This window comes from Papaver somniferum, unplaced genomic scaffold (assembly GCF_003573695.1).
Source record: "Papaver somniferum cultivar HN1 unplaced genomic scaffold, ASM357369v1 unplaced-scaffold_137, whole genome shotgun sequence".
In the NCBI taxonomy this organism is placed as follows: Eukaryota; Viridiplantae; Streptophyta; class Magnoliopsida; order Ranunculales; family Papaveraceae; genus Papaver; species Papaver somniferum.
In genome coordinates this window covers 10335438-10407526 of record NW_020622934.1, presented here as the reverse complement: position 1 = coordinate 10407526, position 72089 = coordinate 10335438, and the positions used below count along the sequence as shown (strand labels likewise).

Below are 72089 nucleotides of genomic sequence, written 5' to 3'. Positions count from 1 at the left end.
AGATTTTGATGTCGCTCCGCTTGTTGATGATGATAAGTTTCTACTGAGAGAGAGTCGCAATCCAGTAACTAAGACTACATTTTGAGGTTGCTTTGTCTTTCTGGCATTTCCCTGACCTACTTGACTTTCCATCATGTATGGTTAGGTCCATCACGGTTACCCTCTAAAAGGAACAAGTTCTCTCCTGAATTTCAAGGATCTCAATGTCTTTTTCTCTAATGTCTCAATAAGTTGTTATCTCTAGCATTCCAATTTCTATCTTTTCGGTGAGAAACAGTATGTAAACTTAGCTAACCGGGTACTATGTGACGCTAGAAGTTTCAAAAATGCGACTAAAATGTTTCTCCCATACCCCCAAACTTAAATCTATCATTGTCCTCAATGTTCTAAAGATAAAATTAAAAGCCTGAACAAGGAGAAACTGTTACCACTTGAAGCAAAAGAGATAAGGAAAGATATTACCGTGTCACAAGAATATTGGGTTACCTCCCAAGAAGTGCTAAGTTTAAAGTCTTCAGCCAGACATCGGAAGGAATTAGTCACCTCATAGAATCATATAGAAGTAGTCGGAATAACTGTGGGTCATCTGGATCAAAAAGTATTACCCACAAGAAGAGGAAACTGCAACAGACCAAAAAGATGTCGAACATACCCTTGTTTAAGACAACTACATCTAGTTGTGGCTCAGGTTTAGGTTCTATAACTGGGTCTAGATAACAGGTTTTCATCGGTCGGATTTCCTCAAAGCTAAGATCCGGTTCAGGTATTAGAGTCTGGAAAAACTCAACTAAGAACTTATAAGCACATAACAACAACCTGAATAACTGGGGATCCTCTAAGTCAATCAGATTTGACTCACACAGCTGACCACAATGAAAGAGGTGGTCTTCCTTAAGAAAATGTGTCGACCCTAATATCTTAAAGTGATTAGGTTTAGTCTCAAAACTTAATAACCGACACATCTTAAAATCAAAAGTTCCCACAATTGGTTGAAAAGTTTTTGGTGGGAAAACAAAGTCAATCTTGGTATCATAGCCTGGGTTAACCACATCAACCAGAGGATGGGTTTCTAACAACTGAGCTTCTTTCTGGACATCATTAGGTTCGGGAAAACGTGTATGAAGATAATCTTGTAAGATGGTTGAGGCACAAATGTCAAGTCCTACAGGAGGGTACTTAAGAGTTAAAGCAGACGGAGAATGATAATCACCCCCAAACTTAGAGTTTTCTGTGTCTCTAGAAAGACTAGTCACAACTTTCCTAATTTCTAGGTCATCGGATTCCTGGAAATGGTCAATAGATTCTTCTAAGTTGGGTTCATCCTCACTCATTTCTATGAGTTTATCATCTTCTAAGACTAGTGTTTCTAAATCGCTAGATTCTAAAACAGTATTCTCAGGGTAGACTCTTTCCTCTAAACCATCATCACAATCATATAAAGGATTATCAGAGAAAGTTCATATAAAGTCTCATCAACTAAGGTTTTAATCATAGTTACCTCCTCCGATTCACTGATAGGCACATCAAATAATGGATTATCCAACATACTGCGGGCTAAAGGATCATGAACTACATAGTCTAAAACGGTGGTATCTCTAGTCAAATCCTCATCCTTTTGAATAGGTGAATAATTATTAAAATTATTTGGATTTGTACTAGAAACAACACTATCATTATAAAGCTCAACCGGAGTAACAAATTCCTGATCACTATGCCTACATATTTCATGTTCTTCATCAATACTATCCTCATCATAATCATCACTATAATAACATGAAAATAATCGAACCTTATCAAAACAAGTAGGGTTACCAATTCTAACCTCGTCATCTTGATTATGTGAATAAAAACTATCCTTATTTTCGAGGGTGGTATTGGGAAAACTACACAGGAAATTAAGACTATCCTGAGCAAGTTTTTCTACAATCCTATTTTTATTCTCAGTAAATTGCTTGAGGGTCTCTTTTAGAGATATCTTAGTTGACCGCTCTACGGACTCTTCTGGGAGAAGAATATTATAAGTATCTTTCATAAATAACTTCCGTGCTGACTCATTGAAACTCTTGAGAGACTCTTCTAGAGAAATAGAAGGATTGTTTTGCTCGTATGACCTGTGGGTATGTGGATAGTAATTGGGCTCAAAATGGTATGGACCATAACCTTCAAAGGTTTCGCGTTCCCAATCACTATTCAAACTATGGTCATAAAAAGGATAATGTCTAAGCTGCTCAGTCGGATACTCATTGTATTGGCTATTATAATACCAGTTCGACATCCTAACTGCAAGGGAATTCTAAACAAAAACAAAGAAGGCTGACTCGACCACAACAAGCCTATTTTATCAAGCAAACAAAAAGCATGATGGCTCCACTTAGATTGTTTTCTAGACTTGCTTCTATTCCTTCGAAAAGGAATTCGTTACAATTTGAGCACACCCTTCTAGAATCAATCCGAGCTAATGTAAGTTGAATCGAGGCGAGGGAAGCTCAGTGGAGCTTTGATACCCAAAGCCTCATCGCTATCACAAGGCGGCGCAGTCACGCATTCAACTCACATAAACCATCATGAACTTCGAATTATGCTAAAAGAGTAACCAATATTTTTCGAACGACTTTCCTACTAAGCTCGTTACCCTATCGGTCTCGTTCTAGTCAAAATTTTAATCTTAGGTTCGCGTTTGGTTTCATTTTCCGAAAGCTGGAAAGAAGGGAGCAGTGATGAAATCCGAACCCTTATCTTGTATTGGCCAGGCCTTGCCCTTTACTAGGAATTTAAAAACAGTCCAAATTCGTCCTCAATCAATGAATCACCTTAAGGAATACAGTAACTCTCTTACAGGAGATTCGCGAGTGTTTCGATGGACTTACCTCCCGTACCAGACGGGGGATGAACCGTTGAAGTCGACTCGGGCCACGACTCCTATGTCATGTACGAACCCGAGGGGCCGAGACGATATTGTAATCGTCGTCCTTCCCTGCAAATAGTTCATATTTAATTTATTTTTTTATATAACCCTTCCGTAGGGTTTAAAATTAAAATAAATTGTCCAAAGTCTAGTAATAATAATTACAAAAAAAAAATGGAAAGTCTCTTAAAAAAAATAAAAATAAAATAATTCTCTCTTTTTTCTTTATTTTTTTGCTTTGTTTTTTTTCCTTCTCTTTTAGCTTTAAGTTTTGATTCCAAGATCTTTAGTATCCAACTTCAAACCTGTAATACAAAGACACAACCAAAGAGACGTAAAAAGAACAAATGGAATAATAAAAAAGAATAAAAACCTAAAAATTCTACCTAAGCAAAAATCCGCGTTGGCGGCGCCAAAATGGTTAATGATTTTTGATTGTGATTGTAGTAAATAGGATTCGTTTCAGACTTGTGAAGGAAATGAAATTTTTAGATATAGTAAAAATATATATACAAAAATATTAACAATGGGCGAGAGGTACTGGGACTAAGGATTTGGCCGAATTCACTGCACATGGTTCATTCATATATCCTTTGACAATTTAAAACTCAATAAAATTAACATGGACTCTGATTTTGCCAAGATAGATTCTCAAAACATTGATTGTAAGTCCTAAGCATGATGTATCAAAACACCTAAGCTAAGCATACATCATCAAATTAAATAACAACCAATTAATTCAAATCATATTTCAATTTTAGATTAATGCAAAAGTCATAAAAAAGAATAAAATAAATTACACCAAGGATGAAATTCAGCCTCCTCCGTCGTCCCAGTGTTGGGTTTTAGCTCCTCATGATGAAAACACGCTCAAAATATATTTTTATAGCTCAAATGGTGTTTACAATAGAGAGAAAATGAGAAAATGGTGTAAAACTGTAATCTGCGACGCCCAAAAAGCGTCACAGAATGAACGATAAAACACAAGTGTTGCTGCTGTTTAGACTGCACTGCGACCCACGTCTGTGCGTCTTAGACACTGTTGATAAGCGACTTTCCTTGCGAGTCTGTTCTTCGTATTCTTGGTGTTCTTCATCAGCAGCAGCAGCAGAAACAGAGTTTCATCAACTCTTGATTTCTGCATCTCTGGACCTCCTCTCGAACCCAAACTCTCGACACCCATTCTCTGTGATACCAGAAATCTATTTATAATCCTCAGCCTCATTTAATCACGCCATAACTCAAGATAATTCTCTCTTTACTCGGCTTAAAGAGAAAATATTTTTTGGATATTTTCTTCCTTTAATTAGCTCTCCACGCGCTGAAATGATGTATAAACACTCCAAACATGATCTTACACGCTGTAGAATTGATTCAACACTCTCCAAACACATGAGTACACGTCTAAATTTGATGTGATCGTGTGATATTCATTTCTTGAACGTGCTTCCTGATTTCTTGATTGCGATGATTCCATCCAATTATGATCGATCCTAACACCCAAAATGTCTTCCTCTATCCATATCACAAATACCCATTGAAAATCAGAGGTTTAATCGAACTCTAACCCCTCCAAAAATCGATCGACCCAACTGCCAGTGAGAAGAAATATTTTCCCTCCTTTTTCCAAAATTTGAATTATGAGAAGAAAAGTGTCCTCCCCCTAATCCTGTACGGCTGTCCCTTTAGCAATTGGGGTGGAAATAGTAATTTTGGGGTGGAAATAGTAATTTTTCTGGGTTCCTCCGGTACATTTCTGGGACGCTTCCGGTGCATTTCTGAGGTGCCTCCGGTACATTATCCTGGGGTGTAAAACACTACTTTTCGAGCTCATTTCGCCGCAAAGGCTTATTTCTCTAAAAACATCTACAAAAACACAAAATAACACAATAAGTACTTAATCGAGTCTAACAATACAAAATATTGAGAACAAAATAGACACATAAATGCGTCTATCAGCAATTTTCGTTAGGAATCCCTTGTCGGTTGCTGATGTAGACGCGGGCGCCACTTTCAACCCCCCATACCTGGTTCCTTATCCGGATCATGTGTTGATCGGGGGATTTAGCGTGCCAGCCAAACATGCGGCAATATACACCAAGATATGGGAAAGCTACGGACATATCGCCACGACCAAGAAGGTTACTAGTCGAATTGCGTTGGTTAAGCATGTGGAGGAAGCTTTGTCTTCGATTGACGACATGTGCAACGTGACCGGTAATACTGTTTATGAGGATGTAATCTCGAGCTGGAGGTTCCATCGTGACATGTGTGTAAACTTCGAGTTCAATGTTCCTTGGTTCGTTGAAGGTTTCTCTGAGGTTGAAAAGTTGCTGGTCGAAACAGTCGAAGGTCCTTCTGCGGATATGGTGAAGAAGCACGAAGCGGAAGTCGAAAAATTGTCCAGGGAGCTGAAGTTGGAGAGGGAGGCTCTCCAAAGCACGACGGAGTCTCTTGCTAAGAATAGCAAGCCATTATTGAAAAACTTTCCTTGAATGTATTTCTGTCTTCTGAACTTCTTATTTTTAGGTTTTTTTTTAAAGGCAAATGAAACGCCTAGTTTATGGTTTTGATTCCTGGATTTTTGGGTTGATAGAAAAATGTTACCATGAGGGTTTTGGATTATTCTTTGGAATGCATTGTTTTGGAATGTATTGTTTTGGGAATGATGTTGTCTTGGTTACGATTGCAAGTGACGCAAACATCCCAGGAAAACCATGGAACCGTGAGCGTTGCGTGTCGGCAGATGACAGGGGGTGAAACATAACATGGCTATAGGTTATATCATTCCCGTGAAAACTTGAAATAGCAAACCATGTATTTTTCCTATGTAAGACTTACTCGGTTTTTCAGGTCTCCTGATGAAAAGGGAATCTTCCGGGTGTAAGACCGAGTTTCACGGGAGGCACCGCCGTGATTGTGGAAAGTCCCCAGTCGTCTCATCTGATAATCAAGTCGTAGATCCCTGGTTGGATCGTTCTCTTTTAACCTCTAGGCAGTCCCCAGTCATCCCTCGCCGTGTCAAGACTGATAATCGGGTCGTCTGGTAACTGAGTCGTCGATCTCTAAGAGGATCGCCGGCTTATACCTCCTTGATGCCTGGGTCGAAGCATGAGATCGATGGTCAAAAATTGACATTGTAACCGAAAGATCAATCTCCCGCTGTCGTCGCCAATTGTTTGAGGGTGAAAACGATTTCTGCTGATTTTCGGTAATTTCGGGGGTGTGTGTGAGAAACGAGTCTAAGCCCTAAACAATTTACTGCAAGGGAGTACTTTAGATTCGAGAGATCAATTTGTAAAAATCCGGCCTAAACCAAGAAATGGTTGTTCCAGGCTTGCTTCTGTCACAAAGAGGATGAGAAGGGTTGGTTTTGTGGAGGGAAGCAAAGAAAGTGTTGAGACCAGAATAGTTGATTCTGGAATAGTAGTTGTTTTGTGACTTGTATCAGAAAGTGGGAAGCTAACATATGGGAAAGCTAGCAAACGTTTTCTGAGTGTTGTATGCTCCTGACCAGAACTTTTTGCTCGGTAGAAATAAGTAATGCCTATCTATACAAGTCGAAGTGAAACGTACTCTGGTCTCATTAAGAAATGGAAAACGGGTAAGTAAATGGGACGAGGTGGTAACCGGTAACCTTGGAATTGATGTTCCATAAAAGAAAGCGTTTCACCATTACTCCCTGTATTTACTAACCGCCTCATCCTTATGACACTTTCTTATAACGAGCGTAGTGTACGCCGCACGTTGTAAACCGCCAAACCAATACCCAATGAGCATCCCCCAGTTTGTGACATGTGTTGATGTCTCGAGTGTTCTCGTGAAAAACATGTAGCATGTTGTTGTTGTCTGGCAAGTTGAGCTTGGAAGACTTGCCGGCTCGGTGGTGACCTTCAACGGTTGAGATTTTGCATCTTAAGAGGAAGGTAGTCGTCGATTATTGCAAACTTTTGTTTGGTATCCAGTGGCATGAAAGTATGATCAGTATGGATTTAATATGGCCCAGTTTAGGCGCGGCCAAAATTTAGGGTTTTGGCTTTGTTTAGGCGCGACCAAACTAGGGCCAAAGGTTGCTATGTGTTAGCTGGTAACCTTGGACGGCTAAGATCTGCATCTTAGATAAAAAAAAGTGGTTGTTGATTGTTGTAGGCCTTCGTTTTGATAGCCACATAGGGAAGGCCGTCATGGTATAGCGCGGAAAAGTGGTTGGCATGCCATTGGCACATGTGGCATGGCATGCCTTGGCGCGGTTTGGCATGGCCAAAACTAGGGTTTTGGGCCAAAGGTTACCATGCGTTGTTTGGCGACCTTGGACGGCTAGGATTTGCATCTAGGATGGAAGGATGGTCTTTAACCGTCGTACGCCTTCGTTTTGGTAACCGCATGGGGAAGGTCGGCATGGTACGGCGCGGCAAGGTGGTTGGCATGCCATTGGCACATGTGGCATGGCATGCCTTGGCGTGGCCAAAACTAGGGTTTTGGGCCAAAGGTTTGGCATGCCATTGGCACATGGTGCGGCTAGCATGATTGGGGCCAAGGCAAGGTGAGATTGGCTTGGCATGGTGGGCCCAAGGGTTTGGCATGCCATTGGTGCATGGTGAGGCTAGAATGGTTGGAATGCCTTGGCGCGGTAGACGTGGATGGCATGGTTTTCCATTGGAACAGTGGTGCGGATGGCATGGTTAGCATTCCTTGGAGCGGAGATGTGGATGGAATGGTTTTTCATTGGCACAGTGGTACGGCTGGCATGGTTGGCATGCCTTGGCGCAGAGATGTGGCTGGCATGGTTTGCCATTGGAACAGTGGTGCGGATAGCATGGTTTGCATGCCTTGATGCGGAGATGTGGCTGGCATGGTTTTTCATTGGCACAGTGGTGCGAATGGCATGGTTGGCATGCCTTGGCGAGGAGATGTGGCTGGCATGGTTTGCCATTGGCACAGTGGTGCGACTGGCATGGTTGGCATGCCTTGGCGCCGAGATGTGGCTAGCATGGTTTTCCATTGGCACAGTGGTGCGGCTGGCATGCCTTGGCGCGGTAGCATGAGAATTAGGGTTTGGTATAGATGATGTTGGTCAATGTTAAGGGTTCTGTCGTGGAACATGACACATAAAAAAAAATATACCCTAGTAATTCTTACGTAGGCATTCTGATCGATTCAATAAATGTGCTAATGGCCATAGTGACGTCATGTCAGTTGTATGGTTTTACGATTTTAACCCTAAGTTAAAAACCACCATCAACACCAATAAAGTGGTGCTTATATCTAAGTATGATCCTGTGAAGTTCCTCCTCTCAAAACCAGCCCTAATGGGAAGACCGGACAAATGGCTCCTCCAAATGTCAGAGTTCGACATAACATGCGCTTCCCCGAGGCCATCAAAGGGAAAGCAGTTGCGGATTTTTTGGCGGCGTTTCCGGGAGAGAATACCATGACGCTACACGAGGACCTCCCTGGAGACTTTCCAGAAATCTCTTTCATCCAAGAAGAAACATGGCTACTATTCTTCGACGGCTCCGCTACTCCTAACAACGGTACTGGAGGAGCAGGTGTGGTTCTAGTATCCCCGGCCGGTGAAGTATTCTCGCACTCCTTCAAGCTAGACTTCCCCTACACTAACAATTCAGCAAAATATGAAGCCTTTCTCATCGTACTGTCCTTGGCTAAACGAGCTGGAGCCACACGTCTGGAAATAAGAGGGGATTCTAAATTACTTGTCAACCAAGTGAACGGAGTATACTTACTGAAGGAAGTAACCTTGGACCCATACAGAGCCGAGGAAAAAGAACTGCTAAACTACTTCGCCGACGCGACCATAACGCATATTGGGCGCAACGGCAACCAACACGTTGATTGCCTAGCCACGCTAGCATCAAAACTGCAATTTGAAGGTTTTGAGGAAACCATGACAGTGAAGAGACGAACCGTGGCTTCAACATGGCTTTCACAACCCGAAGAGGATGAAGCTGGCGACTGGAAAACACCAATTATCCAAGAGCTTAACAGCTCTCTTTTCCAGGGAAAGGTCATTCTCAAAACCTTACAAAATTTCTTCATGATTCGAGGGGTGCTATATCATCGAAATCCAGAAGTTTCCTTGTCAAGATGTCTTGGATAGGGAGAAGCACAACAACAACAACTCAACCGCGTCCATGATGAAATCTGCGGGCAAACATTAGTGGTAACACTCTATCGCCGTTTGCAACGCCTTGGCTACTACTGGCCAGAAATGGAGGCTCAATCTCGGTTACTTCAAAGAACATGTTCCAACTGTCAACTGCCAGCACATCAATTAGAAGTTTTCAATATCGGTTACGTTAGGGACTGCCATGAGCCATAAATCAGTTACCTTCGCGACAGCATACTCCCCACCAATAAGAATGATGCAGCCAAAATAAAACAAAGGTCCGAGAGATTCGTATTCCACGAAGGAATCTTATATTGTAAGAGCTTTGGAGGAAGTTTGCTACGATGTTTGAACGAAACAGAAATCCCAATCATGCTGAAAGAGATACACGAAGGCGAACATCAAGGAAAACGGAAATTATTTCTTCAGATACACGAGAAATACTATTGGCCAACCATGGAGGATGATGCAGTTTTTTCGTCCAGAGATGCAAAAAATGCCAAATTCACGGAAACCTTATCCATGTACCATCGACTCCCCTGCATTCAATAAGCATTATGTGGCCCTTTCATAGATGGGGACTCGATATCATTGGAAAGATCAATCCGCCGTCCTCAAAGCTTCACGAGTACATAATAACAGCAACCGAATATTTCACCAAATGGGTCGACGCCATACCTTTACGAGGGACGAATGGAACCACAATCCGGCATTCATTAAGGAGTACATTATATGCCGATTTGGCATGCCTAAACATATCATCACCGATAAAGGCACTCCTTTCGCAAACAAGCAAGTACGGGAGTTACTCGAGGAATACGGAATTAAGCAATTATTCTCCACCGTGTACTACCCCCAAGGGAACGGACAGGTTGAAAGTACCAACAAAACTTTGATCCGAGTCCTCAGTCGGACAGTGCATAATAATCCTTGGACATGGCATGATCAATTTCCAATGGCGCTCTAGGCGTACCGGACATCACCAAGAAGTTCCACTGGGGCCTCTCCCTACTCCCTTGTTTACGGTGCAGACGCCATCCTCCCAGCAGAAGTTAAAATCCCATCATCTAGGATTGCCGAAGCAAGCGGAGTTCGATGGAATGAAGCTGAAGCATTGAGCACCAGAGTCGCAGAATTGGACACTGTAGATTCCAGAAGATCCAAGGCGGAAGAACACGCACAAGCATACATAAATAGGGTTTCCATAGCATATAACAAAACCGTGAAGCCTCGGGTTTTTCAAGTAGGATATTTGGTACTGAAGATTGCCAAACACATTCAGCAAGACGCGTCCGCACCAAAATTCTCCGCAAAGTGGGAAGGGCCTTATATAGTCACGAAAGAGTACAACAGTGGGTACTACAAGATCATTGAAGAAGACGGAGGAAAACTGGAAGCAGTCATCAACAGAATGTGGCTTAAGGCATACTACGCCTGACCACCACCTCGCGCCCCGCCGTATCATAAACACGGATAGCCAGGCATCTTTCCACTTTTCTTCCACATCTCAAATATCAAGTTTCTTTTCCTTTGTTTGATTGAAGTAAATCAATAAAACTCTCTTATTCTTTCAAAAAAAAATACAAAAAGAAAAAGAAAAAGAAAAAGAGCAAAAACATGCTTAAAACCCAGAAACAAACCAAACATCTCACAACCACATAACTCAGAAAATCCCATCCAACAGATTGTAATCCCTCGCAAACATCATCTTTAACCAGATTTGATACCTTTCAGTCCCACTCTTCAAGTTCCGGACTGACTCTTCCACCTTCTGTGACTCCATGGCCAGAGCTTTCTCCTCTTCCAGAATAGCTTTCGTAGCAAGGACCACGCCAGCAAGAATACCGGCTCTATCAACTTTCACAATATCAAGACGATGTTGCAACCAACTAACGTTGAATTTTAGAGATTCACAGGTAGACACCATGTTCTCCCACTTTTGAATAGTTCATTCCGCGACAGCACAGATAGACATACTCTCGGCGACCATCGGCAAGAGACAATTCACTATAGAAACTAAAATGGACGAACAATATTGCACCACGCTCCTGGTGGCGATGTGGCCATATATCTTCCATATATTTGTGTAAAGAGTCACGAATTCTTTCCGCACCAGAAACCCACCGACGTTCCGGTAGTTAGAGGAAAGACACCTCATGCGGGTTCCGAACGACAAACCTGCATTGGGATACTCATGACATGAAATTCCTAAGTCGGCGTTCTCCAGATCTGCAGCAACTGGTGGATCGGGCTTGAAGGAAAAGGGGTAACCAAATCACCTTCATCAATGATGGTAACGCACGCTCCGAAAGCATATCTCTACATAGAAGAAAACTTTTGTCATTCATCGGAAAACAATGAAACACCTGTTGATCAATAAAAACATACTGGTATAATCTTCTTGACTCAATGACCCGGATGGGGGAATTTTTGCAAGAGTCAGGCCTCACGCGTTTGACTGGAGAATCTAGATGGCTCGAGGATGATTCACTTCTGATCGGCATGATGAAGAGAGGTGGACTCAATAAGAGGAAGTCTTTGTTGTAAAACTGGGAAGACGATGCAACTTCACCGGCATAAATACTGTGGAAACCCTAAAGGAAGAAAGAGAAACACAGACTGAATAAGCGGAACGTGATTACATCATGACCGGGAAATCAGCCTCAAACGAAACCCCTCATCAAAAACCCTAATAAAGCCAAACGAGGCAGGAGGGTGTGATACTTTGACATTTGAATGAGGAAAGGACTTCCTATTCGAGTCAAGTAAGGAAAAGAGGCAATCGGGCCCGCAAGGACAAATCACCACCATGCCGAGCCGTCCGCGCATGCTTTGCCTCACCAAACCGTGTCATGCCTTGCACCACCGTCCGCGCATGCTTTGCCTCACCAAATCGTGTCATGCCTTGCACCACCGTCCGCGCATGCTTTGCCTCACCAAACCGTGTCATGCCTTGCACCACCGTCCGCGCCATGCTTGCCTCGCCAAACCGCGTCATGCCTTACACCATCGTGCCGCGTCGTGACTTGTCGCGCCAACACCAACAAACTCGCCAAGCCAGCGTCACGATGTTCCCTAACCCAGACAAGGTGATGCATTGCCAGACTAAGCCGACGATTTTCATCTCACCACTCCACGGTCTGCACCACCAGTACAATTTATGCAAGGCCGCCAACACGGGAAGCACAAACTCTCTTTACCTCTCGAAAAAGGTTAGTCGGACCTTCCTGGCCATCTTTTCAAGACTTGTTGTTTCGATTTTTGTCCTAGCCTGTCACCATCTTATGCTTACCTCGCAACGATGCTCCCGTTCCGAGCTAAGCAGGGGACTTAATGTTGATGGTGGTTTTTAGCTTTGGGTTAAAATCGTAAAACCGCACATCTGACATGACGTCACTACGATCATTAGCACATTTATTGAGTCGATCAGCATGCCTACGTAAGAATTACTAGGGTACCTTTTTTTATGTGTCATGTTCCACGGCAGAACCCTTAACATTGACCGACATCATCTATGTCAAACTCTAATTCTCATGCTACCGCGCCAAGGCATTCCAACCATGCCAGCCGCACCACTGTGCCAATGGCAAACCATGCCAGACACATCTCCGCGCCAAGGCATGCCAACCATGCCAGCCGCACCACTGTGTCAATGGAAAACCATGCCAGCCACATATCCGCGCCAAGGCATGCCAACCATGCTAGATGCACCATGCGCCAATGGCATGCCAAACCCTTGGCCCCACCATGCCAAGCCAACCGCACCTTGCCTTGGCCCCAACCATGCTAGCCTCACCATGCGCCAATGGCATGCCAAACCATTGGCCCCACCATTCCAAGCCAATCGCACCTTGCCTTGGCCCCAACCATGATAGCCGCACCATGCGCCAATGGCATGCCAAACCCTTGGCCCTACCATGCCAAGCCAACCGCGCCTTTCCTTGGCCCCAACTATGCTAGCCTCACCATGCGCCAATGGCATGCCAAACCCTTGGCCCTACCATGCCAAGCCAACCGCACCTTGCCTTGGCCCCACCATGCCAATCCGTCCGTGCCAAACCCTTGGCCCCACTATGCCAAGCCATCCGCGCCATTGGCCTTGGCCTCACCATGCCTGCCTTCCCTATGCGGCTACCAAAATGAAGGTGTGCGACGATCAACGGCCACCCTTCCATCCTAGATGCAAATCCCAGCCGTCCAAGGTCGCCAAACGACGCATGGTAACCTTTGGCCCAAAACCCTAGTTTTCTCCACGCCAAACCGCGCCATACCATGTCGGCCTTCCCTATGCGACTACCAAAACGAAGGCGTGCGACGATCAACGGCCACCCTTCCATCCTAGATGCAAATCCTAGTCGTCCAAGGTCGCCAAACAATGGATGGTAACCTTTGGCCCAAAACCCTAGTTTTTGGCCACGCCAAGGCATGCCATGCCACATGTGTCAATGGAATGCCAACCACCTTGCCCCTCCATACCATGCCGTCCTTCCCCATGCGGCTACCAAAACGAAGGCGTGCGACGATCAAAAGCCACCCTTCCATCCTAGATGCAAATCCTAGCCGTCCAAGGTCGCCGAACAACGCATGGTAACCTTTGTCCCAAAACCCTAGTTTTGGCCACGCCAAACCGCGCCAAGGCATGCCATGCCACATGTGCCAATGGCATGCCAACCACCTTGACGCGCCATACCTTGCCGGCCTTCCCTATGCGGCTACCAAAACGAAGGCGTGCGACGATCAACGACCACCCTTCCATCCTAAATGTAAATCCTAGCCGTCCAAGGTCGCCAAACAACGCATGGTAACCTTTGGCACAAAACCTTAGTTTTGGCCACGCCAAACCGCGCCAAGGCATGCCATGCCACATGTGCCAATGGCATGCCAACCACATTGTCGCGCCATACCATACCAGCCTTCCCTATGCGGCTACCAAAACGAAGGCCTGCATCAATCAACAGCCACTTTTTCATCTAAGATGCAGATCTTAGCTATCCAAGGTTACCATCTAACGCATGACAACCTTTGGCCCTAGTTTGGTCGCGCCTAGACAAAGCCAAAACCCTAACTTTTGGTCGCGCCTAGACAAAGCCAAAACCCTAACTTTTGGTCGCGCCTAAACTGGGCCATATTAAAGCCATAATGATCATACTTTCATGCCACTGGCTACCAAACGAAAGGTTGCAATAATCAACGGCTACCTTCCTCTTAAGATGCAAAATCTAGACCATTGAAGGTCACCACCGAGCCGGAAAGTCTCCCAAGCTCAATTTTACGGACAACAACAACATGCTACATGTTTTTCACGAAAACACTCGAGACATCAACACATGTCACAAACTGGGGGATGCTCATTGGGTATTGGTTTGGCGGTTTACAGCGTGCGGCATACACTATGCTCATTATAATAAAGTGTCATAAGGATGAGGCGGTTAGTAAATACAGGGAGTAATGGTGAAACGCTTTCTTTTATGGAACATCAATTCCAAGCGTTACCGGTTACCACCTCCTCCCATTTACTCACCCGTTTTCCATTTCTTAATGAGACCAGAGTACGTTTCACTTCGACTTGTATAAATAGATATTATCTATTTCCACCGAACAACAAGTTCTGGTCAGGAGGATACAACACTCAGAAAACGTTTGCTAGATTTCCCATCTGTTAGCTTCCCATTTTCTGATGCAAGTCACAAAACAACTATTCTTCCAGGATCAACTATTCTGGTCTCAACACTCTCTTCGCTTCCCTCCCCAAAACCAACCCTTCTCCTCCTCTTTGTGATCGAAGAAAGTCTGGAACGGCCATTTCTTGGTTTAGGACGGATTTGTACGGATTGATCTCTTGAATCTAAAGTACTCCCTTGTAGTACATTGTTTAGGGTTTAGACTCGTTTCTCACCCACACATCCGAAATTACCGAAATCAGCAGAAACCGTTTTCACCCTCAAACAGTTAGATATTTAATAATAAATATTGAAATAGTCAAGTATAGATTCACACTCAAGCAGTATAGATCTCAAAGAGAAATATAAAGAATGATGTTCTCACGCAACTAATCAATCATATATCTATCAAATATAAATCGATTCTAGTTGGATCCCAGACGATCAAGTTTGTGCACTAAATCCACAAGATACGAAAACTAATAAGAATTCTTTTTCACCTTCAAATATTCTATTATCTTCAAATACCTGCACAACACCACCTGAACTTTTTATGATCAATCACACACAGAACGAAGTATGTTAACAATGGATTATCTCAAGATGTATTTAGATCTAACAACAGTTCTAAAGATCCTGTCGTACTTTGATCTAGTCTGAGTGAATCTTATATCAGAAGAGAAGATTCTCAAGCATAAACAAACTAGGTGCAATCAAAGTTTCAACAACCATTACTCAATCAAATCAAATCGAAAACTAATAACACTACAATTATCTAGTTTCCCACCAACAGTGTCATAGAGCTTCTTGATCCCACAGAAGTCTTTAAACGAGCGGTCGTAAGAGATTTCACCTAATATTTTTCTTGATGATATTTTTCTTGCAGTTGTCGTTGGTGATAATTTGATGGTGAAGCTGGTGGTTCTGCAACTGTTTATGGGTGGCGGTTGTCTATATCGATAGCCTTGGTGATAGTTGATGGACCTTCTCTCGTTGGAGGTGAACTATTGATACTGGAGGTGATGGTGGTTGGGTTATTTAGGATTGAGTTGAAGCTGAAATGATTTGTTGCATGTTCTGCCGTGTGTCCATGGTATTCTGCTTTGGTTGTTCACATGTAAATTCTAAGTAAATAAAGATCATAATTGCTTAATTAGTGTTTCTCTATTTCTTGTTTATAATGTTTTTCAGCCATTGATTCTAAGAGAAATGCTAGAGACTCTCATTATCCAGTAAGCACTGTCTCTACTGATCATATCACAGTTTTGAATTAGCCAATTAATCAGTGACATGTTCTTTTTGAATTTCTTAATTAGCTCCTTAATTATGTACTAATTTTTTTTAATTGTTGTTCAAAATTAGATTTTGGCACCTCTTCCAATTTGGTTTGATGTGTTCATGGTTCACTTAGGTACTATATTCCAATTACCGAAACCGGTATAAATCCCGCTAGAAGTTTTGGAGCTGTTGTTGTCTACAAAAAAGAGAAGGCATGGGAAGACATGGTATGGTTAACTAATATGATTGAATCAAGTTATGTTTCAACAATTTATTTAAGTAATTAACGTTTGTCTGAATAGTTGTGGTGCAGGGGATCTTTTGGTTCGGACCTTTCGTAGGTGCTGCTTTTGCTGCGATATATCACCAGTTTGTTCTAAAGGGTGGTGTTGCTAGAGCATATGGTTCAATTAGGAGCCAGATGAGAGACATAGAGAGCAAAGTGAAAAATCAGCGGATCAAGTAAAGAGGGGGTTTAATTGTGGTAAGTTGATTGGATTTGGTGAGCTTGGTGATCCCTTTTTATCTACTGTTGATGGGTACTCGCTTCACTCTGGATATCTAGCTAAAATTTCAGAAATGAGATTTGTGCAAGTTTATCATCCCTGCATTATGTTTTCGTATGTCAGAAAAAACCATCATATATATGTTATGTTATGGGGATATTTTTAAGTGACTTCAATCTTGGTAATATGTTTTTGTAATGTTTAGATAGATTGTCGATGTTAATGTCTTTGGGATTTTTTGTTTATGGAATTGAATTTGTTATGACTTTTGTGGTAATATACACGCACAGAAGAAAAATAAGAAGAAAAATGTTAAGAAAGATGTTGTGGAAGAAAATCTAGCAAGTGATTTCTTCAATTGATTATGGAGGTGAGAGATATGAGCTGCTTGAGTTCCATAGGAAAGTTTCTCAATACTATGAGATGCTTCATCATGCATGGAAGGTACATTCCTGGTCAAATGTCTTTCTTTCTTTCCTCCAGCATTGCTTTCTCTCTTTGCTAATTAGTTGCGCACGGATGCAGCTGAAGTTGTCGAAAAACAAGCTCTTTCTGCTTCATCCAAAACTGCAACCAAAATGGTTAGCGATAGGTGAGGATGCTCAAAAGAATCTAAACAGGTAATTGAGTGATGTTTGCTGGTGATGTTTGTAGTCTTACTTGTTTGTGCATTTTTTTTGCATAGTGCGAATTGGTTTGTTGTACATCATGCATGTTTTTGCTTACCCGCAGCTTACATGTTTCTTTTGACACTTGCAGGCACTTAAAGAAGAAATGCTCTTGTCTGGTCTTAAAGAAAGCAAGCAGCTGAGGGCGAACAAAGATAACCTATCCACTCTCATGGTATGCTTAGTTACAAAATATGTTCATGATATTTGTGATACAGAGAATTTGTATTCCCCTAGGATATAGGAATGAACCTATAATGATTTAAGTGAGAATGAACTCAACTTGTGAAGTTTTTATCTTTATCTATTCCCTTAGAATTTTTTTGGTACTTCAAGAATTTGTATTCTTTTTTTATATGAATCGAGTGAACATTTGATATAAATTGAATGGAATATTGTTGAATATGGATGATGAATGGATTGAAAGGTGTATGCTGGTTCCTTTGGAATTATGGCTCTTTTCCGGCAGAAAAGAACTGCCGGTCATATTGACCTGGCCAAAATTGGTCATTATTGACTAATTTTGACCCGGTCAATGTTGACTAGCAGTAAAAAAAATTGCCGTTACAAAAAAATTGTAATGGCTTTTACGTGTTACGACTGTGTAGTAACAAAAATTTCGTAACGGCTCTTGCCTGTTACGACTCGCCACGTAGTAACGGTTTGAAGCTGTTACAAAGGCCGTTACAACACAAAATTCGTAACGACCCCATTGCCGTTACAAAAAAATGTAACACCCCTTTTTGAAACAGGCAAGCGCCGTTACAACCCATTTTAGTAACGGCTAAGTTCAGTTTCCAATCCCAGAATTTGGTGTAGTGAGACGGCTCCACCAAAAACAATAAGAAATGAAGCTTTCCTGGCTCTTAGGATAGTTTGATAGAAATGCAAACTTAAGTATTTATAGACCAAGGATGTTTGGACACCAAGGAATTTCCAAAACCGAAAATATTCTCAAGATTTGCAATGAATGTCCAAATTCGGTTTTCATAATTCCAATAAATGTTGGTCCAATATTTCCGAAATCTCTCAATAGAACTCCAATTAGTAAATGTGCATTAGCAATTTTTATTTTCTAGAGTTATGCATTAATTGCTGGTAATTAAAGCATATAAAACCAAAAACCTTAATTAAAAGATTCTTAATTTATTTTGACATAGGATCACCTTGAGTACCAAGGAATAATTTTGAACAATAAATAATAAGAGTTATTGCTCGTGTTCAAAGTATGTTGACATTTTTTCACTGCAAATCCTTATTTCATATTTACATGGATTTGCTTCTTGGAATCGGTTCTACCACACTTCCAAACAAGTTTAGAATTGGTTTGCCAGTATTCCAAGACTACTATGTGATCGGTCATACCAAGTCACAATGGTTAGTTGTGATCAGTCCTACCAAGTAACGTACATGGGTTCAGATCGGTTATACCAATCACTAGGATTGGTTTTACCTAAACATGGTATCTGCTTGTGATCGGTCACACCAATCACTAGGATCGGTTACACCAATTACAAGGATCGATCACACAACACTTATGATCGGCCAAACCAATTACAGGGATCGGTCACACCAATTACAAGGATCGATCATACCATCTCATGGTGATTACTTAGGATGGGTTACACCAAATACCAGGACCGGTCATACCAAATCATAAGTCTAGGCATTATGATCGATTATACCAAGATACATAACCTTAGTTAAGATCGGTTCTACCAACTCACACATATTGGTCATCCAAAGATATGCAATGAATAGCCGAACCGATAAACCTATTGATTTCCCTTTCGATTCACAAAACAAGTTCATGAATGTACTTCCTTTAAACAAATGTAAAACATTGTCTCCTATGATGAAATCTTCACCATAACTCATTCACATAATCATAACACTATATACAAGATTATATCGATGTCATATCTACGGAACTCAAAATATAAGCGTTATACTTCGCATCATACTATTATGATGATGTCTCATCAGAGTATTATATACAATATGTACAGTATATACAGCTTCGCAGTTATGTTTTCAATATAACACAACTTGAAAGATACGTTAGGAATGAAATAGTTCAAGTCAATATTATTAACCTCAAGTGGAAGGATGATGTCTTCGTTGTAGTTCGTTACTCATTCACATTCTTCGGCTCTTCAAAGTAATACTTGTATGTCTCAACATTCCTAGACTTTCTAGTCTAACTTAAACGAAGTTAACTCTAGTATTTAATCAAGCGACTCTATATAAGTTTTGATACTAAAACATGACAACCAAACTTGACTTACCAGCGCTTGGTGAGTTCAACCGAGCTATGTTCTAACACTTTTACTATAACTAGGAACATTAGTTAAAGGTTCAAAGTGATCAAGTGCTCGCTTTATGGACTCTGGACAGGTATTGGATATGGGAAGGTGAGTAATATTGGCTCTACTGTAGTAGCTCCGCAACTTAATTATGACTTAAAAAAGACAAGTACATAGTTGTAAAATGGAAGTAAGTTACATACTTGACAATAGTTTCAGAAGAATTGGATGGTCCAGCAAAAACGAATATCTGTTGGATGTTTCAATTAGACACAATAACCTATAAATACAGTAGTTAGCCAGTGACTGTAACCACTAAAATGAAAAACAAAAATCATAGAAACAACCAATACAGCATATTGGCTTTGATAAACGCTCTTTGTCTGCATAATCACAGAAAGTACTAAGAAATATCAACATAGAGTTTTGACCTGCAATCCTGATAATTTCTTAAGAATTTTAATCCTTTCCCATGAAGATTCTGAACTTCTACCAACCGAGATGAAATCACCTCCTATGCAGCACCTCAATTCAAAACATCTAATAGTCAGCTTACATTAAAAATTATAACAAATCATAAGCTATGAATAGGGAGATTGAAAAATACCAACAACTCCTTTAGCATACACTCCATGTCATATTGTCATGTATATCTTTTTCCTTATCACTTGTTTTTCCTACAGAAAAGATTTAAGAAAAGAATAGGTAAGCCTCGAGAAACATCTTTCTGCACTTTTGTAATTGCCAACATGGAGTTGCTTCCTTATAGTTTCATGATAGTACTCTCCAGGTCCCCAACAAAATCTTTATACCTTGAAGTCCTGGGCAATTTCACGAACAAGTCTCTGGAATGGAAGTTTCCTGATCAGCAGTTCAGTACTTTTCTGCACTTACAGATTTCACTGTAATTAACACAATCAAAGTAACAATTGAGGATCAAAAGATTGAAATTAAAATTATTGAAACAACAGAAATAGACCAAAATGAAGGTAAGATTAAGTTTACCCAATAGCAACAGTTTCAGGACGGTATCTGTGGGGCTTCTTAACTCCACCAATAGTTGGTGCAGACTTACATGCAACCTTGGTAGACAGTTACTTCCTTGGTGCCTTTCCTCCAGTTCATTTACGAGCAGTTTGCTTAGTACGGGCCATTTCTGCAAATACCAAAATCACCCAGATTAACACTTGATAGCTAAAATCAAAAACTCATAGTAGAAATCAACATGCAAATTATCAAATCAACCTCATAATCAAGAACTGAGCTTGATCAAGCACTTTCTCTTACATTGCTAAGACGAGACAAATAACCAGAAAAGAACTTCAGCTTCCAAAAGGAATGCAAAAAGTAATCAAAGTAAAAAGAAGTTCAATGAAAACTTATCTTATACTTTATAGAATAGCTGATCAGAGATGTTCATGAGATCATATGCTTCTGCTAGAGAGTGCATCTCTTGCTCAATGCCATTTAACGACATCTTCACCATTTATGGAAGCTGAGCTAGAGATATATTAAAGAGCTGACAATGACATTGGAAGACAAACTTTCAATTGAATATCGTAATTCAGTTACTAAAACTGTATTGCATCTTGTTTTTATACTTTGAACAGCTACAACAAGTATTAATTGAAGCTAAATCAACTGATAAAAAATAGAGATATACATTCAGATGAGATCAAAAGTTACAGTCAATGAAATTTGAGTCAAATAGTGCGTAATGGAGATTGATATGCACTGATCGCGAATCTGACGATTGATTTTCTATCAAGATTGTAGGTTACGAGATAGATGAAAAGCCTTAGAAAATTTTGACCAAAATTTTGTCCGTATTTTTTCAAAATCTTTATCTCAGGATGAAGATTAAGAGGGAATGATGACAAGTCTAGACTCCAATTGTAAATCGAATCAAAATTTTGATTAGATATTAGAGTTTTAACGTTTTCAAAACCGTTAAAAGTGTCATGAAACAACATAATCGCGATTATAATTGTAAAATTAGAAGGAAACTTATCTTGTTTTCACCGATTCAATGATGAAATTGTCGAGATTAAGTCTCTGATTCAGCTTTACCGATCGTTTCTTCTTCAGAAACAAGTAGAAGAGGCATCTCTGAACTGATCAATTTTAGGTGGAAGCAAAAGAAATGAGTTATTGCTGTTGTAAGAGATTCATTTTTCCCCAAACTTCATCGCCGCTGCCAACACTTTGTGTTTCTCTATTACGAGCAGAAGATCGTCTTGATCGAGGAAGATAACCTGGTGGGGGAAGAGGGGTTGAAATGATGTCCCGTCAAAAATAGAAGTCCAATAATGGCTCGTGTACATTATTCAGTTTGATAGCCAAGGCCTATCAAAAATGAAACGATAAGGCTTTCCTGTCGAATTCCTAAAAGGCCCCTGTCAAATATTCTCCGTTTCGGCGTAGTGACTGTTCTCTCTAGTGTAGTAAACTGATGATTGTAGTTTCTGCATTTGTATTATTTGTGAGTAACCTTGTCTTTCTTGAATCTTGATTTAAGAATTTCATTTGCTTTAATAGTTATATTAAACGAACCTGCGGTATAATGATATCACTACTGACTTCAGTCAGAAGATGCGTGTTTGATTTACATCAGGTTCATTAATTTTAGCACATCAATTTTTTGGATCAACCTTGGTTGTTGACTCCATTAACTAGGATCAATTTCCTTTGTCGACACAAAAAAACTAGACCGTTTTTTCAGTTAGTGTGTCAACTTTGATTTTTGACTCCATTTACTGGTATCAACTTCCTTTGTTGACACAACTGAAGTGGAATATTTTTCAGTTATTTGTGTCAACTTTGGTTGTTGACTCCATTCACTGGGATCAATTTCCTTTGTTGACACAAAAAAGATGGAGTATTTTTTCAGTTATTGTGTCAATTTTGGTTGTTGACTCCATTCATTGGGATGAACTTCCATTGTTGACACAATTTAACTGGAATACATTTTAGTTATTTGTGTCAACTTTGGTTGTTGGCTCCACTCACTTGTATCAACTTCTATTGTTGACACACAAAAAAACTGGAATATGTTTTAGTAAAGTTATTTTTGAACTTTTAATTGTGGATCAACTTCGTTTGTTGACACCAAATTTTGGCGGCGATGGTGGTGACGGTGATAGTATCAACAATGATGGTGATGGTGGTGGTGGTGGAATATTAGTGGTGGTTGTAGTTGGTAAGTGGCGGTGGTGGAATATTAGTGGTGGTTCTACTTAGTAAGTGGAGGTGATGGCGGCGGCGGTGAAGTGATAGAGAAAGAAATCTGTTGTATTTTGAAGGAAAAAAAAAGAAAAATATTATATGAGTGAGGGTATTAAGGTAATATATTTTCAAATGGATAAGGTTTCCAAATGATATGTGTATATTTATTGTTGTATAAGGGTATATTTGGTGAGCGTCAAAATGAGAGGTATATAATTAATGTACCCTAATTCTAAAGTGCTTTAACGAAATCTTCAACCCTTACAACTGATACCCAGGATTGAATAAGTGCAACATCTTCTCCTTAGGTGAAGCGAGTTGTAGCCATTTAGGTGTAGAGATGGTATAAGTTGCATTGTATGAAAGTGGTTATTTATAGAGGATTAGGTACTAGTTGTTGGATGATGAACCGCTGAGTAACGACCATAGTGTTGAGCAATAAAATTATAATCACTGGCGATGTAATGACCATCAAGCGGTATGCTAACCACCGAACAATAGAGTCTCCGTCGCTTGGGAGAGATTATATTGCTCGTGGCTAAAGTATGTTCGCCACTTAACCAGTTATATTTTTCTATTTTGTTGTATCCATAATGGGTGCAAAAGTTGCAAAACATATGTTTTTTCATACCCATAAAAACCTGCCTAGAAAAATAGATTTGGTAGTCTATCCACTAATATAGTTTATGCATACCATATCGGATGGAACATACATTTTAAGGAAATAAATCTCTTAAAGTCGTATAGGTAAACCAACTGAAGAAGGATAACACTGATGGAATGGAAAAACTAATTCGACAAAGTTTCCTTACATTTAAAAATATATAAGTAATATTTCCATATAGTTTATTTAAGTTTTTACATGAAAAAATTTGACTAGGAAACGATTTCGCTTGTTAATGATTTTAATCTAAAAAGTAAAGAAAATAGAAGAAATATTTCGCATTATGTCCCTTCTTTTCCCTTCTCTCATTAAACTTTCTTCTTTCCTAATTCAACTCTAACCCCCATATTACTTGGTTTTGGTTTATGGAATACAGGTTTTGAAGGAATTTTTTACCTCATTAGACCAGGAGCAATACAAGTGGGAGAATATAGGGCCACATGCTCTCATGAGAATTTAAAATCTAAAACCACGTATATGCATACAAACATATGTATATATAGCATGCCTTTTCCAAATGAGTTCACCCTTATTTATACTTAATCGATTCTTATAATTCAAGTATAATATTTGGTGATCAAGATTCACTAATTCCACGGAAAGTATCAACCAATTTTGGTAACTAAGAATTACAACTGATAAGACAAGTATCACCTACTTAGTCTTGCTCATTTTTTTTTTTGAAAGTAAGATATATTGCCAGGCAGAAAGTTAATTCCTTGATTCAGACCCATTTGGAATCAACTGTGTAGAAGTTGTTCTTCTGGTGACTGAATCTTCAGAATTAACAGTTTCTGAAATGATTACAAGAGAGTTCTGATTGTTACGTAGTTGTTGTGCTTTGACAGAGTCATAAGAAATTGAAGGAAATAAAAATGTGGGTACATAATCAAACCAACAAGTTGTCAAGTGTTCCTTTCTCCCTTTCTTTGCTATTAAGTCTGCAACCTTGTTGACTCGCCTGTCGACATGTTTAAAGCCCAAAAAAGAAACTAGTTTAGCTGATTCTGATTTAACTTCTTCGAAAATAGGTATACTTTTCCATTGAAGTGAAACAGATTTCCCCTGCAGATAGTTGATAGTGAGTTGATTGTCTCCCTCTATGACCAGATTGTGTAGATTATTCTGATTACCCCATCTGGTAGTGTGTAGAAGAGCTAGAGCTTCTGCTTCTTCTGCTGTTGATGCTCTGAAAACTCTCATTTCTGTTCCTTTGCCTATTCCTAACCAATTACGAAGCACACAACCAAAACCTGCATCAGTGTATTTTGAAACCCAAGAGGCATCACATTTTAATTTAAGTGTGTATTTTGCAGGAAAATTCCATGGCTTAAGGATCACTGTCTTAATTATAGGTTGTGTTGTATCAATGTTAAGAGTTTGTGGATGCCAATATGCAAATGCCTTGTGATATCTATAGCAAGTTGTTCAGGTGTTCTTTCTTGTTTTTCAAACATACGCAAGCATCTTTCTTTCCATATGAACCAACATTTAGTTGCAGCTAGAGCCATATATATAGAATTTATGTCACCTGTCAGCCATTCGTTGTATTTATATAAGAATGAGGTATTATTAGAGATGGAGTTTACTCCCTGAGATGCCATAGGTGGTAGATTCCATACTGCTTGGGCATAAGAACAATTAAAGAACATATGGTAAGTTGATTCAATGTCATGTTTAGAGAAAACACACTGAGTTTCCACATCAAGAACTGAGCCTAATTTCTCTCTTGTTGGAAGAGTGTTTTGTAAGCACTTCCAAGTGAACAGCTTTATTCTTTGGGAGGTATCCATATTCCAAAGACCTTGACAAAATCTTTTAGTCTCAGTAGAAACTGATCCCATAGGATTAAGTAATTTTGCATATAAGGATTTGAAAGATAATTCACCATTTCTGGTGAGCATCCATCTCAGTTTATCTTTTTTCAAGTTTCCAGTGATGTTAGTGTAAAGTTTGATGTTCAAGATTTCATAAATTAAAGAACTATCAAAGAAATAGTATAACAATGATTCATTCCACTTCTTTGTGTCATGATTGATCAAATCAGACACAAGTGTTATATTGGCAAACATGGTAATTGAATTATCCAGAGGTTAGTACCTAGTTGGTATCCATTTATCGTCCCAAAGGTTGATAGATAATCCATCTCCTACTTCCCAGAAACTGTATTTCTTTATATGTTTTATTCCCTTTAGGATTCACTTCCAAATCCAAGAAGCCGAAGACTTCTTTTTTTACTGTAAAGCCCCTGTTTTCTTAAAGTATTTTCCCTTTAAAATTTTTGCCCATAAGTCATCTGGTTTACTAACTAATCTCCAATCTATCCTACTGATCATAGCTTGGTTAACCTTATTAGCTTCTTTAAACCCCAAACATCCTTGGTTAATAGGGTTACAAAGAAAAAAAAAGGCCTTTATATAAATGCCTTTGGAGTTTGTATTTTTACCCCACCAGAAATGCCTCTGAATTTCATTGATTCTTTTGGTTATTTTTTTTGGTAAAACAAAGCAATCCATACTGAAAATAGGCATACTGGAAAGAATTGATTTATTTAGGACAATCTTACTAGACTGAGAGAGAACTTTAGCTAACCATTTTTTGACTCTAAGTTCCATTTTCTCTATAATGTTATCAAATGACTTCAGTTTAGATATATCTACAAAAAGTGGCACTCCTAGATGAGTATCTTTAATGTTAATTTTCTTTATTTTCATCATTCTATTCCAGAAAAGAGAGAATCAGAAGACGGCCCAGGCGAAAAGCTTTGATCCCCTTCCTAGGTTCAGTTAGCGGTTGTGGTTTGTTGTTCTTGTGGGGCCCTAGCTTTCAAACTAAACGTTTAGATAAAATAGTCAGCCATTTAAGAATAACCCATGGTCAAGGCTGCTGGATATGCGCATTCCAAACTAGCAAAAAGGCTTCACCGACCGCGCGTTAGTTTTTGCTGAAAAATAACCCTGATATGTTGAAATTTATGACCTGTCCCGAAGAGATACTGAATAGGTTTGTGGCTTCTAGTAGATTTTTACAACTATGAAGATCAGCTTTGGTAAAAAGAAGAAGATCATCTGCGAAAAACAAGTGTGAAATGGGTGGAGATTTTGGTGTGAGTTTTATGCATGGAACTTGTTTAGTTATTTCTAAGTGACAAAGTAATATAGAGAACACTTCCATACAAAGAATAAATAGATAAGGAGATAAAGGATCTCCCTGTCTGATCTCCCTAGTAGGTTTAAACTCTTTACAAGGACTGCCATTTAATAAGACAGAAATAGAAGAGGTTGAGATGCATTGGAATATTAAGTTACACCAATGTTCTGAAAAACCAAAAGATTGTGATGTTTTAATTAAGAATTGCCAATTTACTCTATCGAAAGCTTTTGACATATCTATTTTTGTTTCTAAATTTCCTGTTTTTTTCCTACTTTTCTTCATAGAATGGACAATATCATGAGCAACAATAATCTTGTCTGAGATTTGTCTAGAAGAGAGAAAGGCGGATTGCAGAGGAGATATGATTTTTTCCAATGACTTTTTGAATCTATTGGCTAACAATTTTGCTATGACTTTATAAGGGGTATTGCAGAGACCAATTGGTCTGAAGTCTGCATGAGTTTTTGGATTCTTAACTTTAGGAATCAAAAAGAGAAAAGTTTGATTTAAGTCTTGGTGAAGTTTTTCATTCCTAAAAAAATCTTGAACTACTGAGATCAGTTGAGGTCCCACTATTTCCCAATTGTGTTTAGAAAAGCTCACAGGGAAGCCGTCAGGCCCTGGAGCTTTATTTGATTTTAGTTTCTTAACCACATCCCAAAATTCCTATGAACTTGGAATTGCAGTTAAAGAGGTGTTTTCTTCTAAAGAGATGCAAGGTTTAACATGCTTAAAAATTTCATTATCTAAGGTATTAAAAGTTTCAGAGAAGAGGTCAGAGAAGTAAGAAGTCAAGACTTCTTCTATGTCTTGCTTAGAGGATACCATTATGTTATCTTTGTCTTGTATGCAGTCGATATTGTTTCTTTTCCTTCTTTTCAGAGTAGTTATATGGAAAAAATTTGTATTTATCTCCCCTAGAGCAATAGTATTGTTTCTAGACTGTTGTTTCGCAATCTATTCCTGAGTATCATAATATGCTTCTAATTCAAGCAGTTTTTTGTTTAAAAGCTCAGTATTAGCAATCTGTATAGGTTTAGCTGAAATTATGCCAATCTGTTTTAAAAGGAACTTTTTTTTTGTTTGGTTTCTCAAAAACATTTTTTTTCGATTCACTTAAATTTTCTTCCAAAGCCGAAATATTCTGAAGTAAGTCTTCTGCAGGGGAAGAAATACTATGATTCCAAGATTGTTTTATTACTTCCAAACAAGTTGGTTCTTTAAGCCAAGTATCGTAAAACTTAAATGTATGACTTTGACCTAAATTATTTGTATTAAGACTTAAGCAGATAGGTCCATGATCTGAGCCTATAGCAACTAAGTTTTCAAGAGAAGCTCCCTGAAATTCTATAATCCACTCTGCATTAGCTAGAGCTCTATCAAGCCTCTGCTTGATATTTGCAGCACCTTTTCTTTTATTGTTCCAAGTAAATATATTTCCCTTGAACCATAAATCTTCTAGTCATGTTCTATTTATGAGATTTATAATTGGCTCTACTTTTTTCCTATCAAAAGGCAATCCTCCCTCCTTTTCTTCACTATTAAAAATAATGTTAAGATCCCCTATTATTAACCAAGGCATTTTGCTTAGATTAACTCTATAAGCTATTTCTTCTAGATAACCCATAATTTCAAGTTTATGTTCATGTTTAGGAACACCATAAAAGCATGTTAGAAGCCATTCTTTAGAATTGAAGTTATTTTTTACTATGACATTGATCATATTTAAGTTCCACCTAACTAATTCAAAATGGAAACCATCTACCCAAGCAATTGCTATAAACCTCCAGCAATTCCATCTGGATCAACAATGTGGGTATTGGGAAAGTAATTCAGAATGCTTCTCATGAAACATCTTTTTGATTTAGTTTCAGACAGAAATAAAATATCAGGCTTCTCAATTTCTAGCAATGTTCCTAAGTGTTGTTTAGTATTTTTCTTACCACAACCCTGTATATTCCATGCCAAGATTTTCATGGTCTGAACTAAGAACTAGAAAAGCAGATAACAAAAAATAACACCCTGGTGTTGGTGTTCTTAAAGTTGCTGCACTAAGCAGACTTTGACAATACATTTTAAATTCTTGCTTATCACCTTCAAATTTCAATCTTAAGCTTTCCCCTTTTTTCGGATTATTTGTTCTATTGAGTTAAGACTCAATATTTAACCAAGACTGCTTTACACAGAAGCTTTAAGAACACCAGCATTAGGGTGTTGCATCACTTTCTATTGGTCTTGCTCACTTGGAAACCAAGGAAACGATATTGTCAACAAACTTCACAGAATGAACTGGGATTTAAAGTATACATGCCATAACATCAAAATTCAGTGGTCGAAATTCATTTAGTTTTATTCCCATGATAAAGGAATGTTGGAGAAATAAGAATGTCGTTGTTATATAGACTAGCACATCTTTGAAACCATACAACTATGCTGAATGGATATATCAAAAGATAATAATAGTAATATGTGTATAGTACAACGATTAATTATCAAAGAAAAAAAAAGCTCATGAAAAGGGTAAATATAAAAAATGGGACATAATATTTCTGCCCCAATTTTTACCACTTTCCTGGCAACATTTGTTTTTACAAAAAAATCCTAGTGTTACATAAAATACCCACGTAAATTCATGGATGATAATTAGGCGCACAATGAGGTAAGTGCTAAGCAATTGCTGGCAAGTTGATGCATCAATATACTGTATCCAATACAAGGATGGTTTCCAAATCCAAATATGGAAGCAAATCCTGCTTTGCAGCTTGCAACCGATGTTATGTATGCATTTAACATCTTCTTTAATGATTCTATATCGCGGTTTTCAATGCAACTTGATGCACCTTCTAGACTATTCATTGCATTATTGAAACTATTTTTGCAATCACTAATGCTAGCAAGAACATCAGATGACGAAGAGAAAGATGAAGATGAAGAGTATGAAGCAGAAAGAGAAAAATCTAGTGACATTTTAAAGCTTACGTCAATGGCGATTTGAGTGGTTTGAGTACAAGCTTTGATTGACATCCCGAGAATAGCATATGCATCGGTATTACCATTAAAGAATGGCATAATAGAAGATTGACAAAGTTCAGGAAATTCACAATGACTGCATATGTTTTGGAGTGCTGGATTAAATTTTCCGGAGGACGATAAGCTGCCTGAAGGCGAAGGAATGAAAGGCAAGTGAGGAACATTTGGTATGTTTGGGAATAAAGGAAATTTTGGAAATTCTGATGATGAGGACGAAGATGACGACGATGGTGGTGACTGAGATGTAAATGTTGATGGTGGCGTTGGTGGAGATTTAGACGACTCGGATGAGGAGGAAGATGAGGGTGTGGATGGTGATGGATATTTGGTTGAAGCTGAATGGGATTGAGAGGATGCATAGTCTGACGAAGAGGACGACGGGGGTGTGAGTGGTGGTAACTGAGATGCAGAAGTACCTGACTGAGAGTTAGATTTACTTGTATGAGATTGAGATGAATCTGTTGATTGTGACGAGGCGGAAGGCGTGGGAGTTGAAGGTGGTGGTTGAGATATAATTGTACTTGAATGAGATTTAGATGACTCTGACGAAGAAGGTGTGGAGGGAATGGTTGGTGTTGATTGATATTGAGAAGAACTTGACTGGGACGTACTTGTACTTGATTGAGACTGGGAAGACTCCGATTCTGACGAAGAAGACGAGGAAGACGGAGGTGTGGATGATGGTGATTTAGATATAATTGTACTTGAATGAGATTTTTCCGACTCTGACTTTGACGAAGAAGATGACGGGGTCGTGGATGGTGGTGGTTGGGACTTGGATGTACTTGAATGAGATTTAGATGATTCCGTATTTGACGAAGAGGATGAGGGGGGCATGGATGGTGGTGATTGAGAATTGTCTGTATTTGAATGAGATTTAGACGACTCTGACGAAGAAGATGATGTGGATTCGTTTGGTGGTGAATGAGATACAGGAGTACCTAAGTGAGATGAGTCTAAATATGATGAGGAGGAAGATGGAGGCGTAGATGGTGGTGGTTGAGATATATAAGTACCAGAGTGAGAGTTATCTTTGCTTGTATGAGAATGGGATGAGTCTGACTCTGATGAGGAGGAAGATGGGGGTGTGGATGGTGGTGGTTGGGATATACTTTTACTTGAATGAGATTTAGAAGACTCTAACTCTGATGAAGAAGATGAAGGAGTGGTTGATGGTGACTGAGAGTTAGAAGAACTAGAATGTGAGGTGGATGCACTCGATTGAGATTGAGACGAATCTGACTCTGACGATGAGGAAGACGGGGGCGTGGATGGTGGTGGTTGATATGTAGTCGCACTTGATTGAGATTTAGACGAATCAGAGTGCGACGAAGAAGATGACGCAGGCGTGGTTGGTGGCGACTGAGACGTAGAAGTACCCGAATGAGAGTTAGCTTTACTTCCATGGGAATGAGGCAAGTCTGATTCTGACGAGGAGGGGGAGACTGGGGGTTGATATTTATGTGTGTCTGAATGAGATTTAGACGACCCTGACGAAGAGGGTGAGGGGGGCGTGGTGGATGTTGACTGAGATCCAGAAGAACCCGAGTGAGAAGTAGATGTGCTTGATTGAGACTGGGAAGACTCTGATTCTGACGAAGAGGGTGATGGGGGCATGGACGATGGAGGTTTTGATTTAGTTGTGCTTGAATGAAATTTAGATGACTCTGATGAAGAAGACGACGGGGACGTGGTTGGTGGAGAATGAGAATCAGAAATACCTGAGTGAGAGTTATCTTTACTTGTGTGAGAATCAGATGAGTCTGACTCGGATGAAGAAGATGAAGGAGGAGTAGTTGGTGGTGAATGAGAATCAGAAATACCAGAGTGAGAGTTATCTTTACTTGTATGAGAATGAGATGAGTCTGACTCTGATGAAGAAGATGAAGGAGGAGTAGTTGGTGGTGGATGAGAATCAAAAATACCAGAGTGAGAGTTATCTTTACTTGTATGAGAATGAGATGAGTCTGACTCTGATGAAGAAGATGAAGGAGGAGGAGTTGGTGGTGAATGAGAATCAAAAATACCAGAGTGAGATGAATCTGACCCCGATGAAGGAGATGTAGCTGGTGGTGAATGAGAATTAGAAATATCTGAGTGAGAGTTACCTTTACTTGTATGAGAATGAGATGAGTCTGACTCTGATGGGGAGGAAGATGGAGGTGCGGACGATGGTGGTTGAGATATACTTTTACTCGAATGAGATTTAGATGACTCTGACTCTGATGAAGAAGGCGAAGGAGGCTTGATTGATGGGGGTTGGGATTTAGAAGAACCCGAATGAGAGGTAGATGTACTTGACTGGGACTGGGACGACTCTGACGATGAGGAAGACGGGGGTGTGGATGGTGTTGGTTGAGATTTACTTGTACTCGATTGAGATTTGGACGAATCTGACTGGGACGAAGAGGATGAAGAGGGCGTGGTTGGTGGCGATTGAGACGTAGAAGTGCCCGAATGAGAATTAGCTTTACTTGTATGAGAATGAGACGACCCTGACTCTGATGAGGAGGCGGGCGGGGAGGTTGATGGTGGTGGTGATTGAGATTTAGCGGTACTTGAATGAGATTTAAACGATTCTGACCCAGAGGATGGAGGTATAGCTGCTGGTGACTTGGATTTAGAAGTACCACCTTGAGAGTTAGCTGCACTTGATTGAGAATTAGATGATTCCGACTTTGACGAGGAAGACGAGGGTGTGGATGGTGGTGTTGAAGGATGACCTGATCTTGACGATGATGATCGTGTGTAATTTAATGACGAGAAGGATGATGATGGTTGTTGTGGTGAGTTTGATTTTGATGACGAGGAGGAAGAGTTAGAAGAAGAGTTGAAGGAGTAAGATGATGAATAGGAAGAAGAAGCGTTCGAGTTAAATGAGGATGAGGAGGATGAGGAGGAGGAAGAAGCCGATGGTTGTTGGGATGTTGATGAAGATGACTGAGAATTAGACGTTGAAGGTGACGAAGTTGGTGGTAACGTGGATGATGACGAATAAGAATAAGAGGATTCAGACGATGACGGCCCTGGCGATTCTGATGTTGATGACGGTGCTGTAGCAGGCATGAACTGTCCATACGATATCGACTTCTGAAAAGCAGCTGAAGAAGGGACTGGATATCCAAAACTACGAGGTCTACAGTGAGCCTCTGTAGAACATGATAAAAAGATTGAAAGAATGACTATAATCATCGTTGTCGATCGACAACTGTTACTGTTGCGTTCCATTTTGTTAAATGAAGAGAATTGAATTAGATGAAAACAGAAAATTAACACTTCGAGATTTAAAAGCATGTAGAGTGAAATTTAAAGAAGAAAAGAAGAGAGGTAGGTTATCAGGAGATTTACCCGATGGCTTGGCATCAAACAAGGAGCGGTTGGAATCTTTAACCGTCAACAAATACCAGATTTTAACTACCTTTATAAGGTTTTACTATTTTCTAAGCCTTTTCTAAAAAGAGTTCTCTCTTGTGGACTTATATCACCACATTGTTCAGACCTTAGAAATTGCTTGGCAAGATCCAATTTTATCTCATAATCCCACAAACAACTGAATTAACGGCAACAAATAGTGAGACTCATGTTTGGTAATGCGTGCACAAACTAACGTGCAATTTGTTTGTATATTCAAATTACGTGTGCACATGTACTTATATGTACACACAATAGAACTCAGCATACTAAATATACCCATAGTAACATAAAATGAAAAACCGAAAACGCCTTGAAAACAATGGAAACGAAACTATCATGGAATATACAATGAATACCTATCAAGGAGAAAACCGACTGCTAGCTACTTCTGGTTGATTTCAAGCTCACGACTTCTTGAACTTCTCACCTTCCTTCATGAAGATCTTCTGAAAAAACTGCGGTTCTAGAGATTAAGTCATTATCAAAAGTGCTTAGACCAGAGAAAGGGCCAGAAGAAAACATAGAAGAAGTCCCATCTTCTGACTCATAGGTTGTGGAGGACTGCTTATGATTGGGACGACCGTTTGAGGTTGTCGAAATGGTATCTTGATACTCTGTATTACGTTGTACCATTTTAAGCGACTGCACCACTTCCCCCATAGTGGGTCGTTGATTCGCCTCCGGAGCAACACAAGCTGCTGCGATTGTGCAAACACGAATGAAATCATCCTTAGAGTACTTTCCTCCTAGCCTTGGATCAGCAATCTCCTCTAACCGCTCTTTATCTCTTAAGATTGGCCTCGCCTGAAAAAGCAAAAACATAAACCAGTTCTGATTTCTTTTCTCTGTTCTATTCCTAAAGGCTTTCTAAAACACTACTTGTGCAATGTTAATTGGTGTAACATTGATTAGATCACCTTATTTGGTAAGCAAATACTATTTCAACAGGTTTATCTTGTGAGTTGTAGGTATTAGAACACAAGATTTTAACACATTTTAGCTGATAAATGTATAGGAGTAATTATAAACCTGGAAAGTCTTGATGTACCCAAACCAAAAGAAGCCACTCATAGTTATAGATAGATAATCTAAATAAATGAGATTTAGAACATGAAGGAGAAAGTACTAACCCATGTTACGAGATTCTCCTGGCCCAAGGGTTGTGACATATCTACAGGCCTTCTTCCAGTCAGCAACTCCAGTAAGACAACTCCATAGCTATATACATCACTCTTTACTAGAAGATGACCAGTCATGGCATATTCTGGAGCAACATACCTAGAAAATGAATAGTATCCAGATTACACTTACTTGCTAGTTTAACATTAACAAAAAACTTCTACAGCTTTGCCCAGAGAGTGTTCTGAGTTACCCAAATGTGCCCATCACGCGCGTAGACAGATGTGTTTGGCGACCTTCTGGTGCCAGTTTGGCAAGGCCAAAATCTGAAACTTTAGCATGGAAGTTGTTTTCGAGTAAAATATTGGATGCCTTGAAATCCCGATGGATGACACAAGGCTGTGAGTCCTCGTGTAAGTATGCAAGTCCCCTCGCAGCATCTAGGGCGATCTTCATTCTAGATTCCCAGTCCAAAGCACAATTTAATCCCAGGGGACCTGAAACAAATATCATCCATGAAAGTTGCATGATCAAGAACTTCTATCCGATGTTTTCCACATTAATAATATGAAGCATATAAGTAATAGGAACAACTTTGTCATGGTTAAAAAAAAAAAATCATGATTTACCAGATAAGTGAAACACTATCACCTAACATCGAATAGCATAATTTATCAAGAAAGGAAAACAGAGTGAATACCATGGAGCCAGGCCTCTAAGCTTCCATTTGAGACAAGCTCGTAACAAAGAAGATTTTGTGAAGCACCAGGATTGCTATAGTAACCCACAAGTTTCACTAGGTTACGGTGATGTAGCCTGCTAAGCATCTCAACCTCAACCAGGAACTCTTTATCACCTTGTTGTCCTCCAGTACTAAGCTTCTTAATGGCAACCGCTGTACCATCACTCAACATACCCTTGAATACCTTGCCAAACCCGCCTTCTCCGAGCACACTAGCAGATTCGAAGTTATTAGTTGCTTCTTTAAGTTCTTCGAACGCAAGAAACCGTGTACTGGTAGGATGGGGAAGAGAACCTCCGCCAGGAACAGGATCAATAGACCTTGGCTTTTCTGTTACATAAGACATAATAATCTATCGGCCATGCTATATATGTTTACAATCGTGCAACAAGCAGGCACATGCATTAGAATACTTACCAGTTTCACTGGTGGGAGATTTCTTCTTTCCTCTACAAGACATGCATGAACAAGTTATCAGCATTGCTACAAGAATGATGATCAGTAGACCAGCACCGATACCAAGACCAAGAGCCACTTTTTTACTTTTACTTCTATTAGGAGCACCACTTTGGCCATTATGTGGAGGTAGAAGAGGCGGAGGATTCACATGAGATTGGGGAGCGGGAGCTGCAAGCAACATGAACCCTATTAAAGCAAATGGAAACATCCATAATATTCTTTCACAAAAAATTTAACCATCTTCACTTCTGAAAGTTACTAGGCACGGTAGTTGGTCAAACTCAGAAGAAATATGCAGCCAAGAGAGGTCTTGGAAACAAGTTTTAAACACCCCATGACATTGTTTAAAAGCAAAATGCGTAAGTTTAAACGCATACAAGTAACACATGATAATGCTTGGAGTTATTAATCTTGAGCAATGTTGGTTATCCTATATAAGCTGATAATTATTATATGATAAGAATCTAAAGCAAATCACATCCTTAATATGCACTTCGGCTTAAATTAGTCAACCTATATATTTTTATGATGTTAACTCAACACTTGATAGTTGTAGTAATCAAACCTTTTTACCTTATTAAGCTCAATATAGATGACCACTTTATGTTGCATCATAACATACTAAAGGGTAATGTGCGCTACCATCCCCAAAGCTAACTTATTGAAAATCTTAAGAAAGTCGAATATCATATCTAAGTTTTAAGAAGGGTAGTAAAAAATTACCATGGGATGGATCAGGGGGTTTAAACCAGGTCAGATTAAGGAGTTTGTAGTCACCCACCAGCTGAGGATCAAAATGAATCCTATGCATAGCAAGCGATGAATTTACTTGTTTCACATCTTTGCGAGAAAAACTGATTCCTGTGTGTGGAGTAATGTCCATTGAAATATTTACTCTTGTTAGGCCAAGAACATAAAAGTTGATAAGCTCAAACTGAGAAACTCGTAATCCAAGCTGAGAAGCTAATTCTTCTACAACGGGACTCCACTTTGAACTAGTCGTAACATTCAGAAGGAGAAGATCAATCTTTATAGGATAAACACAATGGCAACCCTTGCTTCCCCGTTTTAGCACCATGTCTTGTTGACAACAGTCTGCCCAAAATGAAAAGTAAAATCAAATGTTACTTTCTGGCTCAGATGAAACAATAGTCTATTATATTGAAAAGCCAAAATGTTTCTTTTGTATCAAATAACGGAAACAACAATCGATTCACACTTTTTTTACAGAGTTACCACATTACAAGTTTACAACTGTCGACTGGCAGTATAGCTTAACATTTTTTAATGCCAATCTAGTTATACAGAGTTAAGGAAGTAATTCTCATAATATCTTACCAGAGTTACGAGGAGAAATTGGTGGATGAGCAAAACCAGAAGGAATTGACCCACCATTAGAGTTAGCAGGTGCGATGCCAACCAAGCGGTGGTGAGGTGGAAATTTAGAATTAGGATTAGGAAATGGGATTTTTCTCATTAACGGCCGCGCCAACCGTGGACTTGATGGAGCATGACCTGATGTTGTTAATGAACCAAATCCTGGAGCTTCAGCTGGTACAAGCACAGGCAACGGTGCACCATGCGGCGTAAAACGCTTCCTATGAGACCGATGACGAGAGTATGGAAGAATGTCGACAGGCAACTGAAGTTCAGGAATAGCCTGATTAAGAAATGGTGAATGTGCAGGTGACAACAAAGGCGCTTCCACCAAATAATTATGTAATTCAGCATCTATATCAAATGCCATACACGATAATACAATCAAGCACTCCAGTGCCACCCATTGCACCTTCTTCAATTGCACTGCAAATCAAAAAAAATGATAAATCTCAGGTAACCATATTCCTAAAACCCTAGATAAACAATCTATGAAAATCTCATAAGCAATAAACCATTAAACCTAAAACCCTAATATTCATACTCTTCAGATACACACTTGCATGCTTACAATAGCTTCAAATTCACAGACACTCATCAAGAACTTACAAAAATGAGCACGGATACCAAGAACACTACAGAATCATTCAAAAACCAAATTTAAAGAAGTAATCACAAATCGCATTTGGCAGATGTTCAGCATTTCTAGAGTTTTACTGAAAGCACATGAAAAATGATAACAAACACAGAGACTGAAAAATACCTTTAGCAACAGTAAATAATCCCGACGGCATCGAGAAGCAGGAAACAGTAAATCGAGAAGAACATATACAATTTCCAGATCTACACCGTTGACACCGACAAATTAGAAGAACATAAATCACTGAAAGCAACACTTACTCATCACTAGTGGTTAGGTTTAGATTAGAAAAATGATTGATTTATAAAATTCAACCTTCAATTCACAAAAATTCCACCATTTTCATACAAATTTTGACTTCACAAAATCAGATTTCTTGATAGAAATCAACAATTCTTTTCTGTGAAATTTGAGTTTTTCTTCCTTTTATTTTTCTCTCACTCACGCTCTTCTAGTTCTCTGTTTCTGTTGTTGAGAATAAGAACTGGAATATTTTAGATTTTTTTTTTTATTTGTTTTGTAGTATGAACTATGAACTGACAAATAATGTTTTAATTTATAGAAACATCCAAAATTTAACGGAAAAGTAAAAAAGGAATTTAACGATAAAAACAGATTACTGTCAACGTTAAACTATTCAAGACGGGGCGGGGTTTGTTCGTAAGACTTTGCAGCAGTGAAAAGTCGCTGTTTTCTGTCTGCCACAACATTTGGTCTTCCCGAAAACATTGGATATTTACGAGATAATTTTCAACAGTGGGATTCATGCAATGGAGCCGGCCATCATCGAAGATTAATACCAGTCTATTTGAATCTCTGATGTACCATTCTTTATGCTATGGAGTATATTTTTTGTCGTAAAGAGGATTGAAAAGGAACCAAAACCACCACAAAGATAGAGCGTCACTGGTCGTCCAACTAACCTATTTGACTTAAATGATCCTTCTCTTTCACTGTAGTACGGTGGTTACTGGGTGATATACCAGTGACGGTGCTGATAGTTGGCGAAATAGTAAATCTTCGAAATAGTAAATCTTCAATGATGCAACACCCCACGTCAAATTTGTCTCCCACTGCACCAAAAACGATCACGGTGTAGGTTGGGTTTTGTTGACTATTTGGGTCACAAAAACATACTTCTTTTTTATGGAGTTAGAGCAACTGCAGTGGTGCGAGTATAACCAAAGACCAAAGAGGGAAAAAAAGATCAAATTTTGGATTTAGTATGGTGTGTGATGTTACGGTGAAAAGACTAAATTTGGTCAGACGAACATTATACGTTCGCCTGGTGTGGGGCGTAGACTATACCAACGCCTGATTGGGACGTGCACTAAAAAAAAAAAAAAAAGAAATGAAAGAAGTGGGGCGGAGGTATAAAGCCCGCCCCACTAAATTGATTTTCAAAACAAAGAATGGGGCGGGGGTATAATGCCCGCCCCATACAAAATAATTAAAAAAAAAAATGGGGCGTAGACTTTACGTACGCCCCATGTGGAGCGTAAACTATACCAACGCCTGGTGTGGGGCGTAGACTATACCAACGCCTGATGTGGGACGTGCACTATATCCGCCTGGTGGTGGGACGTGAAGTATATCAACGCTCGACTATATCTGGGTTTAGTCTTGGTCCCAGACCAAATATACTCTGGGTTTTAGTCGTTGATCAAAATTTGATCGATAGTACGTTCCACTAAGTCTGTTCAAAAGACCAAATATTTGGGTTTACTCTCCCACTGTGGACGCTCTTACAAAATCAACTTTCTCTAGTTCTGGAAAGACGCATGGCAAAGTTGTAGGTTGACTCACGCTCACGGTACTGATAGGGACAAGGTTCCATGACTCGGGATGGCAAAGACCTGGTACAGTACATTAGATGCTTCTCCAGCTATGGAGAGACCTGGACACACATTACATTAGATGCTTCTCAAACTAGTACCTTCTCATATGTCCACGAGAGAGTACACTATCTGTGGAACCAGGAAACTCCATAACCACTAAGCAGAAAGGAGAGATAAACACTAAGCAGCCAAGTATATCTTGTTTCTCAAGAGTCAAGATGGGTTCCCGTTGAATTGCACTATCAGAAGACACTAATTTTAGCATGTCAAATTCGTGTTACCCACAAAGGAAAATAGAGTATCAACATCAGCTGTTACAGAGAGACGCAGGTTTAGACCTTAGGGTTCATGATCTAATTAGCCGAGGAGGAGAGGGTAAGGAGACAATGGATTGGAACAAGAAATGTCAAAATCCATCAATCTCAAAAGTGGATTAATAAATCATTAAAACGTGTAGAAACCAGCTGTTTCTGGAAACGGGGCAACACTTCGAACATTTGACCCAGTCAGTTTCTTCTCGCATTCTTGGCAGTAGCAGAGTTCTTTTCTGTAAGGATCTTCAAGACGTTAACCAATGCTCTCAGTCTATCCCAAATATTCAAACCGTAGAGTGCTTCTACAAGGGACTCTTGAAACTCAAAGCTGTTCTCTGCTACCGGATACTGCAACCAATAAACCGAGCACTGTTTAGTGACTCACAAAAATGTACTCCATAATAAGTCAAAAATTAAGGTTTTCCATAATGACCTGAATTGGTTTTGGTATCTTCGTTTTGATGTATGGCCACCATCTATCTTCCACAACGGATTTTACAAGACAACAAGCTCGTAATCCTTCTATACCAGCAAATCTTCCAAATCCACTGTGTTTCACACCACCAAATGGCAGCGACTAGAACACGTACAACTTCATTAGCAAAATTTCCTACGTAAATGACTACAAGATATTACAAAAAACATAATGGAAACGCATTATCAAATGAGTACCTGGCACATGTAATTCGATGCAAAATCATTGATTGCAGCAACTCCACAGTTTAACTGGGAAGCTATTTCTCTTGCACGCCGTTGATTTCCAGAAAACACAGCACAACCAAGTCCATAATTGGAGTCATTAGTCAACTTAATAGCCTCTTCATCGGAGCTAAACTTCATTATCGGCATTATTGGTCCAAAAGCCTTCAAGTAATTAACATAATTGAGTTTTATGAGAGCTTTTTCAAGGAACCTTAACATAAGTTCTATTGAATTTGGCAAGTTACCTCTTCCTGCATTAACTTCATTGTGTGGTCTACATTTACCAATATAGTAGGTGGAAAGAACTGGTCAACTGCATCTTCACCTAAATTGCCAAAACTTCCTCGCCCAACAATTTCGGCCCCTTTGTCTACAGCATCATTCACAAGGTTTTGGAGCCTCTCGGCATGCCCTGGCATACATATTGCACCCATATCATACTTTCCAGCTAATGGAGGACCCTGCATAGTTAATCGATAAATCTTAGGTTCTGATTTTAAGAAATGATTCAGCTAGTGGAGTGCAGCCTACCATTCTTCAATTCCATGCCAATTTTTATGAAAAGAAACAACATTATATGTGGGTACAGTTATAATCAAAAGGTAAATACTTACAACACAAATAGATTTTATGATTTTGACTACTTGAGCTACAAATGAAGAATAAACATCCCGATGAACATAAAATCTCTCAGCACCAGCACAGTTCTGGCCACTTGATTGAAGAACACCTCGAGCAGCAATTTGTGCAACCTGTATGGAAAAGAAAACTCCGATTACAGCTACATAAAACATAGATATCTTAGTATTGTGAAGGTCTTTAACTTCAGAGACCAACTCAACAATTCTAACCCTGAAAGAGTTTTAAGCAAACACAAACTTCGTACATGAGGAACATTTACATCTTCACAAACAATAAATGCATCTTTCCCACCAAGCTCTAGAGTGACTGGTATTAGTGTCTCTGAAGCGCTTCTCATGATCTACAAAAATTCCAAACACGTCACTGTATCAGCACTGCAAGTGTGAAGTGCAGTGAGAGTGGAAATAATACCAGCGAAACATTGTAAACAAATAGAGATGTATGGGAAATATACAATAAAACATATGTACTAAACTTAGGTTATCTTTAAAAAGTCACGGCCTCATAGATCCTTTATAGGCCACATTCTCAGAGTACCCCTCAAGTGAAGCATTTAAAGAGTCTTGAAGTCATTGAGGTCATATTCAAGGGTTTTCAAACGACACAATATTCAGAGATGATGATCCGAAAAATCGGGAATCCAAAGAAATATGTTTATTGTGTCAGTTAAGAGAAAAGCATACCATCTTACCGACACCAGGGGATCCAACAAAGATGATTTTGTCAACAGATGATACAAGTGCTTCTCCTGTTTCTGCAAATCTGGTAAACAAAGATTTACCAAGTAGTAGGTATACTCAAATTAACAAGGCCAGTAACATGAGATAAGGAATGTAAGCTTTACCCTGTTATAACATGGACCAGATTCTCAGGAGCCCCTACAGCAGCAAGAGCGGCTTGAACGATTCCAGCATAGAAACAACCAGACCAACTTGCATGTTCTGAAACCTACATTTACAGCCATACTGACTTTTATTACATTGGAAGGACTGAAACAAATGTACATTAATCCTAAAATGGTGATATCAACTTAATAAGTTAATCTGGTTTAAGAGCAGTCAAATGGAGGTACAGTATCAAGAGTACCGAGAATATGTTGCCATCAGGTTTTGCTATATATAAAGTGAACGCTAAAGTTTTATAAGGTTTACCTTTACAACAACACCATTTCCTGAAAATATTGCTGCTAGCATTGGGTTTAAAATGTTATGGAATGGATAATTCCATGAAACGATGGCACCTATCACTCCAAGAGGATGAAACTCCACCTTCGATCTCTTGTGCATCATTGCCCTTCCAGACGATCTGAAAGCCGGATGATTAATGTTAGTACTTAGAAATGCAAACTCAGTTGCTCACATGTTTGCTTCATGGTAATTACAATGAAAAAATGAGACTTAAAAGGGGGCTCAACTGTTGGTCCACCACTATAAATTTATTTTTATTTTTATTTTCTTCTATAAATCTAATTTTGGCAAGCAGGCCACTGAACAAATTTGGTCAAGCATCCCACATCAAGAAACCAGATGAACAATTGGGAACAAACACCTGCCGTTTAAACTTCACAGACAAAAACAAACTCACAGTATACAATTGAACTTTAAAATGATATTATGAAATAATTATGCTTTTATTTAGGAGCTGAAGGAAGATATGAACTCTGGAGCAATAGCTGAAAATACACAAGTAGTGGCAACCAAAATATTAAACATAGGCTTAAACACTAACCGGTATTCAGGCTTTAGCCACTTCTCACCCTCCGCAAGAAGCCAGGTAATTTTCTCACAAGTTGTCATTATCTCGCCCAAAGAAGCATCAACCATTGTCTTTCCAGTGTCCCTTGAGGATGTCCTATTCAATTACAGCAGGAACATGCATAGTTAACCATTAACGAATATAAAGATTACATTGTCACCAATAAATTGCAGATGAATCAGTTGTAAATAAAATACCATCATCATCTTAGTCGGCAACCAGATAGATTCACATACTGGTTTATTCAAGCAAATATGCAATAAGATCTTGTTGTACGTAAAATGTTTGGTAATACAAGACTCACTTACTGGCATATAAGCTCTTGATGTTCAATAATATACTTCAAAAGTATCCTTAAGAATTGACGCCTTTGTTTAAAGGTACTCTTAGCCCAAGCCTTCTGTGCCTTCCTGGCATCCGCCACATGCTCTTTTACCTAAATCCCCAGATATATAAAAATATATCAGTACATGAAACAGTAAAGAACACGAGCCATTGCGGAAACACATAATAGCCGTTTAAGTGTTCCAGGAACATAACAAAAATTCATCACCTACCTGATCAGATGTCAGTGCCGGAAAATCTCCCAAATATTTCATTGTTGCAGGTTCATAACATCGAACTCTATCGGTTTGTGCTGCTCTCCCCCTTCTTGGAATCTACATCAAAACTCGCTAATCAACAAAACAATTCACGACCTATTAAACATTATATAAATAAATAAATAACTCCAAAAAATTCTGCCACTACGGAACAAACCACCAACCATATTACTAATCATCTAATCAGACTAGATCAAGTAAAAACTCTGAAGATGAACTAGTTACAGCAATCTAAATCTACATGCAGAATTCACTAGAGTACCTTTCACTGTTCCCCCCCTCCTCAGTGTCTACGCCAAAACTTACTAACCAAAAACCTAACCCTCGTCACCTTAAAAATTCTCTTAAAACTCTAATTTCCCACCACAGCGGAGAATCAAAAGAAATCGCTAATCTAATTATCACACTAAAATCAAACAGAAACAACGAGACTGGAACTGGTTACTGCACTATATCTACATTTAGTAAATCAACTAATTACACTAAAATCAAGTAAACAGTATGGAACTGGAACTGGTTACTGCACTAAATCTACATCTAATCAACTAATGACACTAAATATCAAGTAAAAACTGTGAAAATGAAACTGATCGCCACAGCCTAAATCAATATTATAACAAATCTGAAGTAAAACAATCAGCATTTTAAGTAACACTCACATAGATATAGTTCTCTTTAGTTTGATTTCCATCATCCAGCACTGCCACCATTCGAAAACAAAGATGAGTAAAATACAAGGCCTACTGAAAGAGAGAGCGAAAGAAATAGAGAGAAGAGTAAGGAATGAATAGTACCATCACCAGCGTAGACATCGATAGAAGGAACATTAGGAGGAATAAGCATTAATAAGAGTTTACAGATCAGAAAAGCAAACCCTAGAACTATCAACGGCCACCAAAACGCCATTCTTACAAATCAAATGATTCGTTCAATGAAACCCTAGAAATTCTTCATTCTCGATCGAGAATGTGAGAATGGTGGAGATTTAACAGAGCGGAACAAAGAGAGGAGAATTTTTTTAAAGGAGAATAATTTTGTCTTTCATTTGCACTTGTTGGTCTTGTTGGTTTCAGTGAGTGACAGAGAGTGGATTTTTAGCTTAGCTGGCTGTTGGCTGAGAAAATGGTGAGGGTTGAAATAACGTGATCTATCGGTACGGAACCCACAGGCCACGGGACTTAAAAGGGGGGGCCATGGCCATCCGGCGATTCAGGCCATGGTTCGCCATATGAGGATCGCGGTCCTCACTCATACACCCTAAAACTAGAATCCTATTATTATGGCTTCAATAGGATTGGTTTTTGGGGCTTAATATGATAGTTATAGAAACCTATTATAGCGGCTCCAAAGAAATAGTTTTGAGGGCTTTTTTTTTTTTTGATGCTACGCATAGGCCCGTCTTGCCCCCTGACAGCGTAGTCACTGTCTTACTCCCCACTGAGCAAATTCGGCCATCTTAAATTCATGTTAAAGTTAGATAATTACGTTTGAGCGGAGACTCGAACTGCTGACCTCCTATTTGAGAGTTAGACTCCTGGACAACTGGCTATTTTTGTTCCAAATATCTTAAATGAAGATAAGGGGGAACCTAATTCATAAGAGAAATACCAAAATACCCTTAACTCATTAGAGAAGAGATTTGTTTTCATTCCTCTCCTTTAACTCTTCCATCTTCTTCTTCTCCATCACCTCCATCGCCAATTTCTTCGATTGATCGTCGATTCTCAAAATAATTCATCATCGATTAACACCACTTATTCCACCCGCAATGACTTCGATAAGGTAAATAAAAAAACTCATCTTATTTCATTGGTTTTATTTCATGAATAGGTAGATTCAATCGACTTAAGTTTTTGAAAAACGGTTTTAGAACTGTCTACGTTTTGGAATTTTTATTTTCAAACCGTAGGCATTGTTTATGGTTTGAAAAACTCATAATTCCAAACCGTAGATTTAACTGAATTTGCATACGGAAAATTCATACTTCCAAATCGTATGTTTAAATGACTTTGCATTGGTTAATTCTTAAGTAAAAAAATTGAAACTTGAATTCCCCACCATAAGTTTATAATTCCACACGGTCGGCATTGTTTACGATTTGAAAAACTCATACTTCCAAACCGTAGATTTAACTGAATTTGCACGTGGTTTGGAAAATTCATACTTCCGAACCATTGGTTTAACTGATTCTGCATATGGTATTTTTTCTCAACTGTAAGTCATCTACGGTCAGGAGTTCTTAACTTCCAAACGCAGACTTTGGGTTCAAAAATCCTTATGGTTTGAAATATTCATACTTTCATACCGTAATTTCTACCTACAGTCGGGTCGATAAATAATTTCAACTGTAGATTGGCTTACGGTTCGAATTTTGGGGTTTTCAAAAGCAAAGATAAGTGATGGATTTTCTTAGTTTTTTCTTTTTATGATCATTATCTTCATCGCGATGGAGAAGAAGAAGAAAGGAATAAGAATAGTAGGGTCTTTTTTATGAACATCATCTTTATCATGATGAAATTATGATAATCATATATTTAGTTTTTTTTTATATGATCATCATCTTCATCATGATGAAATTATGGATTCATCTTCATCATAACACTAATTAATTGAGGGTATTTTAGCCATTAATAAAACTAGTAGGAGAAGGAGCTTTAGAGATTATTATTCAATTAAGTGGCCAGAACTGTGCAACTCAACCTAATTCTTGCTAATTTACTATACAATGACCTCATTTTGTCACTTTGTGAGCCCTCAAAACTAAAAACTTGGAGCCTCTTTAATAGGTTTCTAGTTATAACCAAGATATGGATATAGGGGACCTAATCTATGTAAAAGTTCAAAATTACCCACAACAAATTTAACTTATTACCCTTTTACCCTTCTATTAATTAATTAATCTAATAAAAAAAAAACAGAAAATCATTAAACTTTCTTTTATTCTCCTTCATCTTCTTCTATTCTTCTCCTTTCTTTCCTTCTTCTTCTTCTTTTCTTCTTCGTTTGAGACGACTAATCGTCGATTCAAAAAAAATCATCGTCGACTAATTTCATCATATGAAACCATGGTGAAAACAAAGGAAAATGCAGGATCGTCGAAACAACCTCCTCCTGAACCAGATAAATCAGGTTCTGAAAGTGAAGATGAAACTGAAATTTTAAAAAGAAATGAATGAAGGATATGAACCAGCCGCGGAGACTCCTGATATGACTGCAATAAGGTACGAATCGAAAAACCCACTCTTTATTTAAGCATTTGAATGATTATTCAGTTGGTTTCGAAAAATTTAGGTCTGGAAAAACAGTTTTTGAAACTATTTATAATGGTTACGGTTGGGATCACTAAGAACTCCCTGTCTTAACATGAACTATACGTACAGGAATTGAGAAATCCTAACCGCAATAATTAGTTTACAGTTAGGTTTTCCCTAGCCATACCTTTTTTTGTGTTCAGCGGTAGTGTTTACGTCTGGGTTATTCTTAGCCGTAATTCTATTCCCTAGCTGTAAAATGTTATTTTCTAGGCGTTTAGTGTGTAACGTCTTGGTCGATTACTCAAAGTCCCATCTGTAGTTGTCACAGCTAGGTTATTTCTAGCGGTATCTTCTACCATGTTGAAAATTAATCCATCGATAGCATTTACGGATCGGATTTTCCTATCTGTAATTGGAGTAACCAAGCCGCAAATGTTATTTCTGAAAAAGCGGTGGTATAACAACCACACCCAATAATTCGTTCAGCAATTTGTATGGACTAACTCCAATACAACTCCGAGAGCACCAACTTAAAATCGAGCTCAATCAAGAGATATATCAAAGTGAAAAGACGAGGGTACTCAAATATACCTCAATCTAAATTTTTTCCACCTATAAGTCCTTTCTCCGAAAGTGATTGTCTATGGACTGAGTCGAGAAAATACAACTAATCGGTTCACACTTTGTGTGATCGTCTGTGGATACAAGATCGAGACAATATGACAACAATTTAACTTGCTTGATTGACTATGGATACAAGATCGAGACAATACAACAACGATGTATGATTACTTGATATTGGGTTCGGACTTAACCAAACACTATAGGATTGCTATCAAGTAATTAGGAATTAATGTTTGTGTATTTTACTTCTAATTATTGACCGAAATCTCAATAGAAAATCTCCAATTAGTAAATGCACATTACCAATTTTATTTTCTAAAGATATGCATTTAATTATTGAAAATTAAAAGCATATAAAACTAAAAACCTTAATTAAAAGATTCTCAATTCATTTGATCCGGGATTCTCCTTTAGTTATTAAGGAATATCTTTGAACAATAATAGATAAGAATTACTGCACATGTTCAAAGTATACCAACATATTTACTTTGTAAATCCTTTTTCATATTTACAATCTTGGAACCGATTTGCCATACTTCCAAACGAGTTTAGAATTGGTTCATCTGATTTCAAATAACTATGTGATTGATCAAAAACATTCAATCACCATTCAACGGTTTAACGGTTCTACCAAACACAAGTTCGGTTCTACCTCCAAGTGGCTACTAGGACCGGCCACAATAGTTTCCAAAACTTTGTTAACTAAGTATCAGGATCGGTTACCACTTATTTATGGTACTTACTTGTGATCGGTTGCACAAGTTATAGGATCGGTTGCACCAATTACTAAAACTTGTTAACCTACTACAAGGATAAATTACACATCTTGTGATTAGTCCCACCAAGTTCTAGGATCGGTTACCCAATGACTAGGAATGGTCACACCAATTACAAATATCGATCATACCATCTCAGGTGATTACTTAAGATTGGTTTCACTAATAAAATTCATATTGTTACATAAGTCAGGCATTGTGAATAGTTTTACCAAGATACATAAACAAGTTATGAGCGGTTATACTAAACACACATATTGGTAATTCAAAGATTTGCAATGAATAACAATACCAATAAGCCTAGCGATTTCCCTTTCGATTCACAAAACAAGTTTATGAATGTACTTCATTTAAATGAATGTAAATCATTGTTTCATAGAACGAAATCTTCGTCCATACCCATACACATAATCACAATAACATTCATATGATTATGTCGATGTCTTATATACGAAGTTCAAAAGATAGGCGTTATACTTCGTATTATAATTCCTTAATACTGCGTCCAACTAGAGTACAATCATTCACGGCTTCACAGTTATGTTTCAATATAGCACGACTTGAAAGATACGTTAGGAATGAAACAGTTCAAGTCAAAATATTACTAACCTCAAGAGTAAGGATGATGTCGTCGTTGTAGCTCTTTACTTCTTCACATTCTTCAAGTCTTCGAGGAATACTTGTATGTCTCATATCCTAATAACTTTTTAGCTAACCTATACGAAGTTGACTCTAGTAAATAATCAAGTGACTCTTTAAATGAATTTTGGTTCACTAAAATATGACAACCAAACTTTACATACCAACGCTTGGTGGGTTCAACTGAGCAATGCTCTAACACAAAGATCTTAATCTCAATTTCTTTATACAATCTGCAATCTAACAGATAGAAATTTGTGAGCCCGATTGATATGAGAAATAACTTGGACGGTACCAAACACCAATGCCCAAGTGCCAATCAATTCTTATCCAACATTCAAGTCGGATTTACCAATTTATTGAACTACGCACAACCTGTGATATTTCAATTATATAAATAAATATAATGCAGAAAACAAATAACACAAACACCAGAAATTTTGTTAACGAGGAAATCGCAAATGCAGAAAAACCTCTGGACCTAGTCCAGATTTGAACACCACATTGTATTAAGCCGCTACAGACACTAGTCCACTACAAGTTAACTTCGGACTGGAATGTAGTTGAGCCCTAACCAAGTCTCACAACGATTAAGGTACAGTCGCGTTCCTTACGCCTCTAGAACCACATTGGATTCTGGGCACTTGATTCCCTTAGCTGATCTCACCCACAACTAAGAGTTGCTACGACCCAAAGTCGAAGACTTATAAACAAATCTGTCTCCCACAGATAAGTCTATTTTGATAGATAAATCTGTCTCCCACGGAAGTACCTACGAAGTTTTTGTTCTGTCTTTTGATAAATCAAGGTGAATAGGAACCAATTGATAATTCGGTTTTATACTCCCGAAGAGCATCCTAAAATTATCAATCACCTCACAATAACTTAACTATATGGTAGTAGAAGAAGTTATCACGGAATCACAAAGAATAAGACGAAGAGCTTTGTGATTACTTTTTATATCTTACTTATCGGAGATAAATCTCGAACAAATCTTAGATAAGATAGTACTCAATACGATAGAAAAAGTAAGATCATAATACGCAACTACAGAGAAAATAGTTGGATCTGGTTTCACGAATCCCAAATGAAGTCTTCAAGTCGTTAATCTATAATGGTTTTGGAAAAACCTAGGTTAAAGGATAATCGGCTCTAGTCGCAACTAGGACACATGAAGGTGTCGGGATTAGGTTTTCCAGTTGCTAGAGTTTTCCCTTATATAGTCTTTCAAATCAGGGTTTGCTTTCAATCAAAGCTAAGATAGCTTAGTGACAAAGCATTCAATATTCACTGTTAGATGAAATCTTGATTTAAGATTCAAGCTAAGTCTGCTTAAATCCCAAAGCAATATCTCTCCACCGTTATATGGTCTTAGGTTGTTACACACAAATGAAATATACCTTCATTTAGATATGAATAACTGTACCTAAATGTGTATATTGAGTTGGCTCAATAACAGTTAACCAAAGTTAGCCATATGAACACTTTTGTCTTAACCACATTAATCTAACACATCTAGATCAATTATGATGATCAATCAATCATGAAAGATAATCAAATAAAATCTAGTTGTGTTTCACATAGAGATGTTCAATTGTTCAATATCTCACAGAAATATATATAAACCAATTGAAACAAAAATCGGATTGATTCGTAATTGTACAAAGTACTTATATAAGAATCAATTCATGAACATTAAGTCACGGTTTGCAAAGATTGCATTCCTTAATTCATAAATGTATTTGTTCATGAGTATGAAAAACATACTTAACTGATTTTATAACTTTAACCACTAAGTTTGCAAACAGGTATGCAAACTATAACTTTCGGACTTTGGTCTTGTCCAGCCGTTTGCAAATGGGTATGCAAACAGCCGTCCCGGACCTAACTCAGGTAGAACCATTCGCATACTAGTATGCAAACAAGGTTCTCAGACTTTACAGTTAAAACCGTTCGTATACTAGGTATGCAAACAAGGTTCCCGGACCTAAATCATACCAAAACAGTTTGCATACTAGGTACGCATACTGTGTTGTATCCAGACAAAGGTATTTTTTCTAAACTCCTATTTCAATCATTGAAACATCCTTAGAAGATGACAATAGACGTCTCACATAAACTATTAGCTTCAAGTAATTTTCAAGTGACCAAATGATCAATACGAAACATTACAAGTCGATATCAAATAATTGTCTCACGCAAATCATGTACGATGTTTCAAGGCAATTTCCACATGATCATCTTTTGACTTATTATTTAGTTTCCAACAAATAAATTGTTTCCAACTAAACTCGTCAAGAATATGATGAACGTAGCTAAAGCAAAAAGCTTCCAACACATATTTCAAGAAATAGATAACCGAGTTAAACTCAGCTCGAAATATGAAATGTGTATACTATAAAAGTCTATATAGCTACACGACTTAGTCTCATTAATTGGGATATAAAATATAATAGACTTATGAGTGATGGATAAGTTTTAGTCTCCACATACATATGTTGATGAAGTTCCTCCAAGCTTTCCTCAGTAGATCTTCGTCTTCAATCGATGAACGCCGTGAAGTCTAAAGCTCAACTATACATTTTATCCGAATCCGAGATATAGCTATAAGTAGACTAGAAATCAAGATTATAGTTTTGATCAACTAAACTTGACAAACGAGCTTGAGATATATCAATGTTTGCAATGCTCTAACAATCTCCACTTTGTCAATTTTAGTGACAAAACTATCAATACATATGGATTACAAAATAAATAAACATTGTAAAGCCATAATCTTACATATTCCTGATCCAGCAATCAGATGAGTATTAAGGCTCATGTCTCTCATTAAAGCATGAAAACTCATGCCACAAGAACCTCTGACCGAGTATATTGCCTCTCAGAGCATACATAAATATGCAGTCTCTCAATTAAGGAAACGACACATTTCATTAATACTGAACAATTTCAGTAATCACTTTTATATAGAATCGAACGATGGGACAGATCCTTGACAGCTTGTCTGCTAGTATAGAGCGATAACGTCTTCATGATGTAACAATGTTTTCCCTGACTATATAAAAGACATGTGTAGATAATCTTAATGATTGGACGGCTCCTAGACAGCCTGCCTGCTAGTATAGAGCGATAACGTCTTCAGGATGCAACAACGTATTCCCTGACTATACGTAATAAATATGACGCTTCAACTAGCCCATATCGCTCAATTTTCGAATAGTTAATGCTCCTAGACAACGTGCTAGTATAGAGCCATCAATTAATTATTTCTAGTCACTAGATTCATCAATTGAATTCCTAGAAAATATTCTACGTTCTTCATAATATTTTATTACTTCAATTCATGGCTCTTCCCAGCAGAATTCCATGGGTTAGTAATAAATATTCAAAGTACGGGCATCTGAGCAACTATCGAGTAAGCTCTGAGAAAATGGTGCAAGTGTACTCAACAATAATGCACTAGCGAGCACCTGAATGCACGAACGAGCATTCAAAAATACGAAGGAACGAGAAAACCTATGTAAAATAGGGAAGAAAATAATAATTATAAAATATTAACTGAGGCGCCTAGGGGACCGGACCCACCGACAGACCGTACATGCCGCCATGCCCAGTCCCATGTCTCTCCCCATATTTTATTATTTTCCTTGATCTCGTGAAAACTCCTTCATTTTGAGCAAAACTCCTTCGTATGAGGAAACTCCTCAGTTTCATGATTTTTCCCTTCACATCAAGGAAATAATATAAAATTAGGAAAGGTGTCACGGGACCGAGCCACTAGCTGGATGACCATGCCCTATCCGTGACCGGTCCCACACCTTGCGTCCCCTCATTTTATTATTATTATTATTTCCTTCATCTCATGGAAACTCCTTCGTTTTGAGGAAACTCCTTCGTTTCAAAAAACTCATTCATTTAATGATATTTCCTTCACATCATGAAAATAATATAAAATTAGGAAAAGCGTCATGGGACCGAGATTATTAGCCGGCCGACCATGCCCTAACCATGGCCGGTCCCACACCTTGTAATTCTTTATTTTTTTATTATTATTTTCTTCATCTTATGAAGTTCCTCAGTTTGAGAAAAACCCTGATTTCTTCATATTTTCTCAAATGTTGCTCAAATGCGCATCAGAAAATATCAAAATTCTCGGGACTGAGATAGGGACACTATGGTGACATGGGAATATTACCTCAACTGACCAAGGTTGTCCCTTTGGCTTGCAAGAGACCAGTCCAAAATATTTTCATCATTTGACCTAATCTGTTCACATTAGGTTCAAACTCTTCCAAACAACTTGGAATTTCATCAAACGGTCGTCAGTCGATCATGTGACCACTAGGGACGGTTACATGACCCCTTGGTCGGTCCCTACTTTCTTCATAATTAGGTTTTATTACCTAATGCTCATACGCACACTATTTCAATAAATTATTAAACCAGCATTTAATCATCTTTTCATCTACTGGTCTTCAGAGACTTTGGTGATGGATCACCCGAGCATTTGTGTGCTACATGGTCGGCCCATCATCCCATGTACTTGGTCCTTCTCCAACTCCGTGATTGGTTTTCAATAAATTATCAATTGATCAACAATTGATCAAAATTAGGGTTTCGAATCCAAGGATCATAATTCCGAGCAGGTTCAAACACTAATAATTTTACGTTGATCCCATGATCAAAATTTTAATTTATTATACTAGGTCCAGTTGCCAGTATCTCAAATAAATATTTTATTTGGTCCCTTTATCAATAATTCATCAAACGAGCAACATTTGCTCGGATGGGAAATATTTGCTCAGACTAGAAATAATGGTTCAAATATCAATATTCAACAATTCGTCGAATGAGCAATATTTGCTCACCTTAACTATCAACATTCATTCGACAATTATACCTCATGAAAAAGCGGGGGTCTAACAACAACACCCAATATTTCGCTTAGCAATCTGTATGGACAAACTCGAATATACTTTTAAGAGAATCAACAAGACTCAATCAATTAAATGTATATCAACGAGTTTATATCTCTCTCTTGATTTGATTTACTCAAGCAGGAACTGCGAGTTCTAACCAAATGCAAGGAATAACTTAGATGGTACTAAAGACCAATATCCAAGGATCAACAATGACAATCAACAATCAAAGGTTGGATTACTCTAATTGATGATCTAACGCACAACATGTATTATTTCAATTATAAAGATAAAACAATATAATGTGGAAATTGAAATAACACAGACACCAGAAATTTTGTTAACGAGGAAACCTCAAATGCAGAAAACCCCCGGGACCTAGTCCAGATTGAAAAAACACTGTATTAAGCCGCTACAGACACTAGCCTACTCCAAGCTAACTTCGGACTGGACTGTAGTTGAACCCCAATCAGTCTCCCACTGATCCAAGGTATAGTTGTACTCCCTACGCCTCGGATCCCAGCATGATACTGCGCACTTAATTCCCTAATTTGATCTCACCCACAACTAAGAGTTGCTACGACCCAAAATCTCAGGCTTTGACAATAAACAAATTTGTCTCACACAGACAAGTCTATCAAAGGATCAATCTGTCTCCCACAGATAAACCCTAAAGGTTTTGTTCCGTCTTTTGATAATAATCAAGGTGAACAGGAACCAATTGATAATCCAGTGTTATATTACCTAAGAACAGCCTAGAGTTATCAATCACCTCACAACAATCTTAATCGTATGGTAGCGAAACAAGATGTTGCGGAATCACAAACAATGAGACGAAGATGTTTGTGATTACTTTTTATATCTTTCCTATCGGAGATATCAATCTCAAGCCAATCAATCTGATTGTACTCGTGCGATAGAAAATGCAAGATCAGATCACACAACTACGATAAAAGTAGTATCGGTCTGGCTTCACAATCCCAATGAAGTCTTTAAGTCGTTAACCTGGTTTTAGAAGAAGAAAACCAAAGGTTAAAGGAGAACCGACTCTAGTATGCAAACTAGTATCACACGTGAGGTGTGGGGATTAGTTTTGCACAATACTAGATGTCTCATTTATGTAGTCTTTCAAATCCGGGTTTGCAGTCAATGTTAGCTTAGTAACAAAGCATTCAATATTCACCGTTAGATGAAAACCTGATTTAGATTCAAGCTAATATTTCTTAACCATTATATCGAAAACTTAGCTTGTTATACACACTTGACAATGCACGCTTCTAGGTTTGTTAATCGCACCCAAATGTATGCACTTGTTGGTTCAACAACAGTTAACCAAATGGTTAGCCATATGAGACATTTCATATCAACCATGTTCTTCTTCACCATAACTAGTTCAAATGACTTCAAATGAACTAGTTAGAGAGTTGTTCGATTGCAAGGAAATCTCATGTACTACACAAGATACAATTGAAGTAAAGATGATTTGATTCACTTGAATCGGTTCATGAACTTTTATAGCCACGGTTTGCAAACTGCATTCCTTAGTCTTTTTAAGTTTAAGTTCATAAATCATATTCAGATATATAACCTTCTCAAGTTCGCAGACTAGGTTCGCGGACTTAAGTTACCGGGCAGAGTTTACAAACTCCAGCAGAAATTCTCTGGTTTGAGAACTTCGTCGGTTCGCGGACTTAGCTTCACGCAAGTAGTTTATCAACTGCAGCAGAAACTCTCGGGTTTGATAACTTCGGCAGTTCGCAGACTGAGTTCGCGTACTTGGCTCACGCCATTCTTCTGGTTATCTTGATCAACAAAGTTCTCAAACTTTGGTTCAAGGAATAGGACTTATACATAAATGTGTTTCCACAACAATGCTTATGTAATCTAAACTCTCATTCCAATCATTGAAACATTCTTAGAGGACGTTATATAGTTGTTACACCATTTCTCGTCAAAGCAATTTTCAATACGATTGAAACGTATCATGACTTTCGTCACATGGTAAAGATAAACTTGATCGAAGCGAAAAGCTTACCAACACATATTTCGAGATATAGATAGGAGAGGTATATTCGGCTAGAAATACCAAATGTATATAATCCAAGTCTATATATATAGCATACGACTTCTTGTCTCAAAGAGTAGGAGATAAAGTAGATAGAATTTTGAGTGACAGATAAGTTCAAGTCTTCACATACATTTTTGTCGAGAAGTTCCACCGGTTCCTTGAATAGTTCTTCTATTTGTATGATGAATCGCCATGAATTCCTTGAGCTCAACTACGCTTTCTACCCTAGTCCGAGACTTAGATATAATAGACTAGAAATCAAGACTTATAGTTTTGATCACTAACATTGACAAACATGCTTGAGATAGCAACGCATGCAAGTTCGACCGAGCAATGCTCTAACAATCTCCCCCTTTGTCAATTTTAGTGACAAAACTATCAATACATATGAAATACAAAAAAGATAAATAAACTTTAGTAGCTCCTATTCCACATGTCTAATCTTCAGCATTCCTCGAAATCTTCGTCACTTCCAAGTATTCCAATGATCCCAAAGGTTGGAAGTTTAGCATCACAGTTGTTGAAAATCCGTAGATATAACAATAAGAAAGCATCGGTATTGATCATTGTTATACAATGTCATAGTATTATTACACAGTGTCAAAGTCCAATTGTGTCACAACTTCAACAATAATACTATGGTGATATGTATCACCCCCCACCCCCAGTCAATACTCCATCTCACATGGAAACCACTCCCCATTACACAATGATCCGAAAACCATATGTATTTGTATTGTGAACTACATATTAATTCTCCCCCTTTTTGTCAATAAAATTGGCAAAGGTACAAGAACGGGATGATAATGAAATTTCCGAAAGAGACACTTCATGACTAAAAGAAAAAATACATACCAACTAATTTAGATGCAATCATAAAGCCGAAGCCAAATGCATTCATCAAGGAGTTTAAAGATACAAGATAACCCCTATAAAATTCCACAGTCGCACACCCCTCAAGATATGACCATTAAGCAAAAGTTCAAAAGAACTCTCCCCCATTTGATGGGATTACCGAAAGAACAACAAGAGCGACCTTAATTTCAAAATAAAAGAAGGATTTTTATTGGACACAAAAAACCATAAGAATGATTTCCTATATCCAAAAACTCACTCAAATTAATCACAAGTAAACCTATGATTAATTTAATCGGAATACGCAACCAAATTAAACACAAAAAATGATCAATTCAATTGATTGTGCTCAACATAAGAAAACTTGTGGAGACACGAAAATACTCAACTAGATTAATTACAAGAGAACCCATAATTAATCTAATTGGAATATACAACCAAACTAATCAATTTAATTGTCATTTGTTTTTGCTCGATATAAGAAAACTTACGGAGCAATACTAAATAACCAAGCAAGATGATTAATTTAGTTTAATATGATCGACATAACATATCTCACGGAACAACAACTAAGCTAAGAAAATCAACTTGGTTGTATGATTCTCAACATAAGATACATTACGGAGCCTCACAGTAATACATAAAATATGGATCAGGGATGATCAATACTGCGGAATACACAGGGATTCATTCTATCTTCAATCACTATTTGCATAACGACAATAATAGACATAATCCTTGAAAACAAAATATTTTAACCTATATTCCATCAAATAATTGACAATATAGGCTTAACTTTTGTATTTGTCAAAAGTCCATTCATTCTTTTACCAGTACATGAATACCAATCACGAACGACTTTACTCTTGACAAAGTATGGGAAAAATATAGTTCATGGACGTAAACACCAATCCCATAACCCATTGCAATATAACAACTCAGAAAGTTTAATACTGCAAAAACATCATCCTCCAAATATTTTTAGAATTTAAACAAAATAAACCTAAAAAAAACAAGAAGATGAAAAATCATAGCTATGTGTAGTCACAATCATTGCTATTCCAAGCACTAGTTATTCTTCCAACTAATCCAAAAAGAAGACATACTAGGCAACAATATGAACACAAATTACTCATCTTCTTCCTCATCGGAGATACTCCAAGATGCTTGAATTGCGTTCAAATCTTCCTTGAGCTCGGGAAACTTTGTTGCAACCAAAGACAATTGTTCTTGTACACACTTCACCCTTGAATCAACCTTACACACACCTTTATGAATTTTTTGAAGAAGGCTCACGGTGATGGGGTCACGAAATCAAGAGTAGCGATTCTTTGTCGCTTGCAAGCATTTTCCCTTATGCGCCTGAAGGTACACGGACGAACTGGTTTGGGAACCCCAAGAGAGTTGCCAATCGAATCAAACCCACGGTCACGACAAATTTGACTAATCAAGCAAGGGTAACCAACGTCTTGACGGGTGAAGTCATCGAACCATTTGAAAGATAATGAAACCACAAATATCGAGACTTGGAATACCCGATTCAAGGAAATAGACCAATTCCGCAAACTCATGACTCCTCCAAGAATTTTCAATTGTGGAGGGACAAAGATTGGGGATACCAAGTTTTCCAAAAGCCAATAACCCAATACTAAGATCATTAGTAGGGAACTTTCCTTGACTCCAAACAACCTTCTTACCACAAAGTCCAATTGAGATATCATCACACGACGGACGTTCATGACTTGGTCTAGGAAGCCGTACGTTCCCCAACGGTATTTTGTTAATCCTTGAAATTAATTCTCTATCAACAAGAAACCTTTCTCTACCAATCATGGATTTGGATTCCATCTTGTTGTAATCAATAGCATGAATGTTGGAATACAAAATCTTTGTGAGAGAATCAAATCCTTCACCAAAACCATCAAAAATATTTCCAAGCTTGAATTTTTTAAATCAAGCCAAATCCTCTTCATGCTCACTAGAGAAATCCAATCTCTTTTCTAGAATGAACCCTTTTGTGGCAATCTTATCAAACACCCTATCACAAGACTCATTCACAAATCTAATTTTAGGATAATTCAAGCTAGGGAAATCTGAGCTTTTTGAACACCTTTTTGAGTTTATAGAATTCATCATAGATCTAGAAATAAGCAAGGATCAAGAGGAAAATACTTACTTGAAGTGAGTCTTGAAAACCCTTCCTTTTTATTTCTCCAAAGAATCTTTGATGGAGGAAAATAATAAAACCCTAGAGGTTCACGTACGCGGACTGTTTGAGAAGATGAAGACGTCCGCGAACTTCTTTTATATAACCTACATGGGCTTTGACCTGTGCACAAACCGTGACCCATTTGAGGAGAAGGTTTTTTTAAAGGTACAGACAACAAAGGAAAAAGTACCAACTGAAAATCTCTTATCACAAAAACATAAGAAAAGAGAGATTAAAACAAAAATCAACCTGTTACTTTCCCTATTTCAAGTTATATACAAATGGAGTAGAGCCAATCCTGAAATCAGGTGCTGGAAACTGCATAGAATTTTCCATGCAATTTTTTTGGTTGATATTTGTACCCAGAGTGAGGAGTATAATCGTAATGATAATACTTAGAGTCGTGTGGATTCTTTTTTTTATGACAAGGAGATGACATTTTCTGACAAATGGTTCCCCTGCCTAATTCATACGAATCCTTTTTATCGGCTTCACATGAATCGGTGTTGAGAACAGTTTGTGCATCATTAGAAAATGATTTGACAGGCACAAAACTCTTGTCAGAACAATTCAAATTCTCTATGGAATTAAGCTTTTCTAAGAATTGCAAAACACTTTCAAACGCTCTAAACAACTCCTTGTCAATGAAACCTTTATGGTAGTATTCCTCAAAGAGATTAAGAGTAATTCTTGTGAGAGTCCATACCCTTGAGCGTTGACCATGTTTTCTTCAACAATTCTTTTTATTCTTTTCCTTAGATCGTTTCTTCACATCTAGATTTTCTGACATGCTAGATGGTATAGGATTATCACGTGTTTCCATAGGAATGAAGTGTGATAATCTCTGAACAACCTTTAAGGAACTCTGGTGTGCGTTACAGATGCCGCGAGCAAGCCTCCCAAAAATATTTCCCATAGGAATAAACTTTTGAGGATCAAACAAACACAAACTTATAAGGTTTGAGGTGATTGCATGCTCTGATACCAATTTAAAAAGTGGGGGTCTAACAACACCACCCAATATTTTGCTTAGCAATATGTATGGACAAACTCGAATATACTTTTAAGAGAATAAACAAGACTCAATCAATTAAAAGTATATCAACGAGTTTATATCTCTCTCTTGATTTGATTTACTCAAGCAGGAACTGCGAGTTCTAACGAAATGCAAGGAATAACTTGGATGGTACCAAAGACCAATATCCAAGGATCAATCAATGACAATCAACAACCAAAGGTTGGACTACTCTAATTAATGATCTAACGCACAACCTGTATTATTTCAATTATAAAGATAAAATAATATAATGCGGAAATTGAAATAACACAGACACCAGAAATTTTGTTAACGAGGAAACCGCAAATGCAGAAAACCCCCGGGACCTAGTCCAGATTGAACACACACTGTATTAAGCCTCTACATACACTATCCTACTCCAAGATAACTTCAGACTGGACTGTAGTTGAACACCAATCAGTCTCCCACTGATCCAAGGTACAGTTGTACTCCCTACGCCTCGGATCCCAGCAGGATACTGCGCACTTGATTCCCTTAGTTGATCTTACCCACAACTAAGAGTTGCTACGACCCAAAATCTCAGGCTTTGATAATAAACAAATCTGTCTCACACAGACAAGTCTATCGAAGGATCAATCTGTCTCCCACAGATAAACCCTAAAGGTTTTGTTCCGTATTTTGATAATAATCAAGGTGAACAGGAACCAATTGATAATCCAGTGTTATATTCCCTAAGAACAGCTTAGAGTTATCAATCACCTCACAACAATCTTAATCGTATGGTAGCGAAACAAGATGTTTCAGAATCACAAACAATGAGACGAAGATGTTTGTGATTACTTTTTATATCTTTCCTATCGGAGATATCAATCTCAAGCCAATAAATATGATTGTACTCGTATGATAGAAGATACATGATCAGATCACACAACTACAATAAAAGTAGTACCGGTCTGGCTTCACAATCCCAATGAAGTCTTTAAGTCGTTAACCTGGTTTTAGAAGAAGAAAACCAAAGGTTAAAGGAGAACCGACTCTAGTATGCAAACTAGTATCACATGTGAGGTGTGGGGATTAGTTTTGCACAATATTAGATGTCTCCTTTATATTGTCTTTCAAATCCGGGTTTGCAATCAATGTTAGCTTAGTAACAAAGCATTCAATATTCACCGTTAGATGAAAACCTGATTTAGATTCAAGCTAATATTTCTCAACCATTAGATCGAAAACTTAGCTTGTTATACACACTTGAAAATGCACGCTTCTAGGTTTGTTAACCGTACCCAAACGTATGCACTTGTTGGTTCAACAACTGTTGACCAAATGGTTACCCTTATGAGCATTTCATATAAACCATGTTCTTCTTCACCATAACTAGTTCAAATGACTTCAAATGAACTAGTTATAGAGTTGTTCAATTGCAAGGAAATATCATGTACTACACAAGACACAATTGAAGCAAAGATGATTTGATTCACTTGAATCGGTTCATGAACTTTTATATCCACGGTTTGCAAACTGCATACCTTAGTCTTTTTAAGTTTCAGTTCGTAAATCATCTTCAGATATATAACCTTCTCAAGTTCGCAGACTAGGTTCGCGGACTTAAGTTACCGGGCAGAGTTTACAAACTCCAGCAGAAATTCTCGGGTTTGAGAACTTTGTCAGTTCGCGTACTTAGCTTCACGCAAGTAGTTTGTCAACTGCAGCAAAAATTCTCGGGTTTGAGAACTTCGGCAGTTTGCAGACTGAGTTCTCGGACTTGGCTCACGCCATTTTCCGGTTCTCTTTATCAACAAAGTTCGCAAACTTTGGTTCAAGGAATATGACTTATACATAAATGTGTTTCCACAACAATGCTTATGTCCACCATTGGTTATATAATCTAAACTTTCATTCCAATCATTGAAACATTCTTAGAGGACGTTACATAGTTGTTACACCATTTCTCATCAAAGCAATTTTCAAGATGATGGAAACATATCATGACTTTCGTCACATGGTAAAGATAAGCTTGATCGAAGCGAAAATCTTATCAACACATATTTCGATATATAGATAGGCGAGGTATACTCGGCTTGAAATACCAAATGTGTATAATCAAAGTCTATATAGCATACGACTTCTTGTCTCAAAGAGTAGGAGATAGAGTAGATTGACTTTTGAGTGACAGATAAGTTCAAGTCTTCACATACCTTTTTGTCGATAAGTTCCATCGATTGCTTGAGTAGTTCTTCTATTTGTATGATGAATCTCCATGAAGTCCTTGAGCTCAACTACACTTTCTATCCTAGTCCGAGACTTAGCTTTAATAGACTAGAAATCAAGACTTATAGTTTTGATCACTAACATTGACAAACATGCTTGAGATAGCAACGCATGCGAGTTCGATCGAGCAATGCTCTAACACCTCTGTCTCAATAGACATGTTCAATTCATGAGTCCTAGAACATTCTTAAATCATGTTTGACTCAGCAATACAAAGACTCATCGTCTCATCAAGTCAACAACTGACTAACTAAATACATGTCTGCCTTGCAGACTCCACAATCATGAGATATCAATCGTGTCACATGGGGGATATTAACTAGGGTTTTCGTCTGGCCGTCTATGACACGTGTGTCCATCCACGATGAGAATATGAGCAAGTCGTGCAAGCAGTTAGAGGAGTTAGAAAAGTAGTGGGTGGATAATCAACCAAGTCTCCGCACGATGAGCAATTGGTTTTAACGCGATTTCCCACTTTCCCACTCTTTGACTCCAACAACTGTCACACTTCATGGGATCAAGGTGTCTACGATTCTTGTAATATAAATAAGTCTCTGAACCCATGGTTGAAAGACAACAGAGAATATGAACGCTCGTTTTGAATAAAGAATTCTCATCATCTGAGCAATCACTCTAATTCAATCAATCAAAACTTATCTTATTTCTTCACGCAGAATACACAACACACCTACAATCCTTGATAACCATTGATCTCACACATTTCCCAGCTTCTCTCTTACAGATCGACCTATCCTCTCTTGTGACTGAATCAACTATGGAACGACCATTTTCTTGGTTTAGGTCGGAGTCTTACAGATTGGTCTCTCGAATTCAAGCATTCCCTTTTGCAGTGCATATGTGTGAGGTTAAGAAGTTTGCTCAGTTCGAGGAGTCTCCCCCCCACGTCGTCTCCTAATTTCCTAAAAAACCAGTAAATCGTTTTGCCCCGTCTACAGATTGGATACCACGGTGGGAAATTAATCTCTCGATTGCAATCTCAACTTACACAATATGGTCGGTCTTAGTTTTAATTCAATTACTCAAGATCCCAGTCAGAGTCTTTCAAATGGTGACTCTCCCCGGGATCATTCGAATGACTTTGCTAATATCCATTATCCCTACTTTACTACTCCTTTCCCATCTATCAATGCATTTGATGGGGAAATTTCGTCATTGGATGAACTAGCACGAAGGCAGAAAATTTTGAAAAGAAACATAAATCGATTGAAGGGTGCAATCGATCATTTATTCAACTGCACGGTGGATCTGACAAGAATCTTAGGAGCTCAAGTCGTGGAACGCTCATCTCCTGAAACCACTGGTGTCATCCCTTAAGACAACAGTTTCACTACTTATGAAAAGCCGGTGGACCAGGAAGTTACACATTTGATTGAAAATCTATGTGAACTCCTAGACTTCTCCAAAGATCAACGTACGAACACATTTGTTGCACTCAACCAAATATCATCCGACGTGCAACTAATTCCATCGTCTCTAGCAGTTGAAGAAATATCCATGTGTAGATGGGGAAAAACGATTTGCTGGTTTTTACGGAATTGAGGATATGACCGTACGGAGACTCCTTGAACCGAGCAAATGCTTAACCTCACACAGATGCACTGCAAGAAGGGAGTGCTTTAAGTTCGAGAGATCAATCTGTAGGACTCCGGCCTAAACCAAGACAATGGTCGTTCCAGAGTCAATTCAGTCACAAGAGAGGATGGGTTGATCTGTAGGAAGGAAGATGAGAAATGTGTGAGATCAATGTTGACCGAGATTGTAGGTGTGTTGTGTATTCTGCGTAAGAAAGTTCTGAATGATTGAATTTTACTCAGTTGAGAGTGATTTCTCAGACGATGAGTTCGGGTAGACGAAAGATTGTCTGTATGAACTTGTCGAGAAATTATTGTCTGTTTCAATCTGGATTCAGAGACTTTTTATATTGCCGAATTGAAAACACAATGATCCCATGAAATGTGACAGTTGCAGGAGTCAAAGTGTGGGGAAGTGAAAAATCGTGTTGAAACCAGTTGCTCATCGTGCGGAGACTTGGTTAACTTTTCACCCACTACTTTGCTAACTCCTCCAACTGATTACACGACTTGCTCACATTCTCATCGTGTGTATGAACACACGTGCCGTAGACCGCCAGACCAAAATCCTAGTTAATATCCCCCCATGTGACATGATCGGCATCTCGTGAACGTGGAGTCTGCAAGACAGACGTGTATGTAGTTAGTCAGTTGATGACTTTATGGGACGATGAGTCCTTGTATTGCTGATTTGAACATAATTTGCAAATGTTCTGAGACTCATGAATTGAACATGTCTGCTGAGACAAAAAAATATCATTGTCGAATAAATGTTGATAACCTGATAAAATTGTGCTGCTGAATCGTTGAATATTGATAGTTGAACCAATATTCCTTAGTTTGAGCAAATATTGCTAGTCTGAGCGAATGCCGCTCGCGTGAGAATTATTGAATATTGACAATTGAACCAATATTCTTAACGTGAACAGATGTTGTTCATTTGAGCGAATGTTGCTCATTTGAGGAATCATTGGTAACAGGACCAAGATAAATATTAATCTAAAATACTGGCAGCTGAACCGAGTATAATTAATTAGGATGTTGATCATGGGATCAACATAAAATTATTAGCGTTTGAATCTGGAATTATGAACCTTGGATTCAAAACCCTAATTTTGATCAACTGCTGAATTGATGATAAATTGATAATATATTGAAAATCATTCATGAAATGGAAAAGGGATCGGCTACATGGGATGATGAACCGACCATGTAGAGCCCAGATGCTAAAAGTGAGCAAAATTTCATAGTCTCTTGAAGACCAGTTGATGAAAGGATGATTAAATGCTGGTTGAATCATTTATTAAAAATAGTGCTCGTGTGAGCGTCAGGTAGTAGAACCTGATTATGGAGAGATGAGGGACCAACCAAGGGGTCATGGGACCAGCTGATGGTCGTGTGAGCAAACTCCAAGTTGTTTGAGAAGAGTTTGGATCCAGTATGAGCAATTGAGCAAATTAGGTCAAAATTGTTAAAACACGTGGGACCGGCTCTTTGCAAGCCTCGGGACCGACCTTTATTGGTCAAGGAGAATGCTCGTGTCACCATAATATCTGTGTCTCAGTCCTGAGAGTTTTGATATTTTCTGGTGTGCGTTTGAGCAACATTTTGAGAAAATATGAAGAAATCAGGGATTTTTGCTGAAACTAGAAAAACTTCATGAGATGAAGGAGCAAATAATAAAATAATGAAGGAATCATGAAGTGTGGGACCGTCTATGGCCAAGGCATGGCCGAACGTCCAAAGAGCCCGGTCCCAAGGCACTTTTCCTAATTTATAATATTTTTCATGATTTTAGCGAAATATCATAAAATCCAATAGTTTGTTGAAACCAAGGAATTTGTTGAGATCAAGGAGTTTCCATGAGATGAGGGAAACATAAAAAATAATAATATTAAAATAAAGGACGTGTGGGACCGGTTAGGACATGGCCGACCGGCTAGGGCCCGGTCCCACGGGTTTCCCTAATTTTATATTATTTTTATGACTTGAGGGAGATTTCATGAATTCAAGGAGTTTGCTGAAACTAGGGAGTTTCCTTGAAGTGAAGGAGTTTCCATGAGATGAGGGAAACTAATAATATTAAAATAATGAGACAAGGGCGTGTGAGACCGGCCACGGCTAGGGCATGGCTGGCCGGTCAATGAGCCCGGGTCCCGTGCGTTTTCTCCCTAATTTTACATAATTTTCATGAATTTAGGAAAATATCATGAAATCAGGGAATTTTCATGGGATTAGGGAAATAATAAAATAATAAGGAGTCATGAGGTGTGGGACCGGCCACGGCTAAGGCATGACCGGCCAGCTAGTGGGCTTGGTCCCGCAACACCTTTCCTAAATTTTATTGTTTCTTTGATACGAGGAAACACCATGAGACTGGGGAATTTCCTTAAGATGAAGGAGATTTGTTCAAATGAAGAGATCTTCATGAAATCAGGGAAAATAGTAAAAATATGATAAAATATAAAATTGGGCGTGGGACTGGCCACGGCACGACCGGCCGTCCAGTGGGCCCAGTCTCCCAGCGCCTCGATTAATATTTTATTATTTATTATTTTCTTCCTATTTTTATAGGTTCATCGTTTCTTCGTGTTTTGGAATGCTCGTTTGTGCATTATTGCTGAGTACACTTGCACCATTTTGGTCGGGGATTACTTGAGAGCTGCTCAGATGCCCGCACATTGAATGTTTATCACTAACCCGTGGAATTCTGCTGGGAAGAACCACGAGTTGAAGTGACGAAATATTATGAAGAATCGTAGAATATTGCTGAATATTCAGTTAACGATTAGAGATAATTAATCGATGGATCTATACTAGCAGGCATATTGTCTGGGAGCATTAATTATCTGAGAATTGAGAAACATGAGGTTGTTGAAACGTCATATTTCCTTTATATAGTCAGGGAAAACCTTGTTGCATCCTGAAGACGTTATTTCTCTATATTAGTAGGCATGCTGTCTAGGAGCCGTCCAATCTTTTGATTCTATATATAAATAATTACTGATATTGCTCAGTATTCATGAGATGTGTCGTTGCCTCAGCTGAGAGACTAAACATCTACATATACTCTGAGAGACATCCTTCTCAGTCAGATATTTTATGGCATGAGCTTTCATGCTTCAATGAGAGACATGAGCGTCAATACTCATCTGATTACCGGATCAGGAGCATGTATAATTATGGTTTTACGATTTTAACTCTTGTCGAAAATCCACCATCTACACCATGGTGTCTGAACATTCGATCAACAATATCACCTTCGGAGAAGAAGACCGCATGGCATATGAAGGACATAATCGAGCCTTGTACGTGACTGGTTTTATCAAGGACTCTGAATTCAGGAGAGCTCTCGTTGATACATGTGCTTCTACAAATATTATTCCTATGAAGACTCTCAAGGCGGCCAAGATCCCGCAGAGTAAAATTGTCCGTCATCCCATCTTGATGACAGGTTTTGAAGGAAGCCAGAGCCATACATATGGATATGCATATGTGTACGTGAAAGTAGAACCTATTCAATCAAAGGTCAAATTTCACGTGATTGAGCAAGAACCTGATTATCACATGATACTCGGACGACTATGGATCCATGATAACAAGGTGGTTCCCTCGAAGTACCACCGATGCATGAAGCCTCTACTCAATAACAAGATTGCTCGCGTTGAGGCTTCATCATCTCCTTATGCTCCGGTCTATGATGCTGAGTTCCTTGAATCTCAAAAAAGCATCCCAGAACCTCCAAACAAGATATACAATACTCCGCTCCCAGGATGGAAATCCATCGAGAAAGCTACTGACAAACCATCATCTTCAGGTGCTAAACCGATCAAGCCACCTGTTACACCGATCAAGCACCACAAAGATCAGGTTTCAACTCCGGGATCTAATTTCATAGCCAATCATGATGCGGAAGGGAGGATCATTTACCGTCGGCGCAAAGATTAGAAATTAACAGGGGAGATCGACGAAAAGTCTCTCCGCCCTGAAGAATCATGTCAGAGCGAACAATCACCTGATGAAGAGATTCAAGATGCTCCATGATAATTGCAAGATGGCACCGATTATATTACTGATGATCTTGAAACAATCACCATAAGGACGGAGGATGATCCGAGGCTAATCATAATTAGTTCCGCAATGTCACCAGAGGAACGGACGGAACTGATAAAACTTTTGAAAGAGTATCAGGATATATTTGCTTGGACATACGAAGAAATGCCTGGTCTAGACGACAAATTAGTCACTCATCATGAGCATGATGCCAACAAGACTGCATTCCGAACTCCCATTGGGATTTTTCACTACACTGTAATTCCCTTTGGATTAAAAAACGCAGGTGCTACCTATCAACGAGCTATGACTGCAATATTCAATGATATGATGCATAAATAAGTAGAAGACTATGTTGACGATGTGATGGTGAAGTCGAAGACTCGCGCATCCCACCTAGAAGTCCTGAAACAAGTTTTTGAAAGATGCAGAGAATACAAGTTAAAGATGAATCCTCTGAAGTGCGCTTTTGGTGTCTCATCTGGAAAATTCTTAGGTTTCCAAGTCACGACAGAATGAATCAAAGTTGATCCCGAAAAGATGAAAGCTATTACCACCATGCCTCCTCCATGCACCGTGAAAGAGCTTCAGAGCTTTATGGGCAAGGTAAATTATATTTGACACTTCATTCCTGGGTTAGCTCAACTCATTGCTTCATTCACCCCTCTACTGAAGAAAGGAGCAAGTTTCACATGGACAACTGTTCAACAAGATTCCTTCGAAAAAATACAGGAAATATTATTATCACATGTTGTCATGAAATCCCCATTGCAAGGGCGACCATTAATACTCTACACAGCCTCCAGCGATGTTGCTGTTGAAGCCCTCCTTGCTCAAGAAGATGAAGAAGGCGTCGAACATCCAATCTACTACTTAAGCCGTACAATGAGAGATGTTGAACTACGATACCCAAAATCCGAAAGAGCATGCTTAGCATTGGCTCATGCAACCCAGAAATTTAGACACTATTTACTATCCAACAGAGTTGTGCTCGTTTCCAAAGCTGACCCTATAAAGTTCATACTATCAAAACCAACCTTGATAGGGAGACCAGCGAAGTGGCTACTTCAGATGTCAGAGTTTGACATAGCCCATATACCTCCCAAAGAAATCAAAGGCCAAGCAGTTGCAGATTTACTCGCTGCCTTTCCAGGAGAAGACGTCACAATGTTAGATGAAGACGTGCCCGGTGAATTTCCAGAGATCTCAGTCGTTAAAGAAGAAACATGGTTATTATACTTTGATGGATCTGCCACTCCTAGAAATGACACTGGATGAGAAGGAGTGGTGCTAGTTTCTCCATCCGGTGAAGTCTTCTCACATTCATTTAAGTTAGATTTTCACTGTACCAACAATTCAGCGGAGTATGAGGCTTTCTTGTTAGGATTATCCTTAGCCAAACAAGCAGGAGCAATGCATCTGGAGATAAGAGGAGACTCAAATCTACTAGTCAACCAAATGAATGGAGTATACTCTCTCAAGGAAGTAACACTTGCTCCATTCAGAGCTGAAGCGCAGCGGCTTTTGACTCATTTTGCTGACGCAACAATCGTGCATACCAGCCGAACCAACAACAAGCATGCTGGCTGTTTAGCAACTCTCGCCTCCAAATTACAATTCGAAGGACCAGAAAAGGTCATCATGGTGCAAAGACGTGTTATATCTTCCACATGGATCGCTCAAGTTGAGGATGCTCAAGCAAGTGACTAGCGAGCACCTATCATTCATGAATTGAACAGTTTTCTTTCAGAAGGGAAAGTCATCCTTAAGGAATTAAAGAATTACTTCTTGCTTCATGGAGCATTGTACTATCGAAATCCTGATGGGTCTTTATCACGATGCCTCGGAGACGAAGAAGCGAAATAATAACTCAAACGCATACATGAGGAAATATGCGGACAGACATTGGTGGTTACACTTTACATAAGGATACAAAGGCTCGGATATTATTGGTCTTCCCACTACACCATTTTGAGCATTTGGAAACTGCATACCGCTGTTGCAAATTGGGGTCGCAACAACAGTCAGTTGTTGCGAACGGGGGCGACGCGAATTTTCGCAATGGAAATGTAGCTTTTGCGAAATTAGATTCGCAACTGTTGTCGCAACAACAATTCCTGTTGCGAGGAAAAAAGTCTGCAACAGCTACTCAATAGTTGCTAATTTTTTTACTTTTAGTTGTTAAATATTGACTAAGTTAACGGAGACTGACCTAAAAAAGTCGCGGTAAAAAAATGGCAACAAAATTCAGTAGTTGCGAATTTTCAGTGCAGTTGCGAAAATGTTTGACTAAGTCAGCCATGACCGACTTGGTACAAAATTAGCAACAACTCCTAGCTGTTGCTAATTTTTTGCAACATCAAAAAAAATAAGGTTGGTCTTTGTTGACCTGGTCACCAAAATTTCCCCCCATTCTATTTTATCCTGCAATTACCCATGACCCAGAGATTCAATCCATCAATCAATTCTGCAAATAACTCTTTAAGGAAAACTAGAAGAGCAAATCATATTCTACAATTACTCATACACACTATTGCTTATTGAATATTTTCAATCATACATACGAACAATATTTAAGAGAATCACAGCTAGAAGGAGAGAAGTAAACAACTATTTGAGCATCTCCACAAGGTACACATATGAGGTACTCTTGATTTCAATAAGGCTAACTTAGTTTAGTGTCGAACTCTAACAACTACAACGATAAAAAGAATTTTGGACGCAAAAGTGTTGCATCACTTACCATCTTCCATTCATTAGCTCTGTACACTTGTGAGCATCATATGTATCTTTGAATATCACCAGAACAACTCCTTGAGGATGGTTCTCGCATACCTAATATCACTAGAACAACTCCTTGATGATGGTTCTCGCATACCTGCAAGCAAAAAATTAACATGTTAATTTTTAGCTCAACAGTCAACAACTGGGAGGCATTATCTTCAAGCAAGAGAAATAATCTCAATCAAGACTCAAACAGTAGTTTTGGGTTTTTAGTCATAACCACCAGTACTCAATCCACATATGGACAACAAATGAATCATATTGGGAACCAAGAAAAGTAAAAAAGATCAATATTCTCATAAAGAGAATGAAGGGAAAATGAAAGATGGTTATACTTTCCTTCACAATATCAAATGCTTAGATAACATAGTGAGGATGCCATCGCTTAATTAGACAACATCAACTGCAGAACCAATAGAATTGTAGTGAGGATGCCATCTGCAATATTGTTTCAGAAAAAAAGGAATTTTCAGGACTAGTAAACAAAATGAAAGAAAAATATTCGGCAAATCTAATAGAAGCATATTACCTTGTTTTGGTTTTGTAAACTGGTTCTTCTGATGGCTGTCAACCATCGGCTTCCGACGGTAGTAGTTTAGCATCCTTGAAGATTTGGTAAGGATTCAACACTATAATCTCAAGTCCCAACCTCCCACCATTAATTCCCAACCTGACAGATTTCAAATTTTATCCCATGCCATACTGAAATCGTTATTTACTTATACCAACAAGTTCAGTTATAATGCAGTGTGATCACAATAGAGACTTACCAGAGAAAGGTCATCAACGACATAATCCAGCAGAAAAAAGATCATTAAGTGTAATACCTCGCAAGAAAGTGAAATCCAAAGGTTAATACCAACAAATTTCAACAAAAATGGGACAATTAATCAAATGAACTTACCAGGGATTGATATTGCCCCGGTTGGCTACTAGCTTTAGTTGACCTTATACTCCTGCAAACTACAAACATATACATATACAGGAACCAAACAAATGCAAGAAGTAAAATTCATTCACATAGATATATATTACATACCAAGTTTTTTTCAGTTAAAATTAAACTACTTCTCTTATGCATAGTTGCATAAGAATCATCACAGAGATATATATTACATACCAAGTTTTTTTTCTCAGTTAAAAGTAAAATACTTCCGCATATTAAACTACTTCCCTTATACATAGTTGCATAAGACTATGAATCTGCCACATCATAGTCTTCTTATGCACAAATGCAGAAGTGTGAAAATTAGCACAAGTGTGAAAATTAGCAAAAAAAAAAAAGTAAAACGCCGTCCGATCATTAGCATAAAAAGTAAAAGCCATATATGTTTATAGTTGATATACGCAAAAGATGATGGATGAGATATCTTCATGGCATCTCCAGAAAAATAGTTCAATCCTCCTAATTATATGAGATGCACATCTTTGGATGCACCACAAATCCTCCAATTATAACATCTTGAAAGGTGCGTGCAAACTTGTTAAATTTTGAAGTCGACTCATCTGGCATGAGAATGTGATCAAGCACTACCTTCTCATGATTATACGCTACAGGTGAGTCATGAGCCATTTTTGCAGATTCACCTGTACAAACTCTACCAACAACAACAGTCTCATCATTTATGTTCAACAATGAACATTTTGTATCAGAACCTACAGCTGATCGAGCTGGTGATATGGTGTCAGCAACTACAGATTTTCCAGCTGAAGGAGTATGAGCAGGGGAACTTGTATTGCCAGCTGAAGGAGCCTGAGCAGGTGAACTAGTATTGCCTGTTTCAGGAGTATGAGCAGGTGAACTTGTATGAACTTGTGAACTATCCATGTGGTTCGAGGAAATAAATGAGGATTGTCCAGATTTGATATCCTTGACAACGTTACATAAGGTTCCAAAGCCTCCG

At 38.5% G+C, this 72089-nt stretch overlaps 3 protein-coding genes across 5 annotated transcripts; all 3 read right to left on the bottom strand.

The window, feature by feature from the left end:
* Positions 1-28863: 28863 nt before the first annotated feature.
* LOC113334753 (serine-rich adhesin for platelets-like) lies at positions 28864-32813 on the bottom strand. The gene has a single exon (XM_026580956.1). The coding sequence runs from the start codon at positions 32748-32750 to the stop codon at positions 29136-29138; it is 3615 nt and encodes a 1204-aa protein (XP_026436741.1). The 5' UTR covers positions 32751-32813; the 3' UTR covers positions 28864-29135.
* Positions 32814-33077: 264 nt separating this feature from the next.
* On the bottom strand, positions 33078-37778 carry LOC113334793 (proline-rich receptor-like protein kinase PERK15). Of its 2 annotated transcripts, XM_026580998.1 has the most exons (9): positions 37589-37778; positions 37397-37476; positions 36595-37059; positions 35980-36351; positions 35215-35424; positions 34756-35127; positions 34309-34552; positions 34067-34214; positions 33078-33740 (listed from the first exon to the last, which is right to left on the bottom strand). In XM_026580998.1, the coding sequence occupies exons 2-9, from the start codon at positions 37425-37427 to the stop codon at positions 33360-33362; spliced, it is 2223 nt and encodes a 740-aa protein (XP_026436783.1). In that variant the 5' UTR covers positions 37428-37476; positions 37589-37778; the 3' UTR covers positions 33078-33359. The 2 variants fall into 2 exon arrangements, with proteins under 2 accessions (XP_026436783.1, XP_026436782.1); XM_026580997.1 differs by having other exon boundaries at positions 37397-37778.
* Positions 37779-39310: 1532 nt separating this feature from the next.
* LOC113334861 (aldehyde dehydrogenase 22A1-like) lies at positions 39311-44212 on the bottom strand. 2 transcript variants are annotated; one of them, XM_026581087.1, is made up of 14 exons: positions 43921-44212; positions 43786-43826; positions 43082-43183; positions 42833-42960; positions 42498-42620; positions 41921-42074; positions 41614-41717; positions 41453-41531; positions 41029-41109; positions 40742-40879; positions 40373-40588; positions 40098-40289; positions 39859-40002; positions 39311-39773 (listed from the first exon to the last, which is right to left on the bottom strand). In XM_026581087.1, exons 1-14 carry the CDS (start codon positions 44030-44032, stop codon positions 39618-39620), a joined length of 1770 nt encoding a protein of 589 aa, XP_026436872.1. In that variant the 5' UTR covers positions 44033-44212; the 3' UTR covers positions 39311-39617. The 2 variants fall into 2 exon arrangements, with proteins under 2 accessions (XP_026436872.1, XP_026436871.1); XM_026581086.1 differs by having other exon boundaries at positions 41014-41109; positions 43921-44211.
* Between the last annotated feature and the right edge of the window lie 27877 nt (positions 44213-72089).

Coding starts and splice junctions, on each gene's coding strand:
- LOC113334861 (XM_026581086.1), bottom strand. CDS start 44,032: ATGGCGTTTTGGTGGCCGTTGATAGTTCTAGGGTTTGCTTTTCTGATC. Junction 43,184..43,785: donor CTAAAGAGAACTATATCTAT/GTGAGTGTTACT, acceptor GTTTTGATGTAG/ATTCCAAGAAGGGGGAGAGC. Junction 42,075..42,497: donor TGGCTAAAGCCTGAATACCG/GTTAGTGTTTAA, acceptor TCCGGCTTTCAG/ATCGTCTGGAAGGGCAATGA.
- LOC113334753 (XM_026580956.1), bottom strand. CDS start 32,750: ATGGAACGCAACAGTAACAGTTGTCGATCGACAACGATGATTATAGTC.
- LOC113334793 (XM_026580997.1), bottom strand. CDS start 37,427: ATGCCGTCGGGATTATTTACTGTTGCTAAAG. Junction 37,060..37,396: donor ATTATTTACTGTTGCTAAAG/GTATTTTTCAGT, acceptor TTTGATTTGCAG/TGCAATTGAAGAAGGTGCAA. Junction 34,215..34,308: donor CGCGTGATGGGCACATTTGG/GTAACTCAGAAC, acceptor TTCATTTTCTAG/GTATGTTGCTCCAGAATATG.